This window comes from Ochotona curzoniae, unplaced genomic scaffold (assembly GCF_017591425.1).
Source record: "Ochotona curzoniae isolate NIBS_2020 unplaced genomic scaffold, NIBS_Ocur_1.0 scaffold_2683, whole genome shotgun sequence".
NCBI lineage: Eukaryota > Metazoa > Chordata > Mammalia > Lagomorpha > Ochotonidae > Ochotona > Ochotona curzoniae.
The window spans coordinates 4,629,904-4,701,129 of record NW_024467100.1 but is presented as its reverse complement, the minus strand read 5'-3'; the positions used below and the strand labels follow the sequence as shown (position 1 = coordinate 4,701,129).

Genomic DNA, 71,226 nt, shown 5'->3' with positions numbered 1-71,226 from the left:
TCCGAAGCCAGGAGCCTCTTCTGGGTCTCCCACGCGGGTGCAGGGTCCCAAAGCTTTGGGCCGTCCTCGACTGCTTTCCCAGGCCACAGGCAGGGAGCTGGAAGGGAAGTGGGGCTGCCGGGATTAGAACCGGCGTCCATATGGGATCCCGGGCGTGCAAGGCGAGGACCTTTAACCACTTGCGCCACCGCGCCGGGCCCCACCCCTCCTCTTTTAGAGTGGAAATGTCTGTTCCATGTTTGTCCCAACGTTATATTTTAGCAGTGTGTATATCTTGTCTGGCATCACAGGTTCCTAACTGCGAACCAGGAGAAGATTTGGCCTCAGGATGAATTTTATCTTGCATCTCACTTGCATCTGATGTAGATGATAGTTGTGTTAGAGTTTGACTTTTTGACTTCAATGTTGATGCTGGAATGAGTTGAAGAGTTCATGGAATGTATTGTGTGTATCTGCATGTAAAAAGGGCATGAATTCTGGGAGTTAGGGACAGAATGTTGTGGATTGAAATATATCTCCCTAAAGTTCATTTGCTGAATCTGTAATCCCTAATGTGCTGGTATTTGGAGATGGAGCCCCTGGGGAGTCATTAGTTTGAGAAAAGGCCGCTCAGGAGATTAGTGTCCTAAGGACAGACTGGGGGCTTGATCTCTCTCTCTGCCAAAAGAAGATACATCAAGAGGAAGCCTGCTGGCAACCCAGAAAACCAACCACACAGACACCCTGATCTCCCATTTCCCAGGCTCCACAACTGTGAGAGTGTTACTTAAGACACCAGACTATGGCATTATATTACAGCACTGCAAGCAAGAGTTCAGGTATGTAGAAACATCCTTACTTCCTATGTTTTAAATGTTCTTTTCAATATTGTTTACATAGTTGAGAGGGATGCATGCCCGTATGGGTCCCTGATTGGGGTGGGGAGAGTCAGGTATGCAGGAATGTGGGTGGGACACATGCCCCAGTCTATTTTTTTTCTCTCCTGTGTGTGCAGGGGAGGAGGTGAAGAGGGCCCCTCCTTGCTATCAGCACTCGGGGATGGGACACAATTTTTGTTGATACCACAGAGACCCTGATATGGGGAAGAGTGTCCCAAGGGTGTTACTTGAGTGGTTTCTATAGCCCTAAGACATTGTCAATTTCATTGCTTACGACTGAGAAAATATTTTCAAGGTCTATAGACTCGCCAAGTCTACCTTAGTGCATGCACAAACCTGGGAACACATTGCAAAGCTTGGCCAGGAAAATTGTCCAACCTGGTCTGCTCTCCATACTGTGACAAGGTGGTCAATGTCCCCTGCTGGCCTAGGTGAGCTGGCTATCATGTCCCCTGTGTGCATCTGGGCATGCTGTCTACTGCACAGGCATCAGCAGCTGAGGAGGCCCAGTCCAGATTAAATGCACTCCCAGGTCAGACTATACATTCTGTGGTTTTCCCTGTGGCCAGGGTTTAGGTCCAGCAGTCTAGGCATGGAATCCTTCAAGAAACCTCACCTGATATGACCTCAGACTTGATTCATATGCACCAGCCAGTGCAGGGTCAGAAGGCCAAAAGCACATACTAGTGGATGCAGTTAGATCAGTTCCACCTCAGCCCTAAATCTCACACAAACTGACAAGTGCTGTGGCCCAGCCAAGTCAGCCTGACAATAGACCCAATTCTTACGCATTCCAAGGGGTGGGTGCTATGGTCTAGTCAGGGTGATCCCCAAAACCCTACTAGACTTACCCCAACCCTGGATTTTACATGTGCCAGCCTCTGCTGTGGCCTAGTCTGGTCTTGGAGGCTTCCCCCCACCCCCGAAACCACCAAGGGCAGGAAGCAACGGTGTTCTTCATCTGCAAGAACCACTGGAGACAGTCTAATCAAGCACATCCAATTATTGTAAAGTGAGCACAAACTTATGTAGACTAGGACAGGGGAAGGCAGAAGGATGTTCCCATAGTCCTCCCACCCAACAATGACACTGTAACTGGATAGAAGGCATATCTAACTTTCTAGACCCTCCAACCATGTCACAGGTCACGTTCAGCATGTGTGGCTGGCAGATATGCCTTCAGGTCACAGGCAGGTGGGCCTTCAGTCACATCCAGCACATAGGCTGGAAGCTATGCCTCAGGTCACATTCACATCCCATATGCTGTGGGTCACATTTGACTTCTTAGAGTTGCGTATCAAGGAAGTCCCAGCACAACTCATCCAAGGACAGAGAAGAGAGACTGGAGCACAGCCTACTGCTCTCACTTCTAAGACCAGTGAATAGGCCAGGTTGAGGTCTCAGTCGAAACCATAGTCAGGGGGCTCCCTTGGGGACATGGTGTGCTCTGTGCCTCTCACCTCCAAATAGGCTAAGCAGGCAGAGATCCAGGAGCGATCTCCCACAGCCTGGTCCAGCCAGTGTTCCATGTGGCTCTGGTACATACTCATGAGTGCTGAGGCTTAACTCAGCCCATCCTGCCATCCTGCCCCCAGACCTGGCCCTTGTGTATGCCGATAAGAGCCACTGTCCTGTCCAGCCTAGTCTGCCTCCATCCCTGGTTCTTGTGCTCACCACGGACAGGTTATATCCTAGCAGGGGAGTACCCTCTGTTTCCCTGCTAGGCATGTTCCCAGCCCTGGATCTTGTGGCTGCCAGGAAATACTGTGACCCAGCCTGATGTGACTCACACCCAGTCCTGGCATTTGCTAGCTGATGCTGCAGTCTAGTTCTGCTGGCCTGTACCCGAGCTTGGCTGGCCCAATACCCCTCCTGTCTCTTGTGTATGCCAGAGGATGTAGCAGCCTGCCCCAGCCTGGCCTGCTCCTTGACTGGTCCACCTCAAGTTACAGGTTTTACACTTATCAACGGAAAGGGCAAATTTGCAAGGGAATCCTGGGAGTCCACCACACCCACAGCCAGGCCCAGGTCTTGTGTCTGCCAACAGGTACTGCAGTCCAGTTGGAGATGGCCTGTCTCAGTCTTGGCATTTACCAGCAGGTACCACGTTTCCTATTTTTATGCTTTTCTTTTCGATTGACACGTAATTGTGTGGGTTTATGGGGGTACAGTGTGATATTTCAACGTGCATGTTTCTAAGCTGGTATTTACTGCATGCATTAATTCTGTCTTTTGTCACTACTTTGTTTTCTTTCTTTTTAATTTATTTATTTGTATTTGAAAGGCAGATTTTACAGAGAAAGATTTTTTAATGCACTGGTTCACTGTTCAAAAGGTGCCAACAGCCAGAACTGAAGAATGACCCAAGGAGCCAGAAGCTTCTTTTGAATCTCCCATATGGATGCAGGGGCCCAAGGACTTGGGTTATCGTCCACTGCTTTGCCAGCCATATAAGTGGGAATCTAGATTGGAAGTGGAGCAGCTGGGACACGAACCAGCACACATATGGGATGCCTGCGTTGCAGACAGAGCCCTATTTCCCATCGCTTCCTGCTTGTGGCCTGGGATGGCTCATAGCCTGGGTATCCTACAGCCATGTTAGAAACCCGGAAGAGGCTCCAGGCTACTGGCTTTGGATTGGCTCAGCTCCAGCTCTTGCAGCCACTGGGGGAGTGAATCAGTGGATGGAAGAACTTCCTCTGTCTCTCCTCCTCTCTGTATATCTGACTTTCCAATAAAAATAAATAAGTCTTTAAAAAAAGGAAAAAATATAATATGATCTTAGATTTTGTAGTCAGAAAATTTACATTATTGGAAGTATTTTACATTGTTCACTTATCCAAATAAGCTTAATTACATTCTATGTCATCAACTGCCATTTGCTAACTTCCAATTCCATTCTTGCATTTCTAAGTTCATTTTTGACAAATTACTGTTTTTGTGTCCTATAGTGTAATCAAATGCTGTGTTTTTTAAAAAAGATTTATTTCTTTTTATTACAAAGTCAGGTATACAGAGGAGAGACAGAGAGGAAGATCTTCCCTCTGATGATTCTCTCCCCAAGTGAGCGCAATGGCTGGTGCTGTGCCAATCCGGAGCCAGGAGCCAGGAACTTCCAGGTCTCCCACAAGGGTGCAGGGTCCCAAAGCTTTGGGCTGTCCTTGCCTGCTCTCCCAGGCCACAAGCAGGGAGCTGGATGGGAAGTGGGGATGCCGGGATTAGAACCAGCGCCCATATGGGATCCTGGCGCGTTCAAGGTAAGCACTTTAGCTGCCAGGCCATGCCGCCAGGCCCAAAAGCTGTGTTTTTTTTAATGGCCAAAAAATAAGCACCAAGTCCAAATAAAGCATTATAACTTTAAAAAAAATGATTGCAGCAGAACCTGGTCTATTTAAATCTATGCTACAGTTTATATGAAACTCATTGCATTCTGTTTAATTGCATAATAATGGAATACTACAGCAAGCACTAATGTCCACGCACTAATCTCAAATTTAGAGTGAGTGTTCCTCTCTTAAGTTTATAAAAAATTAAGTCACACACAGTCTCTCTCATTTTATCTCTTCAAACAGAAATATTACACTGAAACATTAAAAGTACCCAAAAGACTGGAATGCTATAGATTTTGAGGGGGTTGGAGATGATTAGATGGAAAGATTCCCAAAATACGATGCTTCAAGGTTATCACAGGCAAGCATAAATAAACATTGAGAGAAGTAGGGTTAAGCAGTTTCTATACTACAAGAGAACTCATCAACAGAATTAAGAGGCTATCTAAGGAATGTAGGCTAATATTTACAAATCACATTCAATTATCTTTTAAAATAGCACCACAGCCCAGACAAATCTAGACAGAAATGATTTCAGTGAAATGCTAGAAAGGTCATGGGTGCATAATAAACCCCGGGATGACTTTTCTAAAATTTGTTGATGACAAGTGCACTCAGCTAGGGCAAGGTGTGGCTGGGACAAGGAGCCAGGATTTTCCAGCAGGCTGTTTCTCTGACTCCCCCGAGGGAGGGTGGACAGGAGCAATGCTGTGAAGGATAGGACATGCGGCCTCTTAAAACACAGAACATTTCTAGCCTGTAAGGAAACGGACTGAAGTAGCAGCAGGTATTAGGAATCATTTTACACTGTAGGCCATGGGGTTTGTTTTCTTCCTTCTTTCCTTCTTTCTTCCTTCCTTCCTTCCTTCCTTCCTTCCTTCCTTCCTTCCTTCCTTCCTTCCTTCCTTTCTTTCTTTCTTTCTTTCTTTCTTTCTTTCTTTCTTTCTTTCTTTCTTTCTTTCTCTCTTTCTCTCTTTCTCTCTTTCTCTCTTTCTCTCTTTCTCTCTTTCTTTCCTTGCTTTATGCATCTCAAATTTTACTGTTGCTCCTAAGTATAACATTTTTAAAATTGAGAATCAACTTTTTTTTTTGCAGATCATTGAAACTGAATTCTCTTCTTTTAATCTTCATTTCTTCACAGAAAGAAAAAAATGAGAAAGGAATCTCAAGTAATGCCTAAGATCCAAAAGGATCCTTTGTGCCTTGGTGAGTGTGAACAAGGCCAGGCACAGGTTAATGTTGTAAGCGGCTGGCTGATACTGTTGGGTCTGCCATGTTAGCCGTGTTGCCTGTTGTGTAATTTATAGACGGGAAAGACAGAAGGATGATTTATAAAAAGCCATCAGAGGCTTTGAGCTCTGGTGTAACTGCAATCTGGTGAACCAGGACATAATATGGAGAATGTAAAAGGGGAAAATTCAGAGATGGATAGAGTGGGCGGAAGTGGTCTGACTGGGGAGAGGGGACTAGAGCTTGTAGCACTTTGTGGGTTCATTTGATGGTTTTGCACTTTACTTCCAGGGAGGTAGAAAACTATCAGGAGATTTTGAGCTGAGAAAGCATGCAATTCCAGAGATCATTCTAGCGGCTACATTCAGACTGGAAGGAGAGGGTAACAGCGAGACGGTCATCCAGGGAGATGATGAGGGATTAGACAACAATGGGAGGCAGTGACCATGATAACCAGTAGGGTTCTGGGTAGGGATTTCCTAAAGATTAAATCTGGAGTAAGCCAAAGAAACCAAGGTGGACTCTGTCATCTTGGTGCAAGAAACCAGGGAGAGTGGGAAGACTGAGAGGGGCAGGGTTGTTTGTCTTGTTTTGCTTATTAAGAATATAGGAAATAAGGCCCAGTGCAGTAGTCCAGTGGCTAAAGTCCTTGCCTTGCACGCACCAGGATTCCATGTGGGTGTTAGTTTGTGTCCAGCAGCCCCACTTCCCATCCAGAACCCTGTTTGTGGCCTGGGAAAGCAGTATAGGATGGCCCAAAGCCTTGGGACCCTGTACCCACCTGGCTCCTGGCCCTGGTTTGGCTCAGCTCTGGCCGTTGTGGTCACCTGGAGAGTCTACCAGCAGCTCAGCAGCTCAAAGATCTTTCTCTCAGTCACTCCTCCTCTTTGTGTATCTGACTTTCCAACTAAAAAAAAAAAATCTGAAAAAAAGAAAGAAAATATAGGAATAAATCAGAAGTTCAATTCAAGACACATTACTTTTGAGATGTATTTGAGAATTCAAGTCCTTTTGTGAGTCCTTGAGTACGCAAAGTTAGAGGGATTGGACCATGGAAAGTTTATGCCAAGAACTTGGAAGTAAGATAATAAATTACATGGCCAAGAATGGATATGTTAAGAGTTTTTGGAAGTTCTCTTTTAATTGACTGTTTTCTCGAGTAAGGAGAGAAGCTTTCTCTTGTCCTCACTTAGTTCCAACGTTGGGTCTCCACCCTCTCTGCAATGACTGTCAGGGTTGCTCCAGAGCCCCCCTCCAAACACACACACACACACACACACACACACACACACACACACACAAATTAGAATAGATAAACAGAGAATAACAAGGAAAGCTTGGTCAGCATGGACTCACACATACTTTGCTAGGTAGGACACAGAGCAAGTACTCCTCACCAAGCTGCTGAAGATTTCTCTGCTCACCCCTCCTATAACTGTTATGCACCTCAATTGTGGAAATGTCAATGTTGGGGCTTTTGATTGATTGGGTTTTTACTCTGTTGGCTCTACCTTCAGACCAGAGAAGGTCTCTCCAAAAAGTCGTTGAACTTATCTGAACAATAAGATGAGGGTCTCTATGCTTGGTATATGCTTGCAATGAAGGAATCTCAACTGAACTTGAACTGTGGTCATGCAACACGGTAGAGGAATCCACCATGGGGGGAGGGTTATGGGAGGGGTGGTAGGAATCCCAGTGCATATAAACTGTGTCACATTAAAAAAAAAAAGATTGGTGCAGCACTGGTGGTTGTGGAAATAAAAAAAAAAAAGAGTTTTTGGAAGTTCTCTTTAACTGTTTTCTCAATGAAAGGAAAAGCAATCTTTTCTGTTAAGAGTGAACTTAGAAGGGCCTGGTGCAGTAGCCTAGTGGCTTAAAGTCCTTGCCTTGCATGTGCTGGGATCCCATATGGGTGCTGGTTCTAATCCTGGTGGCCATGCTTCCCATCCAGCTCCTGGCCTGTAGCCTGGGAAAGCAGTGGAGGATGACCCAAAGCCTTAGGACCCTGCACCTGCGTGTGAGACCCAGAAGAGCTCCTAGCTCCTGGATTTGGATCGGCTCAGCTCCAGTCGTTGCACCCACTTGGGGAATGAATCAGCAGAGGGGGGATTTTCCTCTCCTTTTCTCTTCCTCTGTGTATCTGCCTTTCAAATAAAAATGCATAAATCTTAAAAGAAAAAAAGAGTGATCTCAGGAGAGATGATGATAGAGATTACCCAATAGTAAGAGCAAGTTAGTTAAGAACAAGGAAAGTCACATGTGTTTGGAATGAATTAGAATTCCATCCAGTCTTTACTCTGTTAGACCTATCTTCAGACCATAGAAGGTCTCCCCAAGAGGCCACTGAACTTATCTGGACAATAAGACGCTGAACTTCATGCTAGGCATGTGTTTGCAAGCAATGAATCTCAACTGAACTTGAACTATGGTTATGCAACAAGGTGGAGGAATCCACCATGGGGGGAGGGGTATGGGAGGGGTGGGGGGAATCCCCAGCGCCTATAAAACTGTACTACATAATACAATGTAAGCAACAATAAAAAAAAAAAAAAAAAGAATTCCATCCAGTAAAAGAACAGATTCAAGTGGTCTGGAAAATGTGCTCAGAGGTTTAAATGCGGCTGTATCTGAAACTTCAAACCACAAGGAAGTGGCGGTCACATGCTGCTTGTCAGAGATTGTGATGGGTGCCAACAAGCAGTCAGCTGTCTTCTAAGAAAGGGATGGGGGCTGTCTCAATCACTTCACAGTTGAGCTTGATCAAGAGGTCTTGCAGAAGCGAACTGAGTTTGGCCCAGTCCAGGTGTCAGCAGGTACCCAGCACATCCATGTGCGCAGCAAGTTCGTATGACCAACTCTGAAGGTAAACCATTCACCCTAGTAGTTAATTCATGAATGGATCAACTGGCCCATAACAGCAAAATCCTCTTGATCTAACCACTACATTAAGGGCTCATCCAAACCCATCTCTTAATATTTTAACTAAGATTGTTTTATAAACAGAAATGTACACAACTCCTATTCTGTATCAAGAATGTGTCTAAGCATTGCAAAAGTGTTCATTGTCAAAGCATCCCTAGTAGGTCCTGTTATCTTCACTGGGCAAACGAAACACTTAGATATCAGTTTAGCTTGTTGAAGGTCATGAAGCATGTGAATGTAAAGTCAGGACTCAAATGCATCCTTTGCAGCTTAGGAGTTCTTAGTCTTGTCTGTCATATTCATTGGTTTATGACAAATAAATGAATAATATGAAGGACACAGGAAAAAAAGTCCCAGCAGTTCTGAGATCTGATTGGCGATCACCCCTTACTAGTTCAATTTTGACCCCAAGCCAGAGGGCACTGCAGGAGACTTTTATTGCAACATGAATTCTTTTTTCTATTAAAATAGTACAAGAGAGTGGGAGATAGGGAGCCTGAGGTGCAAAATACTCAAGAATTTCTTGATATGTCTGAGATTCCTTCGAGATAACATACCCTTCTAAAGTTTCCCTTAAAGACATTACCTAGAAAATACATTTAAAAAATTAGATTTATAAAGAGGCAACAGGCAGTAAGGAGATAATTTCTAACAGCAATAACTTGTATCTTGCGCATGCTATTCATGCTGAATTGAGAAATGTGTAAGGTAAAATGCACAGTAAATCCAATTACACTGCACTCACAGTACTGATGGGCAACCAGTTTATGAAAGATAATCCATAGCTGAGAAGCCATATCATGGAAAGTCATCCAGCCAGGGCAAAAGTGAGTGGTTGGACCATGACCAGAAAGGCAGACAGGCAGGTTTAGAACAAAGTGTATTGCTATTCGTGTTTGCATGTAGATCAGATGCCACGCCGGGCTGTTCTTGAGGAATTTCCCCTGGAGCCAGTGTCACCGCATGGCTGTGTGCATTAAGACCCAGCCGAGCGGGTCCAATGGTAGACATTACATATTTGACCTAAGTCTCATAATGATAACAAGCCATGTAGCTTACAGAGAAGAATCTAAACAATGGCTTTTATATTTACTTGCTGAATTCTTTATTTAGTGGTGGATTAAGCTTGCAGTGCAAATTTTAAGTATGCCATTGCAAAAGTTAAAAGAAAATTAAGAAAGAGGAGGGGAGATGAAAACGAGTGAGTGAAGGAAGGAAGGTAGAGGGGGAAGTAGCATTATGTTCTTAAACTGTATATAATATATAGTATATATATATACACATACATATATATATACATGAAACACATGACATTTGTTCCCTTTATATAAACAAAAAAATTTTAAATGTTCATGTAGGGAATACACTGCCCATGAAGAATGAAAAAAAGAGAAGAAACTATATGGAAATTATTACAAGAGTTGAGAATCGTAATGATTGGGATTATTTTTGCGCTCAACTACAGTAGCAGTAGATTCACTTGGAATCTTACTTCTGCTTCTTAGCTACTCAGTGCTTTCCTTTAGTAAAGCACTTTTTTTAGAGGTTGTTTCTTTATCTACAGATTAAAGGAAGGGGACCAGATTATCTCTAGCCATCCTCAATGGAATGGAATTTAAAGTGCACTCCTCCATTCGGTAAAAACCATCCCTCAGTGGGGAGTCCTGAGTCTGTATATATCCTAGAATTGCAACATCAACAAACTTGACTAGTTTCTCTCCAGTTTATCCCATTCTGCCTACTTGACATGCTTCTTAGGTCCCAGCCAAGCTTGAGGATTTGCAAATTTGTTTTTGTGTGTCATCCCAGCCACTCATGCATGCATTGTAGATACACAATAACCTCTCTTCAACTTTCCGGTTTAACACACTGGAAGATTGCATACATATTAGAAGGGTGTGGAAGACGCTGAGTAAAAATATTGTCATTTAACAGGGTGTATTCGTCATTTGATAGTATTTTGGTACACACCCTGAGTTACAGAAAATTCAGAGTATGAGAAGGGTGGTGATCCGGCTCAAGATGTTCTCTTGGGAGGATGAAGTATGTGTGTTGGAGGAAACAGCCAACAAGAAAGTTCAAACCCCTTATTCCTGCACTGTCTAGTGCGTGTAGCCTCAGTGCACGTCTAGCAGGTAGCCTTGAGTTGAGGCTCATCTATACTGCAGCTGGACCTTTTTAGGAACAAAATGAACCAACTCAGGACAAAAGGGGAGGTCTCCCTACAAATGCCAACCGTTGTTTGGCAAACTCTGGGCAGGTCATAATCAGTTGTCTCTAAGTAAAAAGCGTCCACAAATTGACACATCTCTATTGCAGTCACAGGGACAAACCATCAAGCAAGCATCTCTCTTGTTTGTTCACCAACACAACTGCTTTTCAAGTTAAAAACAGAAACACCGCGTTCCCTGTAGAATAATCTCCATGTTTGCAAACTTGGAAAAATAGCCTCTACTTTCGCATGTCCTTCTGAATGTGTTTTCATTTGTTTGTAGTAATGGCTATGTTCTCACCATGATCCTATGTTTTTAACAGAAAATTTCATTCATTTCCTTATTTCCCTTTCCTTTTTCTATCTTTCATCGATTCATCTAACATTTACTATGTGCCAGGCTTTTTCTCTTTTAATTTTCTTTCCAATTGTATAAAACATAATTGTGCAATTCAGGCAATGCAGGTGATTCTTCAACGCTCATCATCAATCAATCATCTATCCATTCAGCCATCTAATAGATGAAAGTGCAAGTATTATATATTTTCTCTTCTTTTAAAAGTCAGACTGAGTGGTAAAGTAATACCAAAAAACATACATCTTTCACTAAATATTCTCTTGTCAAATTCTCAGTATTTTTAGTGGCTCCTAGGTGAATGCCTCACTTCACAAGTTCTTTATCTGGGTACCAATTCCCCAGTCTTTTTCATTAAGGAGGAAGCAGGGATTAGAAGAGGTAATGACGGGAAAATGGTGGAATCCTCCACTCCTGAGGCTGTGTAGCAAAGACCCCCTACTGAAGAGTAAGGCTATCTCTCACGTCTTACTTGCTTTCAAACCTTTCAGCGTATCCTTTTAGAAAATATCTTCATTGCTTTGCTCCATCCCTCCTCTGAGCTTTGAAGTCCTTTCTTCGCTCATTTGCTGGGCACTCCAGTGCCCTGCACCTGCAGGAAACATTAATCCATTACTGCACCATCAGTTCCTGGTGAGCACAGCATCTTTTTCTTTCCCATGCGTCTATCACAAGATCTATCATAAGCACATTTTAAACACACACCAGTTCGTTCTGTAATGGACAGTAAAAAGGTGCCAGTTTACTCTCAATGGTTCAACCCTGGGGACATCCCTTTAAATACTGAGGGATCCTGGGTCATCACTACTCCATACATGTTCCAGCACTCTTTAAGTAAGCCGCACGGTTTTTAATTGGGAAGCTGGCATTCAGAGAAAAACACTTCTCTGTCATTATTCCTGTTCTAAAGAGGCACAGCTGCACTGTAAAACTGCAGTGCTGGTGGTATTTACAGTTTCTCAGGTGATGTGGCATTCTGACCAGGTGCCAGGGAGCAGGTGACGTGGAACGGGCAAAGTACCGTGTTGACGCTCACATCCTTCCTGGATCCTTTTACACCATAACTGCGTTTTCTGTGGTTTAACCATTTCCTTTTGTGTTTGAACTGGCAATGAAGAGCTTTATCATTGGTTGTATTTTAATTCTTTGTACTTTAAACTTACATATATATGCAATTTTAATCTTAGAGGGAAATGGCAGGACTCTACAAGATGTTCTACACGTCTTTTACTCAAATTCTCTAATTCAGAGAAATTTTTACAGTCTGAATAAAAGGCATGAACTCAGGAATCAGTGCTGTGTCTTAGCAGATAAAGCTGATGCCTGCGACACTGGAATGTTGGCTGTTCCACTTTTGATCCAGCTCCCAGGTTCCTGCTGACAGCCTGGGAAAAGCAGCTGAAATGGGCAAGACCCTGAAGAAGCTGCTGGCTTCTTCCTGGTTCAGCCTGGCCACTGCAGGCATCTTGGGGGGATGAACCAGGGATTGAAAGTTCTCAGTCTTTGTCTCTCCTTCTCTCTCTGTAACTCTTTCAAATAGATACATTTTTTACAACCATGATTTCATACTTACAACTTCAATTCCCATTTGGCACTAATGAATTACTTCTAATTGTCTCTTCTAAAAACTACATTTTTTGTGTGTGTTTGTAACTTTATATCCTGAATGTCATATCCGTTCATATTAGTTTCTTTTTCTTTGTTGCAGCTGAATGATTTTTTTCCCTAGTACTTCTATGACTTTGGTCTTTTACACTTAGATTTCTAATGCAGTTTGGGTTTATTCTTGTGACAGTGTGAAGTATGGATCGTGCTTTAACACCAGTGGGTTGACATCACCAGTTTGATACACTAAATTTCCATATGAATTTGGGCTCATTCTTGGACTTTCTATTCCATTCGTTGCACTTATTCTTGTGCCAGCACCACACTGCATTAATTATTGAGGTTTCACAGACTACTCTAATATTTAGCAGGCAGATGGATACTGTGGCTTTAAAAAGGTGTTTTTCTAGCTATTCTCTTATGCTTCTTTTCCACGAGGACTTTAGTATCAATTTGTATAATTTATAAATTTACATTTTAAAAATGGGTGCAACGTATAATTTAACAAGAGACATTTTTCTTTCTGATCATCTTTTGTGGCCTTCAGAAATTTTTTTGCAATTTTATTCATATATGCTTTGTATATTTTATGTCAGATTTATATCTTTTAGCTTATTTTTCATTGCTTTATTATAGCTGGGATTTTTCCCTACCATCATATCTTCCCATTGGCTTCAATCTATACATATGAAAAATATTTATTCTTATGAGTTTGTTTTGTAGCTTGCTACCTCACTGAAGTCTTAGTCTTACTGATTCTCTAAGGTTTTCCAGGTCTACTACCATGTCATTTGCAACTCTAAGTAGTTTTATTCATTCCTAAATAAATCTCTCTCTTTTTTTTTTAAAGATTTATTTATTTCTATTGGAAAGGCGGATATACAGAGAGGAGAGACAGAGAGGAAGATCTTCCATCCACTGATTCACTCCCCAAGTGATTGCAATGGCTGGAGCTGAGCCAATCTGAAGCCAGGAACTTCTTCCGGGTTCCCACGTCGGTGCAGGGTCCCAAGGCTTTGGGCCATCCTTGACTGCTTTCCCAGGCCCCAAGCAGGGAGCTGGATGGGAAGCAGGGCTGCCGGGATTAGAACCCCTAAAGCTTAAGCCTCTTCTTTTTTCTGTGTTAGTTGATAGCCCCTGTGTAATGTAAGCAGTCACAGGTAAAGTGAACATCCTTGCCTTGTTCTTTTCCATTAGCTCTTAGAAGACCAGGCACAGGAGAAAGACTTGGAAGGACTGAGTTCACTTTGAAGTAATTCTTCAGTATGAGAAGTTTCTGTTATTTAGCTGGTGAAACAAGATTAAGAACCCTTCTTATGCCTGATCACCAGGAAAAATAACAACAAAAAGTATGTCAACTACAAAGATAAAGACAGATTGTTGATTTTGCTATAAACACATTGGTTCTGGATCTCAGCTCTCTCTTTTTCCTTTGAATGGCTCTCTGATAATGACTTTGGATCTTTATTAATTTATGCAAGACCTACATGGTGGGCATTATATTTCAGCACTATTCTAGGTTCTGTGCCATTTAATTTGGATATTATCTTCATTGTACAAAAGAAGAAATTGGAGGCTAAACATCTTACTCAACATCACACAGCTAGTCAGGGTACAATTGTAATTTTGAATCTGGGCCTCCTTGTCCACATTTTCCTGAGACAGAGTAACCACTCAATCAGTAACAATAACTGCAGTTCAGCATTTTCTCTGTTCTAGCTCATTTACTGATATTGAGTGGCTTGATTCTTACAATAACCCTAAGGACATTTTTATTGTTTTCAGTGCTTTATTTATGTTGTACAAACTTAGTTTCATTTTATTTGAAAGGTGGAGCGACAGAGCTCCCATTCATTGGCTCACTCACGACTGCTGACAAGTGTCAGGGCTTGGCCAGGCCTGGCCAGGACCTGGCACAGAATCTGGGTCTGATGGTCACGTGGACCGAAGGGACCATCACAGTTGCCTCCCAGCATGCACCTTAACAGGAAGTTGGATTCAAAGCCAAGAAGCAGAGAGAGACTCCTTCAACCCAGGCACTCTGCTACTGGATGCGGCCCCTGTGTGACTTTAGGGATGATCAGACTGACGTGCACGGGTTGAATAACTCGTCAAGGTATTCAAGCTGAAATTGTTACACGAGGTCCCATCCTCTTAACCAATCACTACACTATGCATCACTCCATAAGAGAGTGAGAGTTCTGGCATCACAGAAGAGGAGGACTAGTCAACCTCCTGAATGTAATTCTTCCAGCAGGACTCACTAGGTGTGTAAGTTTTTCTGGTGTTGCTTGACCTTCACCCTGGTGGATAATTCTGTGATTAATTGATGAAGGAAATAAAAGGTGTCTGCACTCCAGAAGGCAGGAGAAAAGCACCTGATTCTAGGTGTCCGGGATTTTGGAAAAAGTGCACAGCATACAACGCAGCTTTGAAGGGCACAGAGCGTCACAAGGGACCTGTGTGCTCGCACACCTACACCAGGTTACATAATAGGACTGGAACACCGGCCTGGGATGGCCTTGGAGACCAGCCACTGCACCTACCACCTTTGTGCGCCTAGAGACGGTTAAGTCCCCCGAAACCCCAAGCTGACCCGGGGCTCACTCTCACTGGTATGCTCCTAAGGGTTTACCCTAGTATCTTTGATGGCATTTTCCCTTCGTGTCTGTGCAAACCAGGCCGTCTTCACACACTCGCAACTCAAAATATCACCGGACGGCCTGGCAAATCCCTACCAGACATCTGGCAAACTCGAGCCCAAATGACCACTCCAAGGTCAGAGGGCGTGCCAGGCCCTTCCCCGGCGGGTTTTCCGCCGGCTCACCACCCTCGTTCCCAAGCATCTGCGTGGGTGCTCGGAAATCCGCCACCCAGAGACACACCTCTTCTCCCAGATCCGTTATTCACCCTCAACAGGCAGTACGCGCCCCGCGCCGCCGAGCCAAGCGTATGACTAACAGGCAAGGAAGGGGGTCTCATCTCGCAGAAGCACCAGGGAACGTCAGAGCTTCTAGAACCCGCCAGGAACTGCCCTGGCAGGGCACCGCCCCTCCTTAGAGGACGTCGCGGACACCTCCCTCCTCCGCCCAGCCAGTGCGCCAGCGAGGCGGGCCCGGCTGCTGACTGGACCACCAGGGGCATTGCCCATTGGGCCCCTGGATGAGTGACGCGCAGAGGTCCCGCCCCGAGTCCCCGCTCGGCCCCCGCCCGGTAGCCTGCGCTCCTGGCGCTGACGTGTCCGGGGCCGTTGGTTTCCGCTCCTCCCCACACTCGCGGCCAGAGGGGCGGGGTGGCCGGGGCTGGCGCTCCCCCAGGCTCCAACCCGCGGCCCGCCCCGCCGCCGCCGCCCCGGCCCCCTCGGATGAGTGTATATATTCCCGAGCCGGTGACTGGACGCCGATGAGTGGCTGCGCCGAGAGAGCCGGAGCGGGGCTGAGCGTGGCCTGGGCGAGCAGAGGTGAGGGGCGACCGGAGGGCCGGGTCCTGCCACACGCGTGCGCGCGTCCAGGGCCATGCTGCGCGCAGATGGAGGCGCGCGGCGCGCCGACGTGCAGAGCGCCTGCGGCTGGCACTGGCCGAGGAGCCCGCCGGCAGCACACGCGCGCCCGACCCGGAGCTCCGCAAGGCGCACGCCCACCCCTCGGCGGCACCTCCGGGTCGGGGCGGGCCGTGGATGATGGGCTGAGGGCGGCCCGGGTGGACGGGCCGGTTCAGGGGGCCGTGTCTGGAGTCCACGGCGGGGGATCCGTGAAGGTAGTTAGAGCCGGGAGGCGGGCCTCACCTGGGAGGGGAGGTGCCTGCAGATTGTAAAGCCAGGGCCCTGTGGTCAGCGGAGCCTGGGTTGGCCTGCCTCCGGAGGGGACTAACTGGCACTGTCAGGTGGGAGCGGCGTGGGATGCCTTGGAATGTGTGTGCCAAAGAATTGAGAGGGCTGACAGGAAGGAGAGGGGGATCCCCGTGGGCGAGGTGACAATGAGACAAAGTCTGCTAGTCAGTTTTGTAAGCTTGGGAGTTGGAGAGGGTTGGGGGACCCCCGGCTTTGCCCAGGCTTGGCCAAGTGGAAGGATGGTGGGTTGGAAGGCTGTGAGCACACCTGTGCGAAACAAGTCCCCTTGAAGATGGGATCAAATGTGAACGGTGTGTGTGTGTGTGTGTGTGTGTGTGTGTGTGTGTGTGTGTGTGTGTTTCTGAAACCTGAAACCAGGTAGTCGTGATTGTGCTGGTCCGTGTATGTCGGCGCAAGCTGAAGGGCTTTTAGGTGGATTTCACTGGGTGTGGGCGCCAGGGTTACAGGAAACTGAAGGTAGCTATTTCTTCACTGTTCGCTCATTTGGCTGGAACCTCAAGGAAGACTCTAAGGCTGTGCCGCCAAGCTTCTCGGGAGTCAGTGGTTGTGGCTCAAAACAAGTACTCTTTTCTGAAGTCCCAGGAGGTTTATTAGTCCATTTTGAGGGTGTACCTACAGCAGAGAGATAGGGCAGAAGGCGCAGGAAAGGAAGGCATATTTGCTAGTAGTGGATAACTAGCAAATTTCTTAAGGATTCCATATAGATGTGTTGGGTTTGGGGAAAATATCAATCTTTATCTTAATTCCAGAGAAGACTGACAACCTTTTAAGGTTGTGATTGCTTTCTTTTGAAAGATTTTATTTTTATTGGAAAGGCAGGTTTGCAGAGAGAAAAAGAGACAGAAAGATCTTCTATCTGCTCGTTCACTTCCCACATGGCTGCAGATACCAGTGCTTAGCCGATGGAAGGCCAGGAGCTTCCTCCAGGTCTCCCCCCAGGTGCAGGGCCCATGGCTTTGGGCCTTCCTCTTCTGCTTTCCCAGGCCATAAGCAGTTGAAAGGGAGTGGAACAGGCAGGACATGAACTGTCTCCCCTATGGGATCCTGGCACTTGCAAGGGGAGGATTAGTCACTTGAGCCACCTCACCAGTCCCAGATTTTGATTGATTTGAACTTAAACTCATTGCTGCTTGTATCCTGAATACATACAATGTTTCCTACCTGCATTAGTGGGGAATTTGGTAGCGTTTTAATGGCCTGGAGATGGTTGTATCTGCCTCATGTGTACACTGCGAATCCAGTAAGCTTCTCCAAGAATCAGTTGTGAAGAACAGGAAAATGAGCACGTGTGACCCCGCATGCCTTTGCAAGCTGTTGTGGTGTGGGCTCAGAGGACAACGTTTAACCAATAAGTTGTCTTATTTGCACGAGCTCATCTCCTCAAACATCTGAAGGTGGATGGGAGTCTCGGGACATTTTTGGCGAAGTTCGGTGTGTACGCTACCACAGTGTACTGTGCTTGCGTTTGCTTTGGGTAGACAGTATGGGAAAGGTGGGTTGTCGTAGCTTTGTGCAGAACCCTCTGTATAGGTGAGATGACTTGCGTGCATTCTGTGATGGTGAGGCCCAAATGAAGGACTTCTTCATCTTTGCCTCCTTGGCTTGCTGCTCACCTTTCCATGGCGGCACTCTTCCTTGTACTGGACGGAAGACGTGGTATAAACAAGATGCCATGCCTTGGCAAGTAGTTTAGTTTAACTCCATCCGTCTTGAGGCTTCCATGGCTTTTTTCAGAAGTTCCAATTTAATGGCTTCGTGACTCTTCCAACTTAGCTAAATCAGGAAGAAGATTTTGTAGGTATGCAGGTGAATGTGGAAGGCTCAGTGTCCTGACTTCCTGGATTTTGTACCTGCAGTCCTTTTGGGAGCTCATTCAGTTTGTGACTTAGTATCCTGTAGGCTAACAACCTTGACCGTTGATCTTTTGGTCAGTATCACCCCCGAACTCTGGACTATCATATCATGCTGTGGAAGCAGTATTTCTAATGGCCTAACAGGCAATCTCAGAGGTGACCTGATGGAACGCGAACTGTGGATCCTGACACGTAGACCTGAGTTTGCTGCTGTCCCAGCGTTTCCCCGGCTTCAGCAGGAGACAGCAGCACCTGGAGTGTCTGCCCAATTCCTGTCTTTCTCTGTCAGCCCACATCCGGTTCATTACCTGATCCTCTAGGTCTGATGTAGCATTCATGTTCACAGTCACATTTTTGGGTAAGATTTTTATTTTTATTGGAACGGTAGAGTTGTGCAGAGAGAAGGAGAGACAGAAAGAAAGGTCTTCCGTCTGCTGATTCACTCCCCAGGTGACTGCAACGGCCAGAGCTGGATCAATCCGAAGCCGGGAGCCAGGAGTTTCTCCAGGTTTTTCACATGGATGCAGAGGCCCCAGTACTTGAACCATCTTCCAGTGCTTTCTCAGGCGCAGGAGTAGATAACTGGACCATAGAGCTGGGACTCTGTGCATATGGGACACCGCACGGCAGGCGGGGGCTTAGCCTGTTGGGAAACCTCCCCGCCCGCACTTTTAAGCCACCATTGTTTCTCATTTACACTTTTAGTACTTCCCTAACTGGTTTGCCTGCTTCTATTTTTGTTGTCATAGTTTTTTTTTTTTTTTTTTCTTGAACACATAGCAGCAGGATGGTCCTTTTGAAACGGAAGTCTGACCATGATTTTCACCTGACGCGGATTCTCCACTGGCTTTCCAAATCCCCAGGTCCTACCCCAACCTCACGGCCCTGCTTGATCTGGTTCCTGTCTGTTTCTTCAGACTCATTTCCAGTCCCTCTTGGCGTCAGTGAACTGCGCTGAGGTCAGCCACAACTGTGCTAGCCTTCTAGCTCCGCAGGGAACACTCCGAGCACACGCCTGCTTTACGTCCATGTTACTTACAGCCTCCTGTACCTGCAGTGCTTCTCCTCCCCAGGACTTAAAAAAAAAGATTTATTTATATTTATTTTTATTGTAAAGGTAGATATACAAAGAGAGGGAGAGACAGAGAGAAAGGTTTTCCATCTGCTGGTTCACATCCCAAGTGGCTGCAATGGGCAAAGCTGAGCTGATCCGAAGCCAGGAGCCCAGAGCCTGGAGCATTTTCCAGGTCTCCCACGCAGGTCCACAGTCTCAAGACTTTGGGCCATCCTCGACTGCCTTCTTGGGTCACAAGCAGAGAGCTGGATGGGAAGTGAAGCAATCAGGACACAAACTGGTGCCCATATGGGATCCCAGCGTGTGCTAGGCAAGGACTTTAGCCACTAGGCTATTGCGCTGGGCCCTCCCCAGGATCTTAGCTTGGCTTGTCCAACTATTTGTTCATATGTATTCTTAAATGTCGGGTGTTTGGATGCCTTATCTGGCTACCTTGACTAAAATACCTGCTGAGTCCCCTGTTGCTCTTTAGCCCCTAGTCTCCCTGAATGTCACCGCTGTCTGACATCTTACGGATTTGTCACCTGTAGGCACATCACTGCTTTATTGTGTGTCCCTGTTACGCAGATAGGTTCCTGGTAAACAGTAAGTGTTGAATGGATTCCTCCAAAGGAGTAATAATGGCCCAGGAAAGTTAAGAATTCTCTTATTTATTAATGTATATTTTTTACATGAAAATGAAACCTTTAGGAGTAGTCTGTTTGCATGATTGAGAAGGGTCATTGTGGGTCTACACACATGCCATGGCAATATGGCCATGTGTCACATGACAGTCTCTGCTGACAGATCCATTGTCATGGTCCCATAGATGGAGCTGAGTGATCCTCTGTAATAGTAGCCAGTAGTAGTTATGGGGCCATTGTACGTGCCAGGCAGGCATTGATTGTTTATTTTGAACTTTTTAAGGATTTACTATTTTTTGCTATTCAGCATATTCATGTATAGATTCTCTTAAGCATAGAGCATTTTTGTATTTGTTCCCATTTTATAGATGAGAAAAATTGAGGTACTGGAGGCCAAGTGACTTGCTCAAGATCATACGCTTAGAATATGTTGGAACTGAGTTAAAACTGTGCCAGACTCAAGAGGCCACGCTAAGTGGCCTCCAAACTCTTCTGCTTTTGTTTGCAATGGGCCTTGTGTGTTATGTGCTTTGCATTTCTTCTGCTTCTATGACTATATATTAGAGGAAGAATATAGATTTTCGAGTTAGATCTGGCATAGAAATTCCCATTTTTCTATCAATTATGTATACAACATTGGGAAAAATAACTTCTTTGAACTTCATTGTCTCATTGCACTCGGAATTATGGCTCTAAACGTAGTGAGGAAAAATGTCTTGCTTACATTTTATGAAAATAGATATCGAAATTAAAACTTTTTTTGTGACTTGGTCCAAGCAGTAGAGCCAGTACAGCTAAATGACGTACCAAAAATAAAAGTTGGCGGTTTAGCACATCAAATCTCATATGCTGATCTAGTTTGGATTTTAAAAAAATTGGAATCTTGAACTCAGTCTGTTGCTTTGGCTGATTTATTTCTCCTCTCTCTCTCTCTCTCTCTCTAAGAAAGTAGAGTTACAGAGAGAATGGCCAGACCGACATCCGTCCTCTGGTCTACTCCCCAGATGGCCACTGGCTACGATGGCTGAAGTTGGGCTAATCGGAGTCCAGGAGCTAGGAGCTTCTTCCAGATCTTCCATGTGGTGCCTGTTTACAAGGAGTTGAGCCATCCTCTGCTGCTTTCTGAGGCCATAAGGAGGCAGCTGGGTTGGAAGAGGAGCAGCCGGGGTGTGAACTGGCACCCCTGTGGGATGCCAATTCCATAGACAGAAGCTTGGCCTGGTGTGCCATGGAGCTTGGTCCCTACTTCTTGCCAGTTACATGATTGAAAGAAAAAAAAAAAAAAAGAGTCTGTGCCTGTCTCTTTTGGAGAATGATATCTTTCCTGAACTTGATTTTGAGTGGACACCGGTTAAAATTATTTCTAGGAAATTGATGATTTGGGTTGACACGCCCGATAGAGAACAAAGTTATGGTGCTTTTAAAAATCAAGAATTCTTACTCATCCTGAAAGCTCCTCACCCACCTGTGCTGCACATCTTTTTCCGTTTCTATTGGTTTTTACACGAGTCAGAAGTAACGTCAGTTGTGTCTCACATTTCCAGAATAAGTCATGCCTAAGCAATGTGGCTCCCCCTCTCTTTCTCTGGCCCTCCTCTCACCCCCATGTGAATGTTGAAGATCTCTCTCCCAAGGGACCCTGCAGCAAACTCTTGAAGATTCTGAATTTGGCAGCAGCATGTTTGACTCTGTCACTTGGTTAGCATGGGACCTTGTGCAAGCTGTGTCTGTGGCTCGGTTTTTTTTTTTTTTTCTTTGCAAAATAATCCCAATGCTAGTACTTCAGAGCTGTTTGAGAGTTCAGTGAAATAGTATCTGCAAAGCAGTTAGAATTTTCCTGCCACACGGTTCATCGGCACGTGAGCGTCCTCATTTTATCAGCTCAGGAGACACAGGTTTTCTTGGCCTGGGATTGGGAATGGTGTTTGATGTTTCATGCTCCTGATGAGATAGGTGCTGTTATTAGCGTTGTTTCTGAAGTGCGGAAGGTGAGGCATGGTGACTTCAGTGATTCAGCTGAAGTCTAGGATGGCCCTCTCGGCTGCTGTGTACATCATTAACTCTTACCGTCCCTACGGGAGGAGAAGGGAGGCGGGTTGTTTCCCTCGTGTCTGGTTCCCGCTGTCCCTCACGTCTGTGTAACTGCAGTGCAGTGACCCTCGGATTTATTGTTTTTACTCTCCTTTGCTGTGCGGCTCATCTGGTTCAGACCATCGGCTCTTCATTAGTGCAGTTCTCTTTGAAGCTGTTTCCTGTTTTTATTTGTCCCTCCTCAGACTCTCCTTTGTGTTGTTGCCCCCTTTCTCCCGGCTGTGTCTATCTGCATGGTGATATTACCTTGTTTAGGAAGCTGCTGCCACCTGTTATTTATGCTAGTAGGTCTAAATTCCTTTGTTGAATTTTCATGGCTGTTTGTTACACAGAGGTGCCCTGTGCATTTCCTGTCAGTCCACATAGCACCTCACCTTCTGTTGTCACACATGTCACTTCTCATTGCCACCGCCTTCTGCTTGTTCTCTGATCTCATCTGTGTAGTTTGCTCAACGTTGAGGCCCAGCTGGATCAAGCTTTGGTGAATTCATTCTAGACAAAGCCATGCCTGTCTCCTCCTGTATTTGTTTGTATTAGGAAAGTAGACTGAATAGTTCCTCCTCTTTTTTGTACTGAAAGTTTAATGTTTGTTAGAATAGTCTTTAAAAACCAGTGTCTTTTTAAAAAATTTATATTTATTGGAAAGGCAAATTTACAGAGAAAAGACAGAAAGATCCTCCGTCTGCTGGTTCACTCCCCCAAATGGCTGCAACAGTTGGAGCTGAGCAGCCAGGAACTTCTTCTGGGTCTCCCATGTGTGTACAGGGGCCAAGGCTTTGGGCCATCTCCTGCTGCTTTCCCAGGCCATAAGCAGAGAGGACAGGAAGGGGAGCCGCCGGGTCATTAACTGTGCCCAAATGGGATTCCAGTGCTTGCAGGTGAAGGATTAGCCAATTGAGTCTCTGAAATTAGTGTCCTGTTTCCTGATTTTTAGAATGTACGTATTGCTTATTTCCTTAACCAAGATCCAAGTTCATAGTGAGTAAAGATCACGAATGTGGTTTTATTGCTTCTCTGCAGAAGTTATTATTGATAAGAAAAGTATTTTTCATGGTTATGAGAAATCCCATCTTCATGGTTCTTGCTGTATTCTGAATACAACAGCTATTTTACCATTAGAAATATGATAGATAAGTGGTCAGAGGAATCATTCAGGAACAGCCAAGCACAGGAAGGGCTATGATTGTTTAGCTTCCCGTCCTGGCCCCATCAGCTGCCTCCTCGCTCAGCTTCCTTCTAACTGTAAAGTAGTGATAATGTTCCTGTACCATACAGTTGAAAAGCAAATGAGACAATATGTGTGAAATGGTTTGTGTGGTATTTGTTATATAATAATGTTACGTTATTTTCTTAGAAATATTGAATGATACAAAGGCAGAATTTAATTTCCTAAGTATCATATTTTTGCAACATCCAATGTCTTGTGACTTGCCACTTCACCACTGGGATGTGTTTTAACAAATGTGCCATTGGGCAATTTTGTTGCATAAACATCACAAAGTAGAGTTACAGAAACTAAGATGGCTGTGCCAGAGGGGATGTATATGCCTTGTATACATTGTATATGTGCCTTGTCACTGACCATAGTATTGGTCATTATTTGTTTTTAGCAGAAAAAAAAATCATATTGTAACTCTTTGGCCTACTATTAATTCCTCTTCTCTTTTAGATTTATAGGTGCAAAAATTACATTGTTGTCACAAAACTTGGCTACAAGAACATTATGAATGTTAATGATCTCCGACTCAGGTTGTCCAAAGCTGGACAAGAACACCTGCTACAGTTCTGGAATGAGCTGGAAGAAGCTCAGCAGGCAGAACTTTACACAGAGCTCCAGGCAATGAACTTTGAGGAACTCAATCTCTTTTTCCAAAAGGCCATTGATGGATTTAATCAGTCATCTCACCAAGAGAAAGTGGACGCACGGATGGAACCGGTCCCTCGAGAGGTGTTGGGCAGTGCCACGAGGGATCAAGATCAGCTGCAAACCTGGGAAAGTGAAGGTACTGACCACGTGCGTGACTCTTCTAAAGTCATTGATTATGAGATGTACTAAAGGACTAAAATAGCTGAATCACATAGCTCATATTTTGACTGTCATGCTACTGTAAGCCATGTGACCAACTGGAAAGTGATGCATTGTCTTACCAAGACCTCTGCCATGTCTCCCGTTGCTGGTCCCTGCATTCTCTTTTTATTTTTCCTGCTGGGTTCGAACCTCTTTTCATTCAAGTCTTAATTTCTCTAGTCTCTTTCCCTCCTCAGCTTCTTCATTGCTGCTGAAATTCCTTTTCCCAGAAGCACAAGCACTTCCGTCTAAGCCAGCTTAGCTTGATCCTTTCCTGACCCAGCCCTACTCTGCAATCTTGTCTGCTGTGTATCTTTCTCCTAATCACTGCTGCCATGCACAGTGTGAACCAGAGAATTCACTTTTCCCTGACCACTATATTGCCACGTTCCCTCACTTTGCTCCTGTATGTCGTTAGCTTGGTCTGCCTGTGCTGTGTTTTTACTTAACTGGGTCAGTTTATAAAGTCAGCTTTTGGGATTGTGCAACATCGTGGCTGTGCTCCTTGGAGAATTTACACTCATGCTTCAAGCATCACCGCACAGACTGATCCAAGACCTTTTCTGCTGGGCCTCAAGTTGAAATTGGTTGTTTAAACTGGTTGTTGATGCTCTTCAGCTAGTCTGTCCTTTTAGAAGAGTTGTTTGTGTGTCTGTCTTCCTTGCTCCCTGTAGGCTCGTGAGGAACAGGCCATGTGCTGATTTTCTGCATGTGCTTGCCATTTGGAACAGAGCTTTGTATATTTTCTAAGTTGGTCAGTAAGTATTTGTTGAAGTGATTTTTATTCTGAAGCATATTATAAAATTTGTCCTCTTCGCTAATATTAGTTTATGAACCAGAAAATAACTCAATTGGAGCTTTTGGGTATAGTTTTTTTTTTTAAGATGTGTTTATTTTTTATTGCAAAGTCAGATATACAGAGAGGAGGAGAGACAGAGAGGAAGATCTTCCGTCTGATGATGCACTCCCCAAGTGACTGCAACGGCTGGAGCTGCGCTTATCTGAAGCCAGGAGCCAGGAACTTCCGCCAGGTCTTCCATGTGGGATCCCAAGGCTTTTTGGGCCCTCCTTGACTGCTTTCCTAGGCCACAAGCAGGGAGCTGGATGGGTAGGGGGGCTGCCGGGATTAGAACCATATGGGAATCCCAGGCTCATTTAAGGGGAGGACCTTAGCTGCTAGGCCACTGTGCCGGGCCCAGGTATAGTTAAAAGCTGTAATTTTTATAATGTGCTTTTCTCTTGATAAAATGTTGACAAAAAATTGTGGCCAAGGTTAGCGAATTTTGTTCCTTGTCAAATTTGGGCATCACTTCCTCAACTGTAAATGAGCAGATTAGGCTGACAACTTGCTTTCCTTTTTAAAGAAAAAAAGTATTGTCTTGCTGCAAAAGGTAGTTTTGACAGCAGCTGCTTACAACCTGGTGCTCTGAACCTGCACTTTTATTTGCTCATATTGCCATGCAGTTCTAGATTGTGTGCATGTTTATTTGAATAAATGTTTGTTAGTATTGTATGTAAAAATCTTGTAATCAGTATTTGCATCATTGCTGCTTTTGTCTTCCCCTCTGTGATACCCCTGCCCCACCCGTAAGAAATATAACAGCCATTAGTAAGTTCCTGTATACCTCCTAGTATCTTCGTTTAGCTTCGCCGGTCTACTGCTTTTGAAGATTTCACTGATGAAGCAGTTGTGTTATGTAAATGGAGGATGAGGACAGTGACGAAGATGCTCTTTGGGGAGTTCCGGGGTTGGAGTCTTGTCTCCGCTCCCATCCTGCCGATGTGCTTGTGATGATGCAGTTGCTGGGATCCGTGTCCGCTCTGTGGGAGACCCGATGGATGGCTGCGCAGATTGGGGCCCTGTCACCCAGGCGGAGACCAGGGCCTCATTCCTAACTGGCTGTTAGGGGTGCCTGGGGAGTGGACCGTTGAACTAACTCTCTTTTTATCTCTTTGACTTTTAAAACAAACAAGTAAGTGAATAATCACATGAGAGGGGTAGATGTTATGCATGTAGGTTTCTACCCCTTTCATCTCTCTACTATGGCAATAATTTTATTATTTTTCTCTTTAGTGTATTTATTACACTACCTTTTATATAAAAGGATTTGGAAAAAATAACTGGATGCTCTTCAGAGAGGTGACCCTTAGATCTGAAATGCTTACTAATAACTTACTGAGCCTCTTGGAATAGGTCTTTGCTAGGCCTTTGCTGTTGATGGCCGAGGATGACTTCCAGATGGATGGTCTTGGGGGGCATTTGGTAATACCCTGACTCCTAGCAATCCTGGGTTCTCCTTCCGTCCTTGGGCTTCAGGGAGACTGCAGCTCTTAAACGAAAGCTGACCGGGGCTGTTCTTTTTGTCCTCTGATATTTGCCTTCCCACGTCTACCCCTGGGACTTCAGGAGAGGAAGGTTTAGGATGAACTAGTATGAAAAGTCCAAATTCCGGGAATATCAGTTGATTTGGGCAACAGTCAAGGTCTCCCGCAGTTTGAATCTTTTTCGGCTATGTTGTTAGACTCCATGGAGGCTGGTCTACAGTTCACGACGTTTTATTGAAACTGTAATCTGAAATTGTTGGAATCAAGCGTATTATGAGAAGGAGGAGAGCAAACTTCCCTTTGGCTTATTGTCGCTGGGCAATGTTTACTTACGGTTTAACAGGTAGGGGTGGAGAAAGAGACTTTGTTACTTTGTAACTGATGTTACATCCTTTTTATTTTGCCAGTAATTGAGTTTACAAATTCTCCACAAAACAGAGTTAGTTTTCTCTTGGGGGAAGGGATTTCCACTTTGAAGAGCTTGTGTTTCAGATAGTAGGAAGGTCCTGTTAATTATTGCAAGGACAGTTTTTTGTTTTTTTTAATTTTCTTTCGGGATGGGAAAAACAAAAGCATTGTAGAGAAGTTCCAAAGCCTGCGGTGGTTATTGAGGCAGTAGTAATGGATATTTTAACACTGAGGGTAGAGCAGTATTTCTGAAATTGATCACTGTGCTTATTATTGAAAGAAATCGTGTTTTAATTTGTTTCTCCAAGCTTCTCTGGTTAGACGAAGACAACAGGAAGAGCTGGAAAAAATCTTTCGTTTTTGGAGCTTCAGTCTTGAAAGAGAAATAGTTAAGACCTTTGAGAAAGATATTTTAATAAAGATACATGGAGAAGATATATTTCCTTACTAAAAATTCTGATCTTTTTATGCATCCACTTATTTAGAAGGTAGAGAGAGGAATAGGTTACACACACATGCATTGGGCTTGTGGTTTGTGTAGTTTGCGTAAGCTGCTCAAGAACTTGTTATTTTGAGAAATGCCCATGCTTGCACATACGCCAAAATTGGAATGATACAGAGAAGATTTGCATGGTCCGTGTGCAAAGATGAAAAATTCCCAGCATACTTGTATTTTGAGACAGTTTAGTGAACCCCCACTGTGCCACCATGTTTCTCAAATTTTTGATACACTTGTTTAATTTTCTTTGTTTTTTGTTAAAGTGTCTGAATGTAACCCCCAAATATTATTTTGACAAAAAATATAATTTTGCATAATTTTACATGTGTATCTGTGAACACGTGGGCAGGTTCCTAATCATAGTGCCGTTGTTACTCTTAGTGGGAAATGACAACAACCTCTTAGAGTATAAAACTGCTTCAATGGAAATGCTTTCCAATTAGTCTGCTTTTGGGCTTAACGATTTTGGGGAATAATTTCAGCTGTGAGATGTGATTAGAAATTAAAGACTTAAAATAGCTCCTCTCAGTAACTCTTGTGGGAAGCTTTGTTTTGTTTCTGCCAGTTCAATGGTGGATTCACTCCAGTTGTTTCCAGAGTGCCGGGCAATCTAAATGAACTGTCGGGGTGCTTAACTTGGAACAGCAGAACATTGGTGTGTGGGAGGAACTAGTCCAAGCAGGAAGTTATCCAGGAAGCACTTGACCTCTCAGGCCACTGTAAACTTCTCTGTTGTGAATGTTATCAGGAGAGAGGCTCAAACCGTCTTAGACTCAAAACACATGTTTGTGCTGTTAGGGTCCGGTTTTGTCCATCCCTCCCCGCCCCCCTGAAATGACAGAGTTTCACTGGTAATGCAAAAGCAAGCAGAGTTTATTGTGCCAGCATGCTGGGGTCAGACCGTTCTTGGGGCACGCAGGCCAGCCAGGGAGGGGTCGGACCCTAAAGCAAAGAAAGGCTTCTGATTCTATAGGCCTCTCTGGACGCTGCATACGTCATAGCCCGCACAAATCCAAACACAGCAAATCAATTTAAAGAGTGACACATTATCCAGTCAAAGTAACACACATCGTGGCTATGGGTTCTGGGTATCAATGGCTCATCCTGTTTCCTGGAACCGGACAACTGCCCTGCCACCCGGGTGGATTGTATAGATGGGGCTCGTGGCACTGGTCAATAGTCCTGATGCATCCTGACTAGGGTGGAATCCCTCAATGGCCCTGGCTTATCCTAACTAAGTAAAGCAGCGGCTTCTTGTCATCAAGGGGCGTGACAGCCTGGCCAGCATTCTACTATTCTAACACTCCAGCATTATACTGACACCCTAACAGTGCAAGAAGAGCGATGGACTTGCCCTGTAAGGTCTCACTACAGCTTGGAAAGAGAAAGTCTTTTCAACCTCTGATGAGATGTTGACATAACTCCTGGAAGAAAGTTATTAACTTGTTTTTTACAGTGGGAAGATGGAAAGGCGTGTTCAAGATGAGGACTTTAGCCACTAGGCCACGTCGCCGGGCCCAGCGAAACTTTAAAACAGAAAATTAGAAACTTGGAATGAAGCAGGAAAGTAGAGAACTGATCAGATGAAGATACAGGTTTATTCAGGTGTATTTTGATACCTGGTTGGAACCTATAGAAGCACCGAATGGAATGGAGCAGGTGCTGGCTCTGGGAACTTGGCTTCCGGGAAGGCAGGTAACGACTGAAGTAAGGGTAAAGAAGTCTAGACTTATGATGGGAGCCACCTCAACAGTCAACATCCTGAAACCCATGTGCCATGTGAAGAAAGGGCCAAGAGCTCCGTGTCCAGTACCACAGGTGCATCAAACGCGTTTTTTGGAAGACATTCTGGGTAATATGCAGGTACCCAGACAATAGGTCACTATCTGCAATTCTAGAATAATACAAAATCTGTTGCACAGCATAATCTTGCTTGAACAGAGAAACTTAATGTGATGAAGAGCAGTATTTCAGATATGCTGTGTATATACTATAATAGCATTATTACTGCAAGATTCGCCAACCACCAGGAAAAGAATACCTCAGCCGAATCTCTAATAAGACTTTAGATGGCCTTTATTCCAGGGAAACGCGGCCATTGGCTTCTCTTCCTGGTGCAGTGGATAGGCAGATGTAGCGGAGGCGGCTGCAAATGGAAAAAGCCAGGAAGAGCCCTGAAAGGGGGGTTTTAAACTCCCCTCAACCTGGAAGCTGTAGCAGGTCGCTTCTGCCCTTCATGGGTACAGTGGTGATTTCACTGCTGTAGGCCCTTCTGTCCTGGGTTGCAGCCTGGGACTGGACTTGAGGCAAGCTCCACCCTCCTTCGGTTACCCAGACAACCATCAGTTACTATTTCATGAGGTACTTGACAATTTGTGGAAGGTGTAATTAAAAGAGGTTAAGTCTCGGGGCAGGTGCTGTCTAGTGGGTTAAGCAAGGTCTGAGAGGCCTGTGTCCCATGCTGGAGTGCCTGGTTCGAGTCCTGCATACTGTGCACTTTTTTTTTTTTTTTAAGATTTATTTATTTTACTTGGAAGTCAGAGTTACAGAAAGAGAAATAGAGAGAGACAGAGACAGAGATCTTTCATCCACTGGTTCACTTCCCAAATACACACCATGGCCAGAGCTGGATTGATCTGAAGCTGGGAACCAGGAGCTTCTTCTGGGTCTCCCACGCAGGTGCAGGTGGGTGGTTTGCCACTTCTCGCCCAGACCATTAGCAGGAAGCTGGATGGCAAGTGGGGCAGTCTGGATTCCAACTGGCATGCTGTACGCGGAGGATTAGCTTGCTTTTTGGCTTCACTGGTCCCTGCTGTCTGATCCAGCTCTAGCTAACATGTACAGGGAGCAGTGGATGATGGCCCAGGTATGTGGCAAGGAAACCCAGCTGGAGTTCTGGCTCCTGGCTTCCCCTTGGCCTAGCCCTAGTTGTTGGAGGCTTTTTGGGAAATGAATAAGTGGATGGAAGATTCTTTCCTCTATTCCACTCTTTTCCGTCACCTGCCTTTCCAATAAATAATACATATTTTGTTTGGTGAAGAATAGCTTTGAAATCTTGCCTATTTTTTTTTATGATCTGCACTTCACATGAGCTTTTTTGAAGATCCTGCACATGCACTCTAGTCCTTTTCTACATTTTTAAGAGTTCTGCATGGTGAGTAAATCTGACCTGAGGGATTGTGGACTTATTTTAATACAATGCTTTGTGAGTCAGTGACAGCAGAACTAAATTTATTTCCTAGAAACTATAGTTTTCTTAGCCCCAGGCCAACAATCAAATGTAGAACAATTTTCAAATACGATTCATATGGTTCCCTGTTCCTTTAGATCTTAGTCTCATATTTGTGACATGATAGTTATGGGCTTGCTAAGGTGCACACAAACGCAGAATGTGGTGAAGGATTTCAGTATTTGGGAATTTAGGGAGAACGTTGACTTGAATTCATTTTGGTTCAAAGGATAACATTCTTGTTCAAGCATCATGTTTAATATCTGCTAATGATGGGTGGAAACTACCAGGTTCTGGACAGAAGAAATAAATCTATAATAGACTCTTGAGTCTCAAAATCATTCTGAGCTTCTCTAGATGGCCCATTAAAAAATATTTTAACTGATTTTATTGAAGTATAGTAATAAATAATAAAATGTGTAATTTTGATACAGAACATTTCCAACTGCCTAAAAAGTTTTCAAAATACGCTTCGTGGGTGATTCCCCCAACCTCTCCCCAGCCTCTTCATTTGATTTGACTTTAAAACCGGGTGTCCTTTTCAGAGTCTGGTGCTTAACCATTATGTCATACTGACTTCCTAACTGAAAGTTTCTTTTCTTTTCAAATTTGTGTTTATTTGAAAGGCACAGTGACAGAGAGGAGAAACACAGAGAAGGAGCTCTTCCATCTACTGGTTCTCTCCTCCAAGGGCTGCAATGGCCAGGGCTGGTCAGCCACAGGCAGCAGCCTGGAGCACCATCTGCTAGCAGGGGCCCAGATGCTTGGGCCATCCTGAGCTGCTTCGCCAGGCACATTAGCAGGGAGTTGGACTGCAGGTACAGCACCCTGGCCTTGAACCAGGGTCCCAACGTGAGATGCTGGTGTCACAGGCAGTGGCTTAACATTCTATGCCTCAATGCTGACCCTAAAGTTTATTTTTTTTTAATTATTATTATAGTTTTGACAATCTTTTTACATAGTTAATTAGGGTAAAAAGGTTCAAGGGCTATTGGGAAGTGGGAAGGACTATTATTTCCATATTGTTTCCTTCATGTATCTGAGGTAAAGGGGGATATTAAGGGAGAAGCCCCACCCAGTTTCCCACCCACCCCAAGTCCCGGATGTGGGGCGTGCTCTGACATATTTGCTCAAGTGGTTTTGATAGCTCACCAGTTATGAATTGCTGTCAGTCTCACCACTCCAAGCACGATGAGATCATTGAAGAATCCACTGATTGACATAGTCCATCATAGAATCTCCATTTGCCCAATATTTCGCTGCCAACACATGGCTGAGGGGGTTGATTGACTTGTTCTGTCCTCTGTCTTTTCTTGGTTAGGGTTCTGCGTCTGGCATTTCTATTGGGGAGATCCCCAAAGAAACTTTGAGATATTCCAGTCCAGATGTTTGTGTGTTCTAGCAAGCACAGGGCCTGGCACAGTCCATCGCCATGATCAGCTGGTGGTTGCAATTGCTGGGTTGGTTCTGTTTTCAGTCCCGACTTCCACTGGAACCAATAGGTGTTGCAGTCCACCCTGGTTCTGCCCAGCACATACTCGGCCCTCATATAAACCAGTGGGAGCTGCAGCCTAGTCTGGGCGACCCACAATAACCCCCACCAGGCTCGCCCCCTACCCTGGTATGGCAGTATGTGTAGCAGACCAGTCCCATTTGACTCTTGTACATGTCAGTGGGTATTGAAGCTTAGTTCCATCCAACCAGCTCAACTATCCAGCCCTCACGGATGTTGTTGAGTGCCTCTCTGTCTTGCCACCCCAGCCCCCGTCCTAGTTTTCATACCCTTCCGTGGGAGTGATAACCCAAGAGGGAAGAGCCCACTATTTGCCTCCCAGGTCCCTCTCACTTCCGGTTTATGCACTCTACAGGTGGTTCTGTGGTTTGACTTGACAGAATTAGCCCCCAGTGCCAGCTTCTGCCACCTGATGCTGCAGCTAAGCCCAAACAATCCTCACCCACTCTAATTTATGCTTGCACCAGTAGGAATAATCAGCCCAGCCTGGCTTTTCCCTGATCAAGTCCACATGAGGCGCACAGGTGTTGTAGCCCTGCTTAGTCTGGTCTGTCCCCATCCCAGCCCACACTCTCCAGTGGGAGTAGCTGTCCGGCAAGGGGACCCTCCCTTATTCCCCTGCTGGCTCTGCCCCCTCCCTTCCTGGTTCTCACGCATGCTGGTTGGGCGCTGTGGTCACATCTGGTACAGGCAACCTCACCTTGGCATTCCTTATTGTGCCCTGGTTTTTGTCATGACCGAACCTGGCCCGACTCACACTCTGTTCTGTGCTCAGATTTGCCAGTGGATGATGTGGACAGATTTAGCCTGGTCTGCTCCCGACCCATGCTAAATGTAAGCCAGTGGGAAACTTTCCATGGGCTGTTCTGGGCTGTTTTCTATCATGCTTCTTGTGCTTACCTGCAGGGACTGTGTCCTGCCAGAGGAGTTGCCCAGGTTCCTCCATCAGGACCCCTTCCAATGCCAGCTTTTGTGCATACCAGAGGTTCCATGAGCCAGACCTACTTGGTTTACCTCCTGTCCTAGCAGGAGCAGTGGCTTTTCCTGACTGGCCTTCAACCCAATCTGGTTCTTGCTGTTGAATGTTTCAGCCCAGTTGTGGCTCGTCCATACCCACATATGGCTCACATATGGCTCAGCAGGGGTTGAGACCTAGCCTAGTCCATCCCACATCTACCCTGGTCCTCCAGGACACCAGACGGTGTTGGGGTCTGGCCCGGCATGGTGCATCCAGTCCCTGTCCACACTAGTGCCAAAGGAGACTACAACCGAGATTAGAACGCATCCCCCATTCTAGCCACTGTGCCCCTTGGTGGGAGCCTCAACCCAGTTATGATGTCTCCTTAGCTCCCCAGTCGGGCCTGTTCCCAGTCATAGATCAGGTGCATGGTAGTGGTTGCTCTGACTTAGCTTGGATCATCCCCTCACCTGTCCTGACCCCTGCCTTAGACACTGTGGCTTATCGTCCCTGACACTCGCAGACTAGTAGATGCAAGAGCCTAGCTCGTAATAACTTGTGCTCCATCCTGGTTTCTAGTTTAGTTTGTAGGCTAAGGTTTGCTCAGTCCTGCCTAGTGCATTCCATTCCATTACCAATTGACACATTAGCCAAATGTTTGAGTTACTTGCCCAGCTTGTCCGACCCCCAGGTCTGGACCACATGTTCAAGTGGGAGCTATGACTCACCAGGGGAGTTTCCCAAGTTCCTCCACTTGATCTACTCCCCGGCCCATTTCTCGTACATGCCAATGGGCTTTTAGGCCAGTGCCGGGCGCAATCTGGCCTTCCATTTGGCCATGTATGAACTGGTGAATGTTGCAGCCCGGCCCACCCCACACCCTATTCAGGATGCACATTCGGGTGCTGCTGCCTTGACCAGTCCAGACTGTTGTGGGTTCCTTTACCTCTGATTGATGGCAGGCTCCTTGATCACACCTGGCTTAGTCCATCACCACCCCAACTCTTGAGGTAATCAGTGGGGCTAGAATTTTCTCAGGGTGCGGCCCTCACATCCCCCACAGAATCTACCCCTGGATATGGTTCTCAAGTGCTAGTTAATGTCATGGCCCTGCCTAATGTGACCCGTCTGCTGATCCATCATCATGTCAGGCAATAGCATATCCTGCTGGACAAGCCCCGACCCTTGGCTTTTACATGAGCTGCTGTTCCGTGCTCAGCATTGTGAAGTGATTACAAGTTCTTCCAAGGAAGAGTTACTGTCATTGGGAATCTTTAGGATTGACTCGCATCCTAGAAGCACAGTGGGATCAACCTGGATCTACCTAAGCAGCGATTCAAAGAACCAAAACCCCAGAGCTCCCTGGCCAGGCAGCCAGCAGGCAGAGCCTGACACCAAATGAAGCACTGGCCACCCAGGGACAGCTCACCACGTGCACGTGGTGGCTGCAGTCGGGATCCAAGCAAGACGGGATCCGAGCAAGACGCCCCATCCTGAGGCCCACCAGCAGCCGGGAGGCTACTGGAAGTTTTAACCCCCAGGCCCAAGGTCGCACCCCTCCCCAATACCATTCACAGCTCAATGTGGGTGGTGGGTGGGCCCTGGACCTACCCAGCCACGGAGACTTCCCCCTCAGTGTACTCACCTCGAAGGGAGCAGCCCCTGGAGCCCAGGCAGGCCTGGGGAGAGCTCACCACGTGCACGTGGTGGCTGGAGTCAGAATCCTAGCAAGATGCCCTGTTCTGAGGCCCACCCTAAAGTTTCTTTTTTTTGTATTGACAGGGCAGTAACTTGTTTCATATATTTCAAACACATTGATTATTTATTATTGGTTGATTTTTATAGGCTGAAAGTAATTTAATAGTATCATCATTCATTCTAAAACCCTTGTATCTTCTTTTATCCTTTTTGTTGACTTTCAGACCTCTTCCAGTATATAGTCCAGTTCTTGTAGAACATTCTGTTCCTCCCGAAGTTATCAGAAAAGGTTTTATCAGCTCATTGAAATATACCCATCATTTAATTGTTTGGTATTTAGTGGTGTTATATCAATTTAGTCGTTTTGGTAATATTCATGTTTCTAGTAATAAGATAGTCATCCATGACTGTGTGTGGATATCTTGCTGTCTTTGTCTTTGTAGAAATATTGTAGGTCTTTGCTGCTACCTGTATATGCTTCATACTGAAGTGTTGCTTTAGCAGCTTTGTGATACAAGTATTTTCTTTTCTAGGACTTTTCCAGATTTCTCAGAACAAAGTGGCAGTCCTTCTTCTAGCTGGTGGGCAGGGGACGAGGCTTGGCGTTGCATATCCCAAGGGCATGTATGATGTTGGTTTGCCATCTCACAAGACACTTTTTCAGATTCAAGCGGAGCGTATCCTGAAGCTCCAGCAGTTAGCTGAAAAATGTTATGGCAACAAATGCGTCATTCCATGGTAAGCTATGTGTCATTGTGGGAGTATGTCGGAACATATGCTTTTCTATAATAATTCAATTATATATCTGTGCTATTCATAAACAGACATGTTTCCAGATACTACCGATTTATATGGGAGCTTCACATTTATGATATATGAAGATACTTTTTCTTTTAAAGATTTTATTTTTTATTGTAAAGCGGATATACAGAGAAGAGAGACAGAGAGGAAGATCTTCCATCTGATGATTCACTCCCCAAATGAGCACAACGGGTCGATACTATGCCGATCCGAAGCCAGGAGCCTCTTCCGGGCCTCCCACGTGGGTACAGTGTCCCAAAGCTTTGGGCCGTCCTCTGCTGCTTTCCCGGGCCACAGGCAGGGAGTTGGATGGGAAGTGGAGCTGTCGGGATTAGAACCGGCGCCCATATGGGATCCCGGGTGTGCAAGGCGAGGACTTTAACCACTGCGCCACTGCGCCGGGCCAAATTTGATACTTTTGAAAACTCTTAGCAAAACATGATTTAAAGAAAGATTTATTTTGGAGCAAAAAGATTTTTTGAGATCCAAGTTTAGTTTTTTTTTACAGTACACATTTTCTGTGACCTTTTATGAAGATTTTTTTGTATATGACTTCAAATTTTTTCTTTTCCCCAAGAGAAAAATTATGTTTTAATTCCACTTTTCACATACTTTTGAGATAAGGTCACACGTTGAAAGTAATGTACAGGGACCAGTGTTGTGGTACTGCCGAGCAAACCAGCGCTCGGACTGTTTGCATTTCACGTGGGCGTGCTGCTCCAGTCCTATCATCAGGCTCTCCTCTATTCCACGTGAGCTTCACGTGGGGGCTGCACTGATCTGTCTGCCAAGGGCCACGTTTCTGTTGTCCTTCTCTATTAGTATGGCATTATCTCAGCGCCTGCTTGCTCAGTATGTGTCTCCTAGGCATGAGTTTTGCTCTGCGGTTTAGAAGTGTTTTGTCTTTACCGTCTTTCCCAGAGCAGTTCTGAAAATCACTCGAGGGGCAATAATTGTGTGTGGCAGATTCCCTATTTCTCTGTTCTTGCTATTTCCGTCCCATGTGGCCAACAAAATCGCTGCTGGCTTTTCTGTTCCCCCAGAGGCAGTCTGTGGGCGAAGCTGAGATTCTCTGCCACTAACCTGCACCTACAGATCGGCAAATGCCTTGGGGACCAGGCAGCTGTGTGTCCTTCAGTTCCCTCTGAAAGAGTCACACTGTCTGGAATTTCGATTCCAATCCCTGTAATGTTCCCAGCTTTTCTAGTTCTTTCCAGCATGAACACTAGCTCACTGTGAACCCATTTTTTTTTTCCCAGACTGATTCCCGTGGGGGATTTGGAGGAATATCTGTGTTCTAAGCAGCCTGCATTCTGCTTGCAGCATTGGCCTCATGCAACCCACACTTTCTGTTTGCTTACAAAGGGGACTGTAGCTATCTCTTTTATAATCTTCTAGGTCAAGCCTATATCTTTTGTACCCAAAGTTCTAAACAACTAAAATGATTTATTAGATAGTTAATGATGGTGATGGCAGATTTTACCCTTTTCTTCAGTCATGTATTCACTCCACAAATATCAATGACCTGTTTCTAGGTGCTGGGGCTAAATCAGTAAACAGTGCAGACAAAAGCCCTGCTTCGCTATGATTTCTCTAATGAAGGCAAAAACTACCGCAGTCACTAATTGTGGCTATAGATGTTTTTTTTTTTTTCTGTATTTTGTCACACTAGCAAGAGTTGGAGTTTTGTGACAGCAGAGTGTAATTACACTCTTACTCTAAATGGAGGGTGAGCAGAGTCCAGCTTCCTTTTCAAAATTGGATAAAAATAATCTCGAGAGGTCTCTGGATTGTATTACGATTCCTCCCTTCTTCTGATTTGCTTAAAACAATAGTTTTAAGTGTAGAAAATACTTTCACTGAGTTCTAAAGTATCTCTGTAGGCCGTAGGGGTTTACTGTTGAGGGAGGCGTGTTTAATATCGTTAGATAATTTTGCGCATATGGGTTGATGAAATTGTAGGAAGACATTCTTATAGTGCAGCTGCTGATCATTGTGTCCTATCAGGAGAAGGTGAGGGAAGTGAAAATAAGAAGCAAGAGTTCTTCAAGATTTTCTTTCGGAAATAGAACTGTACGTTGCCCAAATGCTCATAGTAGCCTTGCTTAGAAGATCTGCTTTTCTCTTGTCAGGTATATAATGACCAGTGGCAGAACAATGGAATCTACACAAGAATTCTTCACAAAGCACAAGTACTTTGGTTTAAAAAAGGAGAATGTGATCTTTTTTCAGCAGGGAATGCTTCCTGCTATGAGTTTTGATGGGAAAGTTATTTTGGAAGAGAAGAATAAACTTTCTATGGCTCCAGGTTTGTAATAATCCTTGTTTAATGGTGACTAGAAATGACCATCATGTAAATCCTTAAATGGTGACTTCCTTCTTAATATGGTGATTTGTGTGTTAAAAATCAGTGTAATAATACATAAATATATAAACTGGAGACTCCATCTCGGTCTCCCACCGGGAGGGCAAGGGCTGCAGAACCTGAGTCACTGTCTGCTGCCTCCCACTGCTGATTAGCAGGAAGCTGCATCAGAAACCGAGCAGCTGGGGCTTGAACTGGCAGTCCAAAATGGGAAGCTGTGTGTCACAAGGATAACCACCCCCCCCCAACAGTTATTTAAAAAGATGAAGGTGCCCATTGTTTGGCTGGATAAAGTTTTATATTTTTGGTGAATGTCTATTAATTCGAGCAGCATTCAATATATTCACTTTGATCATGCTATAGATGAAAACAGGAAGCTATCTAATAAATGAAGTGTTAAGTTATTTGTAAATAGCATTAGTTGATAAGTAATGTTCAAATAATTGTTTGGGGATATTAAATGATTAAGAAGAATGATTTCAATAGATTAGCAGAATGTAAATGCGCTTGAGATTGCATACCCTGCAATCTGGGCCACCACTTTGCCCAATTCCAGGCATTCCGTGTGTGATGTTTTTACTGAAAGCGTTCAACTAGGATTAAGCAATGTACCACTCATGTAGTCATGCATGGTCATGCCAAATATGATCTTAACCGTACAAATGAACTTATATGAATTTGTGCTCAGAAGAAAGGTTGAAGTGAAATAAGCAATATTAATGGCGGTGCTGTCCAGGTGATAGGCTTTTATTTCATCTGAGTTTTTTAAACTTTTGTCTAAACTCTTTTTCATTAATAGGATAGTTCACTCTTCCTAGCTGTAGTTTATGAACCTTTTAAAAATCTTTCCTTATCCCTTAAGGGATAGTTGTTGATGGAAGAAGTGCACAAAAATTCGTTGCTGAAAATAGGTGGAGAGAGAAGAAGTTTTTACTTACGTGTAGCCTAAATGACCAAGGCCTTTGTGTACATATAGGTCCTTAAAAGTCATTTGGTTTAGGATTGGGGTAAAGCTGCCTCCTGTGGCACTCCATTCCACGTGGGTGCCAGTTCATGTCCTGGCTGCTTTCCCTGTGGTCCAGCTCCCTGCTGATACACCTGGTAAAGTAGTGAATATGGCCCAAGTGCTTAGACACCTGAGCCATGTGAGAGATTTAGAAGCCCCAGGCTTCCAGCTTCAGCTGGGCTGGTTCCACTATTTTGGCCATTTGGGGAGTGAACCTGTTGATGAATAAGATTCTCCCCTCCCTCTCTGCCTTTCAAGTAGATAGTTGAAACTTTGGAAATATTATTTGGTTTAGAATGCTTTTGTATTTTTATTTTTGAGATGCATGAAATTATTGAGGTGATTATTAATAAAAAAAAAACTAATTTGATTCCTGCCTGTGTTACTAAGGTGTCAAATAACTATTACCTAATCAGCATAGGTTTTATGTTTTAAAATAAACATTCAAAAGATATGAGTTTAAAAAAAAGTGTCATCTTTCATGTTGGCTATCCTGCATTAATAATTGAATTTTCTGGATGCTTAAGCATGTTGACAGCTGGATCTTGTCTTATGGATATTTAGGATTTTTTTTTCTTTTCTCTGTAAAGAGAAACTTTCTCAGAGATCTTCACCTTAGTTTGGAAACGTTAAATAATCTTTGGGTGACCGTAATGATGGGCTTTGGTGCGCTACCGATGGGCTGTTACCTTTTGCAGATGGCAATGGTGGGCTGTACCGGGCCCTGGCAGCTGAGAGCATTGTGGAGGACATGGAGCGGAGAGGCCTCCGGATCGTTCATGTCTACTGTGTGGACAACATCCTCGTCAAGGTGGCAGACCCACGCTTCATTGGCTTCTGCATCCAGAAAGGAGCTGACTGCGGGGCGAAGGTAACGCCAGCAGGCAGATTAGAATTGATTAGGATGATCTGAGTGTTTTAGAGCCATTCCCTGCCCTTTTTCTTAAGTTGGCGATACTTCATTCTAGAAACGGTGTTGTATACTTGTCAATCCCAAGGAAAAGTCTGAAGTACGTGAGGGTTATTTGTCAGCACCAGAGAAAGTACATGGTCGTCATTAGGATCGTATTGTATTCAATTGGATTCTTTTTTTTTTTCTACAGTTAAGTTTCTGTAGTGATAGGTAGGAGAAATGTGGTGGAAAGAACGTATTTGGACTTGCCTCTTGCGGTGTCCTTATGGTGAAAATATGCAGGTTGGCAGCAGGAACAGTTCAGGAAATGAATGGCTTCTGCAGTACTACAGCACGAGTATTAGCATGGATGGAGGTTTGTAATACTATATAACAAAACTGTCCTTGGCACTGTTCCTTTCAACATAGGAGACAGTATAGAAGTTATTCCTTTGTGGCAACAAACTATGTAGTATATAGGAAACATACTAGAATTTAAACATTTTACAAGAGTTAGAAATGTTGATGTAAACATTATTTTCCTAGTAAAAGTATCTGTTCTCTGAGCTGTGCCATGGTATAGTAGGCTAAGCCTCCACCTGTGGCACCAGTATCTCACGTGGGTGTCCATTTAAGTCCCAGCTGCTCCACTTCCCATCCAGCTCTCTGATTTGTCCTGGGAAAGCAATAGAGGATGGCAAGTTCTTGGGCCCTTGCAGCCAATGGGGAAACACAGAAGAAGCTCCTGGCTCTCTGCTCTATGCTTCAGCTCAGCTCAGGCTGTTGCAGCTATTTGGGGAATGAACCAGCAGATGGAAGAGCTCTGCCTCGCTGTTTCTCCTTCTCTAACTCTGCCTTTCAAATAAATAAATGAATCTTTAAAAAATAAAATCATGTGTTTCAGGACTGACATTGTGATGGAACTGGCTTAGCTGCTGCCTGTGACTTTGGCATTCTATATGAGTGCCGATTTCTAGTCCTGGCCTCTCCACTTTGTCTCATTCCCTAGACTGACATGTCTGAGAAAGAGGCAGAGGAAGACCTAAGTTCTTAGGACCCTGTCGCTCACAATGGAATCTCAGATGAAGTTCCAGGCTCCTCTGACAGCCTGACTCAGTCCCTGCCATTTATAGCTCTTTGGAGAATGAACCAATCTTCCTCTCTCTTTCTGCCTTTCAAATAAATGAATGAATCTTTCTTTAAAAAATTCACGTTTTTCAACTCCTGGTCTAAGTGTTACATCACATCACATGTGATGCATTTGCTGGTAGTTCAAGCGTTTGGGCTGGCCTTGGTATACGGTTTGTAAACTTCATCCAGAGTTGGGCCTCCTAGGGCAAACTAAACTATGTAAACTAGCTTTACCTTTTGTGCAGTTTTCCAATGTTTTCTTCTGTAACTTTGTAATATTTGGAAGTCAAGAGTTTTCATAGAAGTAAATCTTTCAATGGCATATTAGCTTGGGGACTTGTAAATTGTGAATTTATTTAGTTTTATTTGCTATGGCTGGTTGTGAGAAGGGGCACATAGAGGTACTTGGAAAGTAATTCGTGTGTACCTTAAAAAAATGCAAATGGGAGGAATGCATTCTAAAATTCTTGTGTAGTCAGTTGCCCACAGTAGGCTGTGACCACAGTAGGTGGTGATAGGTTGATCAACATAAATTGCAAATAGGCTTGTGATTGCCTTCATTCGTTTTGCTGTATTGTGTTTCCTTCCAGTTTCATCCATTTCCTTTAGAGAGTTTCCTTTCATTGAATACTGTGCTCCTTGCAGTGTGACAAGCAGCGAAACTACACAGCAGTCTGTGTACCCTCAGGATCCCTGACTCACTGAGCCTGACTCGGTGCCTGCATCTTTAATTGCGGTGTGAACGAACTTTGCTCTAGTGGCTCTGCTCAGCTGAGAGGCTGCTACTGCGAAGCAAATGAGTTACTCAACAAGCTTTTTTGGTGAAATTTCATGTGTATTCAGGAAAGACTTGAGATTGGGGACAAAATATTATAAGTACTCTGAAGCATGTGGGATTGTTTATTGGGCAACACAAAGAAAAGAATGCCTTACAATATTTATACTGTTTGTTTGAGTCTTTTGTTCATCTCATCTGAACCTGATTTTATGATAGTGCATTGCATGCAGTTCTTTAATAATAGTCTCCTAAATAGTCATTCTGGATAAGTGAGGAATTTGGCTTTTTTTTAGGGGGGGGGGCGGGTAAAGATTTATTTACTTTACTAGAAAGAGAGAGAAGAAAGAGAGAGAGAGAGACGAGGAGATCTCCCATCCACAGTTTTACTTTCCAAATGGCTGCAATGTCTGGAGCTGGTCTGCTTTGAAGCCAGGAGCCTTTCTGAATCTCCCAAAATTCTTGGACCACCTCCTGCCACTTTCCCAGCCCATTAGAAAGGTGCTGGGTGGGAAGTGGAGCAGCTGGGACTCAAGCCAGCTGGGACCATATGGGGTGCTGGCATCGCAGGCAGAGGATTAACTTGCTATACTACAGTACTGGCCCCAGGGAGGAGTTTTGTTTTTCTTTTTTAAGTTATATACTCAAGTTACTTTTTCTCTCTAATTTTGATACATTCCCTTCTGTCTCCTACCAGCCAAGAACAATTGAAAAATCATCAAATCACTAGTTTTCAAAATTTTTTGAGGCATAATCTCTTCAAACAAAATCTGATATGCGAAGTAGGTAATACGAGTGGATCTCTGTGATGTTGGAATAGGATCCTAGTCATTTGTCTTAACCCTGTTTATCAAGATCCCTTACAAAATGGGGACATTGCTGAATTTATGAATGACAGTGCAGGAAATGCTATTTTCAACTGAAGGATTGCTTTTAGGCCGTGTGAAATAAGATGGCTTTTGTCATGTGAATCCAAGAACTTTTATTTCATTTATTCTTCAAGTAGGTAAGCGTAGTTAAGTATAAATTAAGTAATAAATAATATAAAAGAGCTAGAAGTTGTGGACTACACTTGATTATTCCTGATTGAACATGATCTCTGCTGGGATCCGTGGCTATGTTGGAATTTCTCGTCTACATGGTTGGGTGATGAATAGAAAAGAGTATAACCTGCCCAGGAATCCAGCAATGGATAATTGGTTGACTAAAGTTATAAAGGTTGCTTTTATCTTAGTACCTGAAAGATGTTGCAAGCAGTATTGTAAATGTGGCCTTTGGCAGTGGAAGAAGGATTCAGTCAAAATTTCTTCCTCTAGTTTTATCTTTTTGTTGCTGTTGTCGTCCATGACAGGTAGTGGAGAAAACCAACCCTACAGAACCAGTTGGGGTGGTCTGCCGCGTGGATGGAGTGTACCAGGTGGTCGAATACAGTGAGATCTCCCTGGCAACAGCTCAGAAGCGAAGCTCGGATGGACGACTGATGTTCAACGCGGGGAACATTGCCAACCATTTCTTCACTGTGCCGTTTCTGAAAGATGTTGTCAAGTACGGGCAAGATGGGGGTGCCTTTTACAGTTGCTTTTAATGTGAATTAGAAACTAAGCCTCTGGAATCTTAGGTAGACACTTTACAATTCCTTGTCCTACAGAGTTCATCTTCATTGAGGATCACTTTCTGTTTATGTATGTGTGTGTGTTTATTTAAATTTATTTGAGGGCAGAAAGATAGGCGGAGAGGAATCTTCTATCCACTGGTTCACCACTCAGAAGGTTTGCAAATAACTGGGGCTGAGCTGACCAATTGCAAAAGAGCACAGAATTTAATCTGTGTCTTCCGCTTGGTTTCAAGTCTTTGGGCTGGCCCCTGGGTCTGAATTTCAGGAAACTAGAGTTGAAAACCCAACTGGGTCTTGGACACAGGTGCTGTGCTATGCGATTCAGGCCCTAGGGTGTCTTAACCGCTATGCCAGATGCTTGTCCCAGGATCACTTTTAAAGTGGAACTTTGTCTTGCGTTGTGATTGTTTTTAGTAAGATTTAAAGTGGCAATTGGTAAGTACCTTTTTCCAGTGTGTTAACTAGAGTCTAAAGCGTTTCCTCTCACACTCCATCCTCTGCCCCACCCCATCCCCCACCCCTGCCCCAGCTGTATGCAACAGTCTGTGGAGACAAAGAATAAGAAGTGAAACTCTAGCTTAACTGGGATTTTTAAAAATATACATGGGAGTGGGCATCAGGAGTCGTGGTTATGACGCCACGTAGACTGTCCACGTTAGATATCAGAATGCCCGGGTTGGTTTACCACCCCTGCAGCCAATCCAGCTTCCTGTTAGCGCACATCCTGGGAGGCAGCAGGTGATGGGTCAGACACCTGGGTCCCTGCCACCCGGTTAGGAGTCTGGCGTGTGTTCTAGGCTCCTGGCTTTGGCCTGTCCTGGCTCCAGTGCTGAAGGCATTTGCAGAATGCAACAATGGGTGCAGTATCTCTCTCAGTCTGTCTTTATCTCTCTGCCTTTCAGAAAAAAACAAGTGAAAATTAAAACATTTTAAAAAATAGATGTCTACCCTATATCAACTGAATCAGAATTTGTGTAGGGTGACACAGCACATCTATGTTTTTATAATACTGCCCATTTTAATTCTGCTGCTTCCAGACTAGCATTTAGGAACTAGTATGTTTAAAAAGTAAAGAATAAACTTGAGACTTGTGTGAAGGAAATCAGCATGGTATTGCCACAGAGGACACAGTCAGGGCTGCTTTACTTCACCAGAGTTTTATAGTGAAGGATATTCTCACTCTGATTCGGTTGATTGGGTTAGGCATTCAAGATGAACAGCTTTTGAAATGTTGTTAAGCTGTGCGTTAGAATTTCAAATCCAGTTCCAAAATGTTTGCCATTCTTTTTTCTTGTTTGTAGCTGTCTTCTACTTTATTATTCGTAACTTTTAACGTTTATTATGTCCTTTCCACACATGAAAGGATCTCGGCCGGGGAAATTAGGGCCAAGAGTAAAACGTTTTATAAAAGATATGCAAGTTATGAGTAAGGCACTAATTTGAGTCTGCTGTGTATTTTCTTTTTCTTTTCTTTCTTTTAAAGATTTATTTATTTTTATTGAAAAGTCAGATTTATAGAGAGAAGGAGAGACAGAAAAAAATCTTCATCAGTTAGTTCACCCCCCAAGTGGCCCCAATAGCTGGAGTGGAGCCAGTGTGAAGCCAGGAGCTTCTTCTGGGTCTCCTACACGTGTGCAGGGTCCCAAGGTTTTGGGCCGTCCTCTATTGCTTTCCCAGACTACAAGCAGGGAGCTGGATGAGAAGTGGAGCAGCCAGAATTAGAACCGGTGCCCATACGGGATCCCGGTGGTTGTAAGGCAAGGACATTAGCCACTGGGCAACCACGCTGGGACCTGTGCATGTATTTTGTTAATGTGGAAGTCATCTGTTGATTGATATTGAAGCATGAGCTAAAGCGTTCCTTTAAAATCTCAGTCCTGATTGTTGATGCCATTTGTTTTTGACTCTAATCAGATTTTCTGGTAGTTTGAATCTTGGAAAGTAATTATGTCTTTTTTTCCCCTTTATTTCCTAGTATTTATGAACCTCAGTTGCAGCATCATGTGGCTCAAAAGAAGATTCCGTATGTGGATTCCAAGGGGCAGTTAATCAAGCCAGACAAACCAAATGGAATAAAGATGGAGAAATTTGTCTTTGACATCTTCCAGTTTGCAAAGTATGCTTTGAATAGCACTAGTAAGCTTACATAGATGTCTTGAAATATAGCTTTTTGCCTTTAAGAAATTATTTTTAGGAAACATTTGACAGTATGTGCAAGTGACTTAGATGCAGCCTTTTGTATAAACGAGCACTCCAGCAGTATGGTCTGCGTGGGTGAAGAGTGTTTCTTACTTCATATCAGCTAGCCCGTTATTTGTCCTGTAAAGTTACTAATTTTTTTTTTTTTTTTGGCTGAGAGATTAATGAAACTGAAGTAAGAAAGTGACCCGTTTTGTGTGTGGAATATATTCTTATTGCCTGTAACTGTAGCTTTCTATAAACACTCGGGATGCGGAGATGTATGCATCAGAATTTGCCCACTATGAAAATGGAGAAGAAAAATGATGTATATGAGTAATCTCATGTACATTTCTTTTTTTTTAAAGATTTATTTTTTATTATTATTTTTTTTATTGGAAAGGTGGATATACAGAGAGGAGAGACAGAGAGGAAGATCTTCCGTCCGATGATTCACTCCCCAAGTGAGCGCAACGGCTGATACTATGCCGATCCGAAGCCAGGAGCCTCTTCCGGGTCTCCCACGTGGGTGCAGGGTCCCAAAGCTTTGGGCTGTCCTCGACTGCTTTCCCGGGCCACAGGCAGGGAGCTGGAAGGGAAGCGGGGCTGCCGGGATAGAACCGGCACCCATATGGGATCCCGGGCATGCAAGGCGAGGACCTTAACCACTTGCGTCACCACGCCGGGCCCTCATGTACATTTCTATTACAGCCTTTTGGCCTGCATTTCCTCTCCAGACCAGATGCCAATGTGATCTTTGTGCCTTTATATTTCCAGTCATTCAGCTCTAAAGTGACGTGTCTTATAGGTAGAAGTTATTTCTCATTTCTCAGAGGAGAGCACAATTCCAACATCCTTGAGTTCCGGATGAACATTATTTTAGACAGCCTTCATCTGAAATTGGATGAAGTTATTGAAGCAGAAGGTCTGACTGTAGCGAGGAGTCAGAAGCCGTGGGTACGGTTTAATTTCCGAAGAAAGAAGTCTTTGTCTGGTTTCCCCGCAGGAGGTTTGTGGTGTATGAGGTGTTACGGGAAGATGAGTTTTCCCCGCTCAAGAATGCAGACAGTCAGAATGGCAAGGACAACCCGACTACTGCCAGGCACGCGCTGATGTCCCTGCATCACTGCTGGGTGCTCAATGCAGGGGGCCACTTCATAGATGAAAATGGCTCTCGCCTGCCCGCAATTCCCCGGTAAGTCTCTCTCTTCTTTTTGTGTGACTGCTCTCCTTCCTTTTGTCCCTAGAATTTCCTTCTCCTCTCTGTCTGATGTATTTCTAGATCTTAGTTAAAAAAGCAGAGTTGTATTGTGTGCTCATTTCCTGATGGGAAATAACCACTCAGTTTTGCCCATTAGAAATAGAAAGACAGCTTTATTTTAAAGAGGAGTCTCTTCTGACTCTCTCTCTCTCTTTTGGAGACATCCCCACAATGTTACGAAATGACTCCTCCCAAAGAGTCTTACAAAGATAATTCTTTGTCTAGGCTCGTGGTTAAAGCCCATTAGCAACATGCTGTGCCACCAGCAAGTCCCTCACAGCCGCAGGGAGTGCTTGTTGCTGCTCCTGTATCTGTGGCCTCACTACAAGAGAATGTGTGAGATCCATCCCAGGCGCCCCTTGCAGGCTGCCTGTGCGGCGAAGGCCCTGGCAGCTCTCCCCATGGCCGTTTCAGGTCTTAGGTCGCCGACGAAGATGCCACCAAGGGAAGGGAATGCCGGTTGCATTGACTGATTCAAGCTTCAGAAAGGTTTTGGCCTTGTAAGAAGCCAAGGATGGACGTTCTAAATGCCAAGAACAGGCCTTTGTTTTAAGTGTAATTTTTGATGTAAGACCATTGACTGGTTAGACTTGCCCCTTCTAAGAAAATCATTCAGTGTTTCTGTACTTAAATGACAGACATGTTGCTATGTCTTTAAGAGCACAGAAGCCCCAGAGAACTCTGGGAGTTAGAATTTACTGATGTCTCCTGTATAAGCAGGAGCAATGGCGGTTCCATAGCCCAAGGCCGCTCCCAGGCTCTGTCTTCCAACAAGCTTACTCGGTGCCATGCCACATTGTCCTCATGCTTCATCGTTGCCCATTTTTTTTTTTTTTGGTTTAAAACCACTTCAAGTTTCCTGTATCCAATTTATGATTTACCATTCATTCAAGTATATTTTGCAACTCCACTTCATTGTTATTGTTTGATTTGTTTCCGTTCCCATTAATGCTTATTTGTTCCTACATAGCAGTGCTACAAATGGGAAGTCAGAGACCATCACAGCCGATGCCAATCACAAGTAAATATCCCAGCCAGTCTGCAATGCATGGTGATGGGGCTGTGCTTCCCTTCATACTAACAGCATTGTAGCTTAGTGCTCTGGCTCCTTGGGGGTCCTGAGGGAGGATGATTGGAGCTTTGGTGGGGGGTGCATCGCTCAGTTGGTGGCAGGGCTCTGTCTGGGTGACACTAACTCAGAATCTCAGTGCATGCTGGGAAGGGGGAGCGAGCTTTACGAAAGAATCAGAGCCTGTAATTGGTTGGAGCCCGCAGGTACAAGTTCACAGGTAATCGATAAGATCCAGAACAGGCTACCAGCCAGCGAGAACAGAACAAATTGGCATCCCAACTTAGTGCCATTCGCTCTGAGCATAAGCTAGGGAAGACCATTCAGAAGCCATGTCTCTCTGAATTGGGTATAAGCTCTTAGAGTAAAGGTCTACTGCTTCTGGCAGATGAAGAGGCAGTTAAAAAAAAAATCATGGAAAATAGAATTGCAGGATGGTAAAGATTTTCCATGAACCTCTTGAAACCCCCATGTGTGTGATTTTTTTTTTAAATCTATTAATTTAAAAGGCAGAGTTTCACAGAAAGAGGGAAAGAGGGAGGAGAAAGGGAGTGGCAGAGACAGGGGAGGAGGTAGGGATGGAGAGAGAGTCTTAGTCTGCTGGTTTATTCCCCAAATGGTTGCAGTGGCCAGGCCTGGGCCAGGCCCCAGCTGGGAGCCAGGAGCTTCAGCCAGGTTTGCTTACATGGATGCAGCAGCCCAAACACTTGTTCCATCTTCCACTGTTTGCCCAAGTGCATCAGCAGGGAGCTGGATCTGAAGTGGAGCAGCTGACTTGAACTAATGCAGGCAGTTCAAGTTCAAGCGGGGACTTGACCTGGTGCCTTTATGGGATGTCAGTGCTGCAGCTGAACTCACTCTACCACAAGCCTGGCCCCTGAAGTGTTTATTTTGTATAAGATGGGGAAAACTGGTATGTGGGGTAGGAGGTGGGAGGGAAAACCATCCATTTCATGTTTTAGCCCGTGTCTTAGTTTTGGTTAGCTATTGTCTTGTTTCTAAGGAAAGTACCTTTTTATCTTAAGAGTAGAGCCTTTGTGTGTGTGTGTGTGTGTGTGTGTGTGTGTGTGTGTGTGTTTAAGCTGGAAGTTGCACATATTCTCTCTGGGTACTGATAGTTCTAAATTGCTGTAGGAAAAAAAGATAACCAGTCATTTGATGTTCTCACTGTATTTTAAAGGTCACCAGATCTGGTCTGAATTTTCAAGGTCATGGGGGAAATGCCTTTCGGGCAGAGGCTCTGGGGTTGGGGGTGAGCCCAGCTGGAGAGCCACGCGGATGCCAGTCCGTCCCTCGTGCCTTGTGAGGCCCATGCCATCATCTTCCCCCACGGGGACAGGGCCTGAGAGCGCCAATCATTGGACGGAAGAGCTTTCTCTCTGTCTCTCCTCCTCTCTGTATATCTGCCTTTCCAATAAAGATAAATAAATCTTTAAAAAAAAGAAAACAAGAGGGAGTGGCCCTCAAGGCCTTGTGGGTTACGTCTGGGATCCCTAATGACTTTGTCCCTGGGGCCCCAGGAGTTAGGATGCAAGGCCCTCTGCTGTTTTCTGCCTCCAGCATCATTGTTAGTTTGTGGAAGCAAGCTCTGCAGTTTAGGAAATAAGACATTGACCCACATTTCCTTCCCAGTGAACCATAACTTTTAGCCCAAAAAGTGAAACTTCTTAATTTTGCTGCTGAAAAAATAGCGTCTAACTATTTTAATGAAGATACAAAATGTTTTCAAACGTTATTTTAATTTTAGTCCTGTGGTTTAGTTCCAGCCCTTCTCCTTTACTTCATTTTAGCCATTTGTAGAGGAATTCAACTGAAGCCAAATAAAAGTGTGGATTTGGAAATACTTTTTTTTTGCCGAAAACCTTAACAGCAAAGAATGCCCTCAGAGAGTTGAAAAAGATTCCTTAAAAGAGAGAGATGAGAACACACTATTCTCTGTGACAGGAGCTTGGAGCTGTTCTGAGAAAAAGCCAGGATGCTGAATTTGTAGGCTTTGGGTTTTCACCTGGTTGCTTACTGAGCCCCGTGAGCTACCCGGGCACAGGTCTGCTTAAAGACTGAGGGTGTGGAAGTATAACTTAGCTGATTATCCTGTATTTCGAGTTTTTAAATTGTGGACAGTTGTTGCTGTCTTCCCTTCTTTAGGAAAGGGAGAGAATAATACATTTTGGCTTACTAAAGTTGATTTCCTAAGCCTTTGGAGGCATCTTGGTGGTGCTAGAATGGAAATTCTCTTTCTTGGACTCAGGGCCATCTTAGGATTTTAGTGCACTGAGTCCTTTTAGGGGTTAGGTGGAACTGGCCTGTCTGCATCTTGTCAGCGGGCTACAGCCTCGTGTTTTATGTAACCGTTGAGTTTTCCCAGCTGCTCTGTACTGGACCTCTTGAGTTCTTGTGGCAGAATCCGACGTGTGTTCGGACAGATAGGTACCCAGTCTGGGCCTTCCCTCTGTGCATTAGGCTGTCAGCCATCTGCCCTCATACTGTATTCATCCAGCCAGCAAACAGGGCTGCTCACAGACCTACAGGTGCTGTTTCATATCCTGGATGCTGTAGTATCTTACATGAGAGATAGTTTCTGCTCGCTTACTGGTGGCGGGGGGCTAGGGATGCTAAAGGTTTAAGAGACATTATTAGTCAGTTTGTGTTTATGTGCTGAATATATGTTAACAGCCAGGATTCATTTTAAGGAGAGTTTATTTTTTTATGTAAATACATGAATGGGAACAATAGCCGTGAAGTGCAGTGGTCAGAGGTAAAGCTGGGACTTGAAGCGAATCCTGGAGATTGGGTATTGTTATTAAAATTAGAAGGTCCTAGTTGAAAATGACTTGGAACAATCCAGCAGACAGCTCTAAATGTTGGAAGGTGACTACAGAAGCACTGGAGTCAGTGACTGCGTGGCCTGCGCTTTGCTGCCGTCTGCTCTAGCTCCCTCGAAGGAGGCTTCTGGAAACAGAGTTCTTTGGAGCAAAGTGAATAAGTCAGCCCAGCTCATCTAAGAGATTTGAGTTGTCTAAGAGCAACCGCAAACTATGAAATACTGAACTGATCTTCAGCGCGGGAGTGAGAATTTTCCGCAGTAAAGGGAATGTCGCGTGCCTGCGTTATGCAGTCATTAGCCACCAGTGAGATATAATTATTATGACTGAAAGGTCGAGTTTCTAATTTTTAACTAACTTTAAGAAGTATTCCTGTTTAAGTAGGTACTGTATTGAAGTGCAACCTTTACAATGTTTGTCGGCGTTAATACTTGCAAGGTTGTGGTGAGGATTAAAACAAAAAACGAAAGATTCAGACCGTCTAGTAGTAAGCCTATTAGCCTTTACTTGATCAGAACCAAACTATGAAATGTTACAAAGAGAGCGCTAACCCCAGGAAGAGTGCACGACTGTTGGCAAAGTGCTGTACGGAGCCCCTAGCAGTTCTGGACATCTGTCCCAAATAGTGTCTTTCTGACTGTAAGGACTTCATTGAACTTGCAGGATGTAGTGCCTGTTTATGGTAGGACCTACCCTCCTTGTTTAATCAGCGGGATTTGTTATCTGCGAGCTTCTCTGCACTTTCACTCTGGCAGGAAACTGGAAGGCTTGAACTGATCGTTAGAGCAGTTCCTCTCCCCCTCCCCACACCTTAACACGTGCTTTTTTTTTTCTTAGCTTGAAAGATGCCAACGATGTCCCGATCCAATGTGAAATCTCTCCTCTCATCTCCTATGCCGGAGAGGTAAGTTCACCTGCCTCCCCTTTCTTCTAAATGTAGGGTTGTGTGGAATTGCCCCTGAAGGACACACAGTGTTAGCTGGTGGCCCTGCCCAAGCAGCTCGTCCTGGGAAGGACCTGTGCAGCTGTATCAGTTGTGGGTTGCAGCTTTCCGTCTATCCCACAGTGAAGCAATTGCCGATCGCAGAAATCTGTGATGGCGAGCCTGTTTTACCTGTCCCTTTATATGAAACAGGCCTTTTAAAAATGCAATCTTAGTGTTTTTAGATTTTACATTTACTTACTTCATTCGAGTTACAAAGAGGAGACAGCGGGAGGAGGTCTTCCATCTCCAGGTTAACTCCCTGAGTGGCTGCATTGGCTGGAGCTGGGCCTGTTCAAGCCAGGAGCCAGGAGCTTCTGTTGGATCACCTGCATGGGTGCAGGGGTCCAAGGCCTCGGGCCACCTTTTGCAGCTTTCCCCAGCCAGTAGCTGTAGCTGGAACTTGACCCAGCACAGTGTGAGATGCTGGGTACCACAGGTGGTAGTTTTAGCTGCACACCACAGTGCTAGCCACCAGTCTTTTTTTTTTTTTTTTTTTGTAAGAATTATTTTATTTTTTTCTTATTGGAAAGTCAGATATACAGAGAGGAAGACCTTTCATCCGTTGATTTCACTCCTCAAGCGGCCCCAATGGTCGGAGCTGTGCCAATCCAAAGCCAGGAGCCAGGAGTTTCTTCCCGGTCTCCCACACGGGTGCAGGGTCCCAAGGCTTTGGACCGTCCTCGACTGTTTTCTGAGCCACAAGCAGGGAGCTGGATGGGAAGTGAGGCTGCCGGAATTAGAATCGGTGCCCATATGGGATCCCAGTGCATTCAAGGCGAGAACTTTAGCCGCTACCGTGCCAGGCCCTTGTTTTTTAGCTAAATCATCTGGCACTTTTTTTTTTTTAAAGATTTATTTATTTTTATTGGAAAGGCAGATAAACAGAGAGGAGGAGAGACAGAGAGGAAGATCTTTGTCTGATGGTTCACTCCCTAAGTGAGTGCAATGTTTGGAGCTAAGCTAATCTGCAACCAGGAGCCAGGAGCTTCTTCTGGGTCTCCCACGTGGGTGAAGGGTCCCAAGGCTTTGGGCTGTCCTCCACTGCTTTTCCAGCCACAAGCAAGGAGCTGGATGGAAAGCAGGGTGGCTGGGATTAGAACCGGCAACCATATGGAATCCCTGCGCATGCAAGGTGAGGACTTTAACCACTAGGCTATCACCCGGGCCCCATCTGGCACTTTTTAATGCAGTGTGCTTTTTTTTAAGGGCTCTGTTTTGTTCATATACTTTATACGGTCATTTAAAAAAACCTGAGTGTAAGGATTTCTGTTTTTCCAAGTATGCATTTTTTTTTTCTTGGGGATCCTTGTTGGTGCTGCTTAATTGTAGCATAAGTGACAATCACCTTGTTAGGTCTACTGGGTGATGATTATAGGATGAAAGAACATCATCTTAACTTTGGAGATTGTGGTCAGGTTAATTTTTGATGATGTTGTTTTTGTTTCCGTAAGTGAGTCCTTAAGCTTAGTTTCAAAACTGTGTGGTAAATGTTGGTTTTTGAATTCTTCCTCTCAACCCAAGTCTAGGTGTGCATGTTATAGCCAGGAAGTCCAGCATTGCATGAGAAGCACCCACTAATTTTATTTTGTTTTGTTTTCATCTTTCTTTTAGGGTCTAGAAAGTTATGTGGCAGATAAAGAATTTCATGCACCTTTAATCATTGATGAGAATGGAGTCCATGAGCTGGTGAAAAATGGCATATAAGTAAGACGCCGAGTGCCACCACGAGAAGAATAGCTTTTGTTTTTGGTAGACCAGCTGTGAACCTGCAGGGTGTCTGCTAGGGACCCACATTGCAATATCTACGGAGATTGACTTTACTCATTGAACTCTTAGACTGATCATCCTGAGGGTTAGATGACCAGACTTCAGATAACATTTTTATGATGATCAGCTCACTGAAGCTCTTATTTATATCTTCAACTGTATAAATTTTTTTTTTTCCAAGCCAAGGAGACCATTGATTATACAGGAAATTTCCTGCGGCATTAACTACAGTCAGGATGTTTCAACAGCACTTTGCTTGGAGCTGGAAGCATTTGTTTTTGACGTTGTATATTGTAATATTATGTTGTACATGCAACAAAGTTTCTATGGTACTAAAAATTTGTTTTATTTTAGCAAACACTGAGGTTTTATAAGAAAATAATTGGACAGCAAAATAAAGTTATCTTCTTGCCTCTGGAGTGTGGTGTGTACCTTGAGATACTCTACTGGGAAAGATGAAACAGGGGACACATGGGTGAAGCGCATGAAGACAAGTCGATTCTCTGAGGTTGTACTCACAGAGCTTTTTTCAATGAATACCCGATTCTGATTTATTTTCCTACTTTTTAATAAAAGCTCTCAGCTAAAACTTTCCTTAACACAGGGCATTTAGCGATGTTCAGAGACATTTTTGGTTGTCACAGCAGGATAAGATGGTATAGGTGACATCTAATGCATGGAGGGATGAGACATCACCAACAGTGTGCAGTGTCCAGGACATCTCCCCAAAGAGTTATCTGTTAAGTGTCAAGGTTGAGAGACCTTGTTTTCCTATTTGTGCCAATGTCTGATGGCATGTAGGAAATCAGAAGAATGTAGTTCCTGGATTTTCTCAGGATTAATCAATGAATCAATGCCATTCTTCTTCCTTTTTTTTTGTTTTTTGCTTTTTGGTTTTGTTCTTGCTGCACTTCTATAAGAGAAAGGTGGTTCTTTACATAAGAGCCATAGGCCGTTGTTCATCGCAGCGACTAACGTGCAGTTTATGTCTAAAATACAGCTTGCATGAAAATACATTATAATGCATTTTATGTGACACAAATTGACTTAAAATGTAGGGTAAATGAAAGTTTCTAAAAATTATTTCTAAAGAAGAGATTCACTTTATTTTCTGCTCATGTCTTGCCTCAAGATGCAATGCCACGGATGGCTGTTTACTTAAAGATTCCTGTTGTGATAAGAGCACGCGTTGATTCTGCTCATTATCTAACTCTGGTTTTTGGTCCCAAGGTCTGAATGCCGCATCTATCATATTTTCTCTCATTTGATTTCAACAACAGTCCAAAGTTTGTTATTGTCATCCATCCCCTTTCTCGGAAGGCTATGGGAAGTTTGAGAATCAGCTCCAAATAGGTTGCAAGGGCAGACCTGCCAAGTGTCTGTGAATGTGTGAGTCATGTCCTCCCTCTGAACCTTCACCCTTCGATCCCCTCACCTGTCTTTAAGATCATCCAGCACCCTAGGGAAAGGAGGAAAGGAAGCTTGGTATTGGCCGGTAGTGTTAACAGAGAGGAGCCATAATTGGGGAATGTTGGAGATGATGAGAAAAAGGTCAGAGAACTGTTGAGCCATGAGGTTATATGTTGATGGCATTGTGTATCTTTAAATATTCTTGTCAAATAATCACTGAGAAAATGCGGAATTGGGTACAATGTTTAAAAAATATATGAATTAGAATCATTTGGCAATAATGTGATAAAAATGATATGATAGTTAATAGCCATTTTATATCAGTCAAACTATATCTGCTTCATGTTTACCATTAGTCACAAATGAATATAGAAGCTTCACAGATGTTTCCACTGACATCTGCTGGAAGATAAGCAAAAATTTCTTCCTTATTCTCAGTTTTGGAGATTATTCCTGATGCTTGATTTTGTTTCTTTCTAACCCTACTTTTCTGTCTCCAGCATTTTATCATTGTGATTCATCATGGTGTATCAAATCTTAATTATGTAGGTAAAAAGAAGTAAGGAAAAATCATGCATAATTCAGGAAGGCGCCCAGAATACAGATTATAAAACACTGACATGTAAATCTAGGTCTTTTTGTTTTGTTCCAAAAGGTTTTTTTGGCCAAGTCCAAAATTCTGGCAATTTGTGACCCTCTGTAGCCCCAGTTTAGAAAAAGCTTGTTGGGAAATAATGAATGAGTCATCCAGTTGTGCCTGTCACATGCCCAGAATATCAACTAGGAGATCAAATGTGTAACAGAATCCAAGCCTTACTACAAAGTTTGCATTCCTGTTAGAAATAACATTTAAAGTTTTTTTTCCATAATTCATAGAACACAGTTGAAAGCTAATGTACTTAAATGTAAGGGATTAAGTGCAATAAGAATTAACCAGAGTGATCATTATAATTGGAGTTTTGTTGAAGAATTTCGGAAGTAGGGACCTGGAATTTAGCCTAGCGGTTAAGACAGTTGCATCACACCTCGGAGTGCATGGCTCTGATGGCTCTAGCTCCCTGCTGAAACAGACCCTCTGAGGCAGCGGTGATTGCTCAGATCTCTGCGTTCCTGCCACTTGGGTGGGAGGCTGCATTGCATTTCCAAGTCTTGGCTGCAGCCTGACCATGTTGAGCATTTGGGGAGTAAACCAGTGGATGGAAATGCTGTCTCTGCCTCTTATAAAAAAAGATAGCTGTATTGGAGTTTTCCAAAGAAACAGGCTACCGCATTCAAAGACAAAGGGTAAGGCAGGTGAGGGACTATGCCAAACTGGGTCAGAGCAATCACTGGCATGTGCAAGATCTATGGCTGGGAAAAGGCCTGGTTGGGAAACTAAGCATACAGGTTCTTAACTCCAATTCTAGTGCCCATGATTCTAAATTAGTCTGTGGAAACCTTTCATCTAGTTTATTAAATATCAGACGTTTCTGTAGGGCAGCAAGGAATGAGAAACATTGACTTGAAAAGTACAGATGTGATTTAACCACGAACAACCAAGGGTTAGAAGGAAGAAAAGGAGTTCAGATGTGTTCCGGCTATTTAGACACAGGGAAGATCACATCACTTGGTAATAATGGCTCAAGCTGCAAATCAAGTGTGCTGGAAGATGATTCTACTTGCCAAACATCTCAAACCACTGGAAAGAACCTCCCTAAATAGGGCCTTGCCAAATTATGCACTTCTGTGACTCATTTCCTGAAATGGGGGTGAGATGCTAGAAAAGGAAAAGGGGAAAGCTAATGAATAATTTGGTTTAAAAATATTACCCATTTCAGACTGAAGGAAGTTAAAGTGAAATGTGAAGGTGATGGCATTATGGGTAAGTGTTGTTTTTAAGTTTTTTTAAAATAAGCTTTTGAATGACACACACTTTAAAAAATATTTATTTGCAGATTTATGCATTTTTATTGGAAAGTCAGATTTTACAGAGAGAAGGAAAGACTTAAAGATCTTCTGTCCGATGATTCACTCCCCAAATAGCCACAACAGCTGGAGATGCACCAATCCAAAGCCAGGAGCCAGGAGTTTCTTCTGAGTCTCCCACAGAGGTGCAGGGTTCCAAGGCTTTGGGCCATCCTCTACTGCTTTCCCAGGCCACAAGCAGGGAGCTGGATGGGAAATGGAGCAGTTGGGATACAAACTGATGCCCATATGGGATACCAATGCATGCAAGGTGAGTACTTTAGCCATTAGGCTACTGTGGTGGGCCCCCCAAAAATATTTATTTGAAAAGCAGAGTTACAGAGAGGAAGGAGAAGACAGAAATCTTAGTACTACTAGTTCATTTCTCAATGGCTACTTTAAAAGACTAAGACTCATATGACTTGTTGCTCTTAAAATGACTGGGACTGTGCTAGACAAGTTACAAGCCTGGAACCAAGTGTCGTCCCAGCCTGGTCTTCCAAGTGCTTATGATGGGTCTACCTACTTGGATCCTTGTCCCTTCTTCTGCTGCTTTCCCAGGTGTATTAGTAGAGCTGGGTTGGAAGTGTAACAACCAGGGTTCTGACCAACTTGGGAACCCAATATGGAATGCAGGTGTTACAAAAAGCAAGTTAACCTACCATGATACAATGCTGGCCTCATTAATTGATTTTCAACAAAGGTGCATAAGCATTTCGGTGGAAAAAAGTCTTTCAAATAAATGATGCTGAATTATATATCTATAAGCAAAAGTGAAATTTATACATACATGCCCCATGTATAAAAAATAACTTGGAAAAGACAGACCTAAATGTAAAACCAAAGGCTATATAAAACTTCTAGCAGAAAATAAGAAAATCTATGTGATCTGTAGTCATGCCAAAATTTCTTGGCTCTGTCACTAAAAACTCAAAACAAAAAAAAATATAGAACTTTGTCAAAATTAAGAATTTCTGATCTTCAACATTGAAGAGGATGAAGGAAGTGGCTGTAAAAAAAAATTTAGAGCATATTTGATAATTATGTATAAGATAGAGAACTTGCATCTAGAATATGTATTTTCAAAACCCAATAAGAAAAAGGAATCTAATTTTAACAAAGGACAAGAAATTTGAATAGTTAGTTCAATAAGAGGAGCTATCAATGGTCAATGTGCAGCATGAAGAGACTCTAAATGTCATTAGCGGAGTGGAGATGAAAACCATGATGATGTTTTCTTCTTTTTGCTTTTCTTTCTTAAAGATTTATTTATTTTTATTGGAAAGGCAGATTTACAGAAAGGAGAGCCAGAGAAAGATCTTCCATCTACTGATTCACTCCCCAGATGGCTGGAATGGCCCGAGCTGAGCCAATCCAAAGCCAGGAGCCAAAGTTTCTTCCTGTTCTCCCACAGGGGCACGTGGGTCCAAGATTTTGGGCCATCCTCTGCTGCTTTTCCAGGCCACACAAGCAGGGAGCTGAATGGGAAGTGAAGTCTGGGTGTGAATCAGTGTCCATATGAGATGGCAGCACTTGAAGAGGGGGAGGATTAGCTCATTGAGCCATTGTTCTGGGCCCCTGGACGATGCTTTTAAACACTGGCAAGGAAATGGAATTGTCCTAGATTGATTGTTGCTGCCCATGTAGCATGGTGTGATTATTTTGGAAAGCACTCTGGCAGCTTTGTAAAGCTAAGCATTTATTTAACATAGCAAAATTCTGAGACAGAAGCAACAAGACACAAAAAGAGGTATATGCTATGTTACCATACACATGTGATAATGAAGAATTGATAAAACAAATCCATGGTGGAAAAAAAATAATAAAGTCCCATGCAAGCAGTATCAATTGAGTGAGAAGCACAAGAGAGCCTGTTGAGTGCTGGAATTACCCTGTATTTTGAACAGCAACAGTTACTGATACATTTGCAAAAGTTCATTGAGGAGGGGCTGGGGCTGTGGCAGTGGCATACCTTCTGCCTACAAGTGCTGGTATCCCACAGAAGCACTGGTTTGTGTCCTGGCTGCCCCATTTCTCATCCAGTTCTTTGCCTGTGACCTGGGAAAACAGCAGAGGATGACCCAAAGTCTTGGGACCCTGCGCTCACATGGGATACCAAGAAGAAGCTCCTGGCTCCTGGCTTCGCATCGGCTCAGCTCCAGCTCCTGGCTCCTGGCTTCGCATCGGCCATTTGGGGAGTGAACCAGTGGATGGAAGATCTTTTTCTGTCTGTCTCTTCTTCCTTCTCAGTAAAAATCTGCCTTTGAAATAAAAATAAATCTTAAAAAAATATTAGGCAGAATTTCTTTGAAGTTACACATGAATTTAAAAAGACTAAAGATTTCCTACCCTCCCTTGTCACTTTGAAGTTTTGAAACTTCATTGGTAATTCATCAGTCAGAGAGTTTGAATAGCTTCTCAAGATCTCCTGACCAGTATTGGCAGCACGGGAAGTAAAATTCAAGTCTGGCGCCTCTGACATCAGCGCTTTCAGTTTTGCTGCACAGCTTCTTGCCACACCTCCTCACCCCAACACCATTCTGAAATGCTGTAATTACATCCTTAGCCTTTTAAAGAGTGAAAGAATGTGCTTAAAAATATCAGAGATATGGGAGGTAGGGGTTGGCGGGGAGAGAGAGCTCTGACTGCAATGGCGAGGGCTTGGCTGAAGCAAAGAGCCAGAGGCAGAAATGTAATCTTCATCTCCCAGGTGGGTGGCACAAATCCAGTTACCTCCTTCAGCTGCCATTGGGGCCTCTGTTAGGAAGCAGAAGTTAGGAGGCAGAGCTGGAAATCCAGTCTATTTTCTTGGAAATGGGTTGCAGGCGTTTCAAGAGCCACAGACACCTGTCCCTGCTTGATAATTAGTAAGCCATTAGAGTTGAGGATAAGTGAAAAAAACAAGTGAGGCTGAAGCAAGAACACCTGCGTTCAGTTAGCCTAATTAGTGGTCCTGGGGAAGGCAGCTGGCATGAGACTGATTCATTCTCCAAGGAGGAAGGGTTGTCGTCACAGAGGACCAGATGGCTGTCACCTGGCCATGCGCAAGTTACTACGAGACAAGGGAAACACAACAAGATTATGCAATAGCAGCCCGAAGCCAATGATTGTTCTTGGGTCTGGGGCACATTTCCCCTTTGTGTGTGTGTGTTTGTGTGTATGCACATGTGTTTGCAGGCACACCGAAGAACAGTTCTGAGAATGACTAATGATGATGCATTTGGGAGTAGAATTTGGCTCAAATGTAATTGTTTCAATAAAAAAGTTTTTCTCAACCTCTCTCCCATCCCTGAGCGCACGTCCCCACTGTTCACAAAGGACGCACTGAAGGGCAGTGTGTCTGACAGATGGATGGAATTGGGCAGCAGTCAGTCTTAAAGACAAAGGCCCTGGGACACAAGATTCTATGTAATAGCATTCACTAAGCAGTTGGGAAGTGGGATGTTGACAGCTTGCTTCTGGAGATTAAGCCGGAAAAAAAATCACACTGCCTGCCTTGGTTTGCGGTTGAAAGTTGAAAAGTCTTCCTGCAGAGAACAAAGTTGTAAGACTAACTCCAGTTGCTTATGGGGCCTATTATTAGTAATATCCATAAAAGATCCATAGAAACCCTTTGAACCAATATTTATTGATAAGGACATTACAAAAAAAATGTTTTAGCTTATTTAAAAGCCAGAGTTACAGAGGGAGAGAAGGGGGACGAGAAAGAGAGAGAGAGAACTGTCTGTGGGGTCACTCCCCAAATGGCTGCAGTGGCCAGGGCTGGACCACGCCAAAGCCAGGGGACAGGAGCTTCATCTGGGTTCCTCTGTAGGTATAGGGGCTTGGGCCATTTTCTGATGCTTTCCCCAGCTATCTCAGCAGGGAGCTGGATGGGGACTGCACCAGGGAGTCAAACTGGCGCCTAAATGGAATGCCAACACTGTAGCAATGGTTTAAGCCCATTGTGGCATAATGCCAACCCTAATAGACAATCTATTTTTGCCTCACCCTCCTATCTTTTAAGAAAAAAAAATTATTTAAATTTGAAAAGCATATATTTAAAGAGAGGAAAGACAGAAAAATCTTCCATCTGTTGTTCATTCCCCAGGTGGCTGCAACGGTCAGAATGGAAACGATCTGAAGCCAGGCGCCTGGAGCTTCTTCCAGGTTCCCCACATGGGTACTTGGCCCATCTATCCAGGCTACACAAGAAGGGAGCTGAACTGGAAGTGGAGCAGTCAGGATATGAACTAGCATCCATGTGAGATACTGACACTTACTGGTGGAGATTAGCTTGTTATGCCACCTCGCTGTCCCCGCACTTTTCTATCTTTGCATTAAAATTTTTGTGAACCTTGCAACCATGATGCTCAGACAAACGTGTGTCTAGAGCTGTCTGGAGCCCTATGGAATGTGGCAGCCCTTCTTGACCCCATTGCTAGTCCCAGTCTAACTGGCCCTGCCTATCAGAGTGCTTATGTGAGCAGAGCTCCGGAGTAAGGACAAGCTAACATGAAGTCCTGCGGCTTCAGAATGTGTCGGACTCAGCAGGTGTGGGAGGCTTGGTTTTTTGCTTTTTCTCCGCGCTTTCTCTAGGCTAGCTCCTGTGTGTCAGCTCCGCTCCCGCAGCCTTGTCCGGGCTGGCCTTGGTTCCTGCAATCCTGGTTTCTGTGCAGCAGAGGGCAGTATTTTCAAATACTCGGGCATGAACTCCGCCTTAGCAAGCTCCTCTAAGTTCACTCAGCCTTGGAGCACAGTGTGAACGCCCCAGGAGTCTCTCACCCTGTCGAGATTTCAGGGAACCTCCTTGCACCACGTGAGCCACACAAATCCCCTCCCATTTTCAGATTTAAATATTCTGAGCATTTCATCTTACAGATGAGACAACTGAGCGCTGGAAAGCAGGTGGCACTGCTAGTTGGTGACACAGGTCAGAGCTGGCGTCAGTGAGCAGGAGGCATCGGTCTGTTGAGGGCTGGGACCGTGGGGGCAGACGGGGAAGGACAAAGTCCAGGCCTGAGCAGGGCTAAGGAGCAGCAGTAGCACGGACTGCAGAAACTGCATACATTTCTCATCCTAAGAGCACTTTTGAATTGCTTCTCTTGATGTATTTAGGAAATTGAATGTCAGTGATTAGCCTTTAATAAAAAATATTCACCTATCTATCTAGGTCTCTTCCCCCACAGGAGCCACATTAAACTCTTATAAATTTCTCTTTTGGTATCTACTTTCATTTCCCCCCCCCCCCCCCACATATTCGCATTCCAATGGGTGTATATATATATAATTCATTATCCTATCATTTTAAAACATAATTAACTTTCTGTTATGATGGATGACGGTTTTGCTTTCTTATAACTTCTCTTATCATCTCCCTGTGTTCTCCCAATAGTCTCTTAAAACAGAAATAACACAATATTTGATTGAACCAACAGTAGCTTTCACATTGTAAGTATGTAGATATGCCCCATAATTTCTCCCCAAAATAATGCTAGTATGCTCTCTTCCGCTGATTTCTATTTAATCTGAATTTAATCGTTCTCACATTTGCTCTCATTTAACTAGTGTTTTAATTATTTACTGCTAGTTTATCTCCAATACTCCACAATTAATCAATGTAGAGCAACAGTACTTTCAAAACACACGCATCAGGCACATTGCCTAGGTCCCTTTATCCTCCCCTGAGCAGGTGGGTCTCCGAGCCTTCTGCACAGCTTTCCTCCAGGCTTTCTTTTGAACCTTTTCTATGTGGTGTTCCTCTTTTCTGTGTCTTTCCTGTCTTACTCCCTTGCTGTGACAAAGAACATGCCAGCGTGACCCTCCAAGGAAGTGTGCATGACAGGTGAGCTCATGTACTTTTAAACGTTTTTACTGATTGTCGCCCCTGTTATGAAGTTTTGTGAGGTGCAATCTTCAAGTGCAGAACAACTTTCTTTAATATTTTGAAGACATTCTTAGCTTCAGGATTCCTGCTGGGGAAGTTTTGACACGATGTTAATTCTCAGAATAGATGTCTCTGTATTGCTTTCTGTCTGTAAGCACTGAGGACTTTTTATCTGTATTGTTTTGATTTTATTTTTTCATAATTTTTTCTAGTTTTGGAAGATATTTTTGAACTTCATGTTCATATCTTAACGAGTCTGGAAAATCTTTTGTATTAGTGCTTTGACAATTTTCTCTTCATTTCCCTTGCTTTCTCCTTTCTCCTGTGAGTTGCTGCACCTGCAGAATTACCCATAACTTTTCATATTTTCCAATCCATTTCCCTTTTCCTTTTGTTTTGTTTTCTTGAAGAATTCATTGTCTAAATTTCCCCCCGTGTTAAGTATTTAAATATATTTATTTTACTTATTGCACAATATTTTACCTGTTTATAGAGTTGTTCAGTAGTCACCAGATGTTTACTTGTTTGGAAGGTATAGTGACAGAGAGAGAGAAGGAGAGAGAAGAAAAGGGAGGAAGATGGAGAGAGAGAGGGAGAGACTTTCCATCTTCTGACTCACTTTCCAAGTGTCTGTAGGAGCTTTGTTACTACGTGTGTGTGTGTTTTAGATTTATTTGTTTATTTGGAAGGCAACATTACAGAGAGAAGGAAGACACACACACACACACACACACACACACACACACACATCTTGCACCTGCTGCTCCACTCTCCTGACGATCCCGACGGCCAGAACTGGGCCTCTAGAGGTAGAATCGATAATGAGTTCTCACTCCTCCCAGCCTCTCTGATCATTTGAACTTCAAAAATCTTACTTATCATATTTATTTAAATTCTAGGACCTCTGGCTTAAATAATTATGGTTCTTTTAAAATAGCACTGTTTCCATATGTGACCCTCAGCTTTCTTGGAGAATAAAGAACTTGACCTAAAGTTTTTATGCATCTTCATTACCTCTTTCTTGGGTATTACTTTGCTATCTCCACATTTCTGTTTTCTTTTTTTTGTGTGTGTGTGTGTGTATGTGTTTATTTTAACCTACTTGATGAAAAACTTTTTTAATTTAACATTTATTTATATACAAGAAGTTTAGAAGAAAGCTGAATAGAGAGGTCCTGCACTCACCTCCCACCTGGGAAGAACCAGAACAACAAAGGAAGGACTGAGTTTCCAGGAGGTTGTCAGAAGGAAACATCAGGAACTCCATCCACACAGCACACAGACTCTGATAGACAACGGAAGGAGAGCAGCAAAGCACATGGCAGTTTCTAGCCTGGCTTCCTGGCCAGCGGAGGGAGATGGGGGCGGGCAGTATTTTGCCAGGAACAGGTGAGCAGAAAGCTCTGTAAGCACCACTATTAACGCAAACCAGTAGTCCACCAGCAGGGAATTCCCCAGTTTCTATTGCCTTGAACAGCAGTTAGAGAACTAAATGTTGTCCTAGTGACTACTTGGGGTGCCTAGAAAAGGCATGGCCTTGCTTTGCTCCCAGGGTCCCAGCTTCAGGTTGCTTCCATATAGCTGCTGCTAAGATCCATTTTATCTGAGACAATGGGAAGAATTCCATTGACATAAGAGAAACCGCTGCTTCCACCAGCCCCTCAAAACTAGAGCCAACACACTTCATAGAGAACAGCCCCCTCTGGATCCTGCCCCGTTGGGGTTCCTGACCACTGATCCTGGAGCCACTGTCACTTGCTCTGAAGGATCTAAGAGAAGGGCCCTCCTTCTGGAGCTTGGCACTGGAGAACTAAACCCGAGCAAGCTCTGGATGTCTTCTCACAGGTGCCTGGGTGGCTAGAACTGCAACCTCAGCAACACCTGTAGAACTCAGGGCAGCCCCTCTGTGTCCTGCAGCTTTGGGACTGTGGCTGTGGAGGCTATGATCTCACTGTGGAAGGCTGGCTCTGTTTCAGACTGATGGCTGCCAGTCCATAACTGAAGCTCATCCAATGAGATCTGGATTAGAGCTGCATCTTGTCTTAATTTCTCTTACGTCCATCTGAAGCTCCAGGACTATGACTGTTGACTCCATAAATCCTGAGAACACCCACGCTTGTGCCGTGGGACCTGAAGTAAGCTCTATCTCCAATTACACTGCTTCTGGTCCTTGGTTGCCAGAACATAACCCTCACATAACTTAGGCTTTTCCTGCTGTTTCAGGACTGTGTCTATTGGTAAAAGGCCTTCAGTCACTGGAGCTCACACTGCAGGACAGAGGGAAAACCCTACCTACGTTTCACTGGCCCAGGCTCACATTTGCCAGTGCACAATGCCTAGCCTACCTCTATGTACCTCACGAAGACGTACATAGTCTTGGTACTGGGATGGGGCCTTTAGTGCTATGCATCTCAGTACCAACCAAGTCCACACAGCAAAGCCCACGAGAGGATCCATCCACATCACAACTCCAGGGCCACAGCCATTGGTTTCATGACCTCCAGCATCACACAGGCTTGCCTACAGTGGCAAAGGGATGGTTTCCTCTGGGTCCCACAGCACCAAGAACTGGACAATTGCCATCAACAACCCTGCTGTAGTTGACACACACTTTCTGGGGTCTGAAGACACAGATACCTTTGGAAATTCACATCCACTTCAAAGATACACTACTACTTTTATAAACTGCTGCAAGCTAGACAACTGTGGCACTCGTACGCAATGCTGGCAGTGGCCGGAATCGAGTCTTACACAGCAGGACTCATCTGTAACTAATGCCAAAGCATCCACATTACAACTGACACAAGTTGACACCACACATTCCATCTCAACTATTCCGATGAAACTTACTCCATTAAAGGAGAAGGAGCTGTTATTCTGGATGCACAGGCATCAATACAGGGACACACAGAACATGAAGAATCCAGGAAGCACCATACCTCCAAAAGAACATAGTAGTTCTCCAAAGACAGATCCTGATGTGAAGGATATCTATGAAATTTTGTTCAAAAATAATTATCCTAAGGAACTACAGAGGCAGGAGAACCCAGACAATTCAATGAGGAAAAGAAAACATGATCTAAATGAAAAACTAAAGAAATAGATGCTATTCATGAACTGGAAATTTTGAAAAGGAAAGTTTCCCCAGCAATGAGACAAAACAAAAAAATTCATGAAGTAACAAATACCACCGGCAGTTTCAACAACAGAAAAGGCTGAATAGAAGAAAGAATTCCTCATTTGGAAGAGATGACTTTTGAAAAGAGTTGTTTTCTTTATTTGAAAAACAGAATGACAAAGAAGAAGAGACAGAGACGGCGACCTTCCATGTACTGGTCCATTCTGCAGATGGCTGTGATGGCCAGGCCCAGGCCTGGATGAAGCCAGTACCCTGGAGCTTCATCGAGCTCTTGCACGTGGGTGGCAGGGACCCAAATACTCGAACTATCATCTGGTACTTCCTCAGGCACAATAGCAAGGAACTGGATGCAAAGTGGAGCAGCTAGACTCAAACTGGCACTCCAACATGGCGTGTCAGCATTCCAGACTGTGGCTTACCGCCCCGTGTCACCGTGCTAGAAGACATTTGCAATAACTTTGTCAGACAAAAATATCGTGAAAAAGAAGAAACAGATATTTGTACTACAGGGATATCTACAAAAGAAGAAGATGAAGGGATTGAGGCCGATGGACTAAAATAATAGTTGGAAAATTTTCAGGTCTTGAAAGAGATGTGGACAGATTCAACCAGACTCAATGAAAAAAGGCCTTGGCTGCCAAGGTATATTGTAGCAAAACTGTCAAAAATTAAGGATAAGGAAAGATTCCTAAAGCTAGTGAATGAAAATGTCCAATTACATGTGAAGGAAAACCCATTAGACTAACAGCAGACTTCGCAGAAGAAACTCTGAACGCTAGAAGAGAGTGTGATGTTTGAGACTTCCTCTCTCACTCTGTGTGTGTGTGTGTGTGTGTGTGTGTGTGTGTGTGTGTGTGTGTGTGCAATAGAATGAGGCATGTGTTGCAGGGGGTGGGGGGGGACGGGACTCTAAGGACATCTGTATCTAAGTGTGCAAAATAAAACCTTTTTGCTGACTTTTAATTGTTCAGAAGAAAAAAGAGCCTGTCAAGAAACCACATAAACGAGAGAGGGCACTTTGACTCAGAGAGGAATTAGGAATGAATAATAAATAAAGAACATCACTTTCCTAAGGAAAACATTTAAAAGCACAGACAAAATTACTTAGCAGAGAAATATTAAGGGGCAGCCTGACAGTGATGAAGATGTTATGAGGGCCTGGCAACGTGGCCTAGCAGCTAAAGTCCTTGCCTTGAACAAGCCGGGATCCCATATGGACGCCGGTTCTAATCCTGGCAGCTCCACTTCCCTTCCAGCTCCCTGCCTGTGGCCTGGGAAAGCAGTCGAGGACGGCCCAATGCTTTGGGACCCTGCACCCGTGTGGGATACCCAGAAGAGGCTCCTGGCTTCAGATTGGCATAGCATCGGCCATTGCGCTCACTTGGGGAGTGAATCATCGGACGGAGGATCTTCCTCTCTGTCTCTCCTCCTCTCTGTATATTTGACTTTCCAATAAATAAATAAATCTTTAAAAAAAGATGTTATGAATATTTATGGTCACTGAAAGACAGAGGTGTTAAGAAAATGCATTCTGAGTAAGACGCTGCAGGATAGGATTGAGTGGGGTTTGATGCTGTGGTTAAATTCACAATTACCTCTGCCTGCCTCGGTTCACGTTCCAGCTTCATCCGTGATTCCACCTTTGCTGCAGGTGATGGTTCTTACGTTTGGGTCCTTTGTGCTCACATTGGAGACCTTTTACTGGGTTTTCAACTCCCAGTTTGCACTGGATCCATTCACGCCACTGTGAGCATTGAAGGAATGAATCAACGTATGAGTTCCACCTCTCTAATTTTCTCTTTCCAAAATAAGTGGATTTACCTATTAAGTAATTTTAAAAAAGAGGAAATTTAAAGGCTCACTGGAGTAGCCTAGCAGCTAAAGCTCTCGCCTTGCATCTGCCGGGATCACATATGGGCATAGGTTCCTGTCCCAGCAGCTCCACTTCCCATCCAGTTTCCTGCTTGTGACCCGGGAAAGCAGTCGAGATGGCCCAAAGCCTTGAGATCTTGCACCTGTGTGGAAGACAGGGAAGAAGCTCCTGTCTCTTGGCAGAAGATCTCTCTCTGTGTTTCTCCTTCTCTCTGTAAATCTGACTTTCCAGCAAAATAAGATAAATCTTTAAAAAAAAAAGAGTAAAGTTAAAAGAGTCTCAAAATTTAACAGAAACCAAGGCTTCTTGATTATCATAAAGAAAGCAAGATTGTATATAAAATGCAAGTACGACAGATCAAGTAGCTACAAGCACAAGTAATGCCTACATCTTTATTTCTAAACACTGTTTTCTAGATACCTCAGAGAAATAGCTGATTCTGTGGCTGCAGATGGATAAACATGAATCAGCCCAGAGTATGTTGTAGAAAATAGGGGAATGTGTGCATGGATACATGTGTGGGTACACACACACACACAGAATGATTTATTTATTTGAAAGGCAGAATAGAAAAGAGAGAGAGAGTGAGTGCAACAACCCAGGCCTGAAGCCAGGACACAGGACTCCCATCTGGGTGGCTCGAATCAAAGTGCTTGAGAGCCATCACCTGCTGACCGGAAGCGTGAGTAGGACGCACCGAGAACAACAGGGGCTCTAGCTGGTGCTGTGACATGGAACCTAGCACCAAGACTCAACCTGCTGTACTGCTACGCTGACTCCAAGACTGAGGCAGTCTGAACAGCAAAGCAAACATTGCAGCTTCGGCTTATAACCTGAGGTATGAGATAACGCTACATGCATGCATTGTGATGTAAATGAATGAGTAAATGAATAAACAAATCATTGGGGAGAGCAAACACATCTTGTATACAGAGGCATTCCATGTAAAATACATACATACTCCAGTATCTATTTTTCTTTTATTATATATATGTTCAAGAAATACATTTTATTCCTTCAAATTTGAAGTAACTCTGGAATAATCAAATACAAACATTCTCCAAGTTCAATGATAAACCATTGGTTTACAACTGAGATTTTATTGAATCAGTACACGGACATTTCAATTTGTATACAGTACTTAACATACGGACCACGAGTAACACGCCGTGGATTGTCATTTTTGAAGCTATTCCAGTGACTTTCCAGCTTTGAATTTGGAGGCAGCCCTTCTGGAAGACGCTACCAAGTACCAGTGTCTGCAGTTGCTGTCACGTGAATCCCACCCACTCACGACGGAACATCACATACGCGACACGCAAGTCTTTAGTCTCTCACAGTACGTTAAGGATTAGGAATCCTGGACTCCCCAGCCAAAGGGGTAACAGGGTGTGCACGGTTCTGACAGAGCAACAAGGAGTGGTTCATTGTAGGAAACAGCTCTACTGACCAACACGGGAGAAGCAACTGAAAATTTCCAAGACAGATGCAATGCACAATTGTGACTCCGAATTGCCATTTGGTGTGCAGTGTGTTGCAGGATATAAAAGCCACCCACCTGTGGCATGTGAACCTGACACCCAGACAGGCAGAGCCTCTCCTAGTTCAATATCCCACTATTTTCTGGTTGGACCAAAAAATAAACAACCAGCAATGATTTCACCTCTCAAAAAAAATCATTTACACTTAAAAAAAATGGGATGAGGTGGGCTTCCCTCATTCTTAAAAATGTTTCTAGAGCTACTAAAAAACCTGCATTTACAAAATAGTTGATAAAAATCTTCCTCTGGATTGTACAAGAAGGGAGACAGGGAGCACTGATAAGACCTGGTGTGTGGCGTTAATCGGACTTGGCTTCCTTCTCCTCGGCTTCGTCAGAGGCGGGACTCTCCTCGTTTTTAGTGTCTCCGTTTTCCGTGTGCACGTCCTCCTTGGTTTCCTGGTTGGCCAGCTCGGCCTGCTTGCCCTTTGCCCTTCTCCTGCCCTTGGCCGGCACCTTCTTGTCCGACGACTTCTCCTTGCCAGCTGCCTTCTTGTGCTTCGCGTCCACCTTTGCAGGAGCCGGTTCAGCCCACAACCTGGCCGCTCTCCTCTTGGGCTCCTCCTTGGCCGCCCCTTCTGCAGAGCTGACCTTCCTCTTGGGCATCTTGGCGGAGGGAAGCGCGCCTGGCGCGCCCAGAGCCCTCACGGAGCCGGGTTGGCCTGGCCGCTGCCGCTCCTCCTGCCGCCCGAGCTGCTGGGACCAGCCTCAAGTATCTATTTTTCAAATAAATATTTATTATTTAGTTTTTATTGGAAAATCAGATATACAGAGAGGAGGAGAAACAGAGAGGAAGATCTTCCATCCACTGATTCACTCTCCAAGTGGCCGCGACGGCCGGAGCTGAGCCCATTCCAAAGCCAGGAGCCTGGAGCTTCTTCCGGGTCTCCCACATGGGTGCAGGATCCCAAGGCTTTGGGCTGTCCTCGACTGCTTTCGCAGGCCACAAGCAGGGAGCTGGAAGGGAAGTGGGGCTGCAGAGACATGAACCGGTGCCCATATGGGATCTAGGCAATGTGCTAGGTAAGGACTTTAGCACTAGGTTACCGGGGTGGGACCGATACTCAAATGGAAAACGATTGCCATCCATCGTCCCTTGAGATATGTGGGCCAGATTTAATAACTCACTTTTGAATATGAGAGTGAGGAAAGGCGAGTAATTTTACCTTGGAGAAGTTTTGCAAATGCCACCTTTTATAACTTCTGACTCTTCCTTAGTGCGATCTATTTATGAGACATTGCCATTCTGCTTTCTTTAAATTCGTTGCCTTTTAAAAATTTCATTTATTTATTTTTAAAATATATATATTTTTTTTTTGAAATGTAGACCTCCAGAGAGATGGAGAGACAGAAAGCTCTTCCATCTGCTGGCTATAACAGCTGGAGCTGAGCCAATGCAAAGGCAGGAATCAGGAGCTTCTTCCGGATCTCCCATGTGGGTACGGAGCCCAAGGACGGAGGCTCATCTCTGCTGCTTTGCTAGACCATAAGCAGAGAGCCAGATGGGAGGTGGAGCAGCCAGAACAAGAAGTGGCACCCTGGGATCCTGGCAATTGGACACGGAGGAATAGCCAATGGAGTCATTGTACTGGCCTCCTCATTTAATTTTTTTTTGTACCTGGATGAAAAGCGAGTAAGTTAAAAGTTCACAAAACATATTATACTTACTGAATTTCATCTATTTTTTTTTTCAATCTGCTGCTCAGATGGCTGCAAGGCTTTGGCAAGTTTTCAGGATTCCAAAAAATTGTTTCGGATTATTTTTCTCGTGTTTTTATTGTGCTGTGGCTTTCAGAAGCGCTGCATGCCAGCCATCCCGGCGGAGACACCCCCCTCCCCTTTTTCTGACCTTTGAAGGCAATCACAGGCGAAAAGAGACAAATGCATCTCCAAAAGGTGGCTAGCAATGGGGGCACTGCTTCTTACAAAATGGATTTTCAATAGAATTTTTTAAAATATAATTTTTCTTGCTGTGGGATATCAGCCGTGCACATCTCACACAGCCAGATTATTTTATAATCGCGTCTCAAGGCTTATGAACATGAGTTTTAGTTTTAACAAGAGCA

General features: G+C 44.2%; 2 protein-coding genes and 1 pseudogene across 4 annotated transcripts; 2 read left to right on the top strand and 1 right to left on the bottom strand.

Moving 5' to 3' along the window:
- The first annotated feature begins 15,865 nt into the window (after positions 1–15,865).
- Positions 15,866–53,458, top strand: UAP1 (UDP-N-acetylglucosamine pyrophosphorylase 1). 3 transcript variants are annotated; one of them, XM_041003246.1, is made up of 11 exons: positions 15,866–15,991; positions 23,701–24,026; positions 35,255–35,459; positions 37,655–37,830; positions 39,592–39,764; positions 43,043–43,236; positions 45,282–45,422; positions 46,491–46,679; positions 47,716–47,766; positions 51,474–51,540; positions 53,233–53,458. In XM_041003246.1, exons 2-11 carry the CDS (start codon positions 23,747–23,749, stop codon positions 53,323–53,325), a joined length of 1,569 nt encoding a protein of 522 aa, XP_040859180.1. In that variant the 5' UTR covers positions 15,866–15,991; positions 23,701–23,746; the 3' UTR covers positions 53,326–53,458. The 3 variants fall into 3 exon arrangements, with proteins under 3 accessions (XP_040859180.1, XP_040859179.1, XP_040859181.1); XM_041003245.1 differs by having other exon boundaries at positions 23,693–24,026; XM_041003247.1 differs by lacking the exon at positions 47,716–47,766 and having other exon boundaries at positions 15,867–15,991; positions 23,693–24,026.
- LOC121171663 lies at positions 27,403–27,500 on the top strand (annotated as a pseudogene).
- A 15,324-nt stretch (positions 53,459–68,782) lies between the features above and the next one.
- On the bottom strand, positions 68,783–69,766 carry LOC121171513 (non-histone chromosomal protein HMG-14-like). Its single transcript, XM_041003249.1, has one exon. The coding sequence runs from the start codon at positions 69,764–69,766 to the stop codon at positions 69,461–69,463; it is 306 nt and encodes a 101-aa protein (XP_040859183.1). The 3' UTR covers positions 68,783–69,460.
- Between the last annotated feature and the right edge of the window lie 1,460 nt (positions 69,767–71,226).

Excerpts from the sequence above, each read along its gene's own strand:
- UAP1 (XM_041003246.1), top strand. The coding sequence starts at position 23,747 with ATGAATGTTAATGATCTCCGACTCAGGTTGTCCAAAGCTGGACAAGAA. Across the intron at positions 37,831-39,591 it reads TAAACTTTCTATGGCTCCAG|ATGGCAATGGTGGGCTGTAC; the intron begins GTTTGTAATAAT and ends TACCTTTTGCAG. Across the intron at positions 46,680-47,715 it reads CGCCTGCCCGCAATTCCCCG|CAGTGCTACAAATGGGAAGT; the intron begins GTAAGTCTCTCT and ends GTTCCTACATAG.
- LOC121171513 (XM_041003249.1), bottom strand. The coding sequence starts at position 69,766 with ATGCCCAAGAGGAAGGTCAGCTCTGCAGAAGGGGCGGCCAAGGAGGAG.